General features: G+C 45.9%; 2 protein-coding genes across 4 annotated transcripts; one reads left to right on the top strand and one right to left on the bottom strand.

Moving 5' to 3' along the window:
• Positions 1 to 20,645: 20,645 nt before the first annotated feature.
• F11r (F11 receptor) lies at positions 20,646 to 44,250 on the bottom strand. Of its 3 annotated transcripts, NM_053796.1 has the most exons (10): positions 44,107 to 44,239; positions 24,291 to 24,359; positions 24,072 to 24,179; positions 23,744 to 23,890; positions 23,295 to 23,500; positions 23,040 to 23,142; positions 22,808 to 22,915; positions 22,045 to 22,057; positions 21,703 to 21,754; positions 20,646 to 21,587 (listed from the first exon to the last, which is right to left on the bottom strand). In NM_053796.1, the coding sequence occupies exons 1-10, from the start codon at positions 44,165 to 44,167 to the stop codon at positions 21,552 to 21,554; spliced, it is 903 nt and encodes a 300-aa protein (NP_446248.1). In that variant the 5' UTR covers positions 44,168 to 44,239; the 3' UTR covers positions 20,646 to 21,551. The 3 variants fall into 3 exon arrangements, 2 of the variants coding, with proteins under 2 accessions (NP_446248.1, XP_087435974.1); XR_015635055.1 differs by having other exon boundaries at positions 21,703 to 22,057; positions 44,107 to 44,250; XM_087579848.1 differs by lacking the exon at positions 22,045 to 22,057 and having other exon boundaries at positions 22,804 to 22,915; positions 44,107 to 44,250.
• Positions 44,251 to 46,103: 1,853 nt separating this feature from the next.
• Positions 46,104 to 48,305, top strand: LOC134481589 (glyceraldehyde-3-phosphate dehydrogenase-like). Its single transcript, XM_087581999.1, has 2 exons — positions 46,104 to 46,251; positions 46,413 to 48,305. The coding sequence occupies exons 1-2, from the start codon at positions 46,119 to 46,121 to the stop codon at positions 47,117 to 47,119; spliced, it is 840 nt and encodes a 279-aa protein (XP_087438125.1). The 5' UTR covers positions 46,104 to 46,118; the 3' UTR covers positions 47,120 to 48,305.
• The last annotated feature ends 3,875 nt before the right edge of the window (positions 48,306 to 52,180 follow it).

The raw sequence follows: 52,180 nt of genomic DNA, 5'->3' as shown, positions 1-52,180 counted from the left end.
GGCTCACAACTCCTGACCTCCAAGGGCTCCTGCACACATGTGGCGTGCAACATACACCGGGACGCACACACATACACATAAAACAAAAGCATAAATATCCGTTTAAACCATGTGATAAGAGTCTAAAGAGATGGCTCAGGGGTTAAGAGCTCTGGCTGGTCCTCAGAGGTCCTGAGTTCAATTCCCGGCAACCACATGGTGGCTCACAACCATCTGTAATGAGACCCAATGCCCTCTTCTGGGGTGCATAAAAAGAACACTCACAAATATAAAATAAAGAAATCTCTCTTTTTTTTTTTTTAATGTAGTAAACAGAAATGATGAGAGGGCATTGCTTTGGCCTGAGTTCATTGTGGGGCCCAAAGTAAACCAGACCAAAGCAAAAAGAAAAATCTGCTTAATCAGACTGAAAGGTTAAGGAAGCAGATAGAGCCCCAACACAGACGTTTTTCTCACAAACAAGAGATTCCAGTCTCTTGAGTCATCACGGTGAGGAAGTCCCTTCTACTTTAATTCTTTCAGGAGGGAAAAATAAAATAAAACCTGTAACCTCACACTACCAAGCAAATCTCCCCAGCCCCATATTGGTCTATTTCCTTATCACTCTCTCAAAACCCAGTTTTGCTCCTGACCAACAGGAGCTATCCTTCCGTCCTGCAGAATGAAGGCTGCCACCATTCATGAGTCCCTAACAAAAACCAACTAGAGGCTTTTCCATCCCTCCCTGGATGGAACAAGGAGCAAACATCTAGTTATACATCTAATTGGCCCCGGGGTAGCCTAGAGCTTTGCACCTGCAAAGTGCGTAGGCTCCTACCACTGAGCCACACGCCCCACCTCAGAAACTGCTCTAGAAAGACAGAAGAAGTTGCCTCTCCCCAGCCCCACAATGAAAGTCACAACAAGAAGGAAAGTTTCATTTACAGGAGTGTCTCCTCTCTGCACCAGGAAGGGGAGGGTAACTAAACTTCAGACTCCTGTCAACAGAAAAGTACTGGTCTAAATCTGCAAAACAAACTTTACCCTAACTCACCGGCTTGTCCTGGCTCTCTCACGGGCACCTCCTTTGTTTCTCCCAAAGATGGTATTTTAAAAACCTGAATCCAAAGCCTCCTGTTTGAAAGGTACTCTGGCTGTTCGCCACCTACCCGTCAAATATAAAACACGGCTCCCCTTTCACCCATGGTTTTATCTTCTAAGGTTTCAGTTAGCTCTGTTAAACTGCAGCGCAAAAATATGGAATGAGGGGGGCTGGGGATTTAGCTCAGTGGTAGAGCGCTTACCTAGGAAGCGCAAGGCCCTGGGTTCGGTCCCCAGCTCCGAAGGAAAAAAAAAAAAAGTCTAAAAAAAATATGGAATGAAAACGTCTAGAAACTTAAAAAGAATTATGTCGTCAAGTCTCATGCTGTTGTGGGTAGCATGACAAAAACCTCATACTACCCTGCTGGTCTGCTCTGGGACCCAAAGCATCATGTAACTCCCTTAGTCATTGTTAAGACTGTCAGAGCAGAAACAGTGTTACTATGGAGAAATAACAATGTATAGACATGCATAGAGTCCAATATTGTTACCCAAAACACATGAGTCTGCTCACCTGGAAAGCCAATACTCAGGAGGCAAGAGCTAGCAGATAGGAAATCAGGTTTATTTGAGGACTGGCATACACAGCAGATGGGGTAGGCCAGCATTCCCCAAAAGGACCATCTCAGGAAACCCAGGTACCAGAAAGGAACTCAAACATAGGGAGGTGTGTACGGCATGGGCAAAAGGCCCTTCGCTAAATGGTCTCTTTCGTCATCTATGGTATACATTTTCTTTTCTTCTATTGTTTTTCTTTCTTTGGGGCGGGGGTAGTTGAGACAGGGCTTCTTTGTGTAGTCCTGGCTGTCCTGGAACTCCCTCTCTGTAGATCAGGTTGGCCTCTCAAAGATCAGCCACCCAAGTGCTGGGATTAAAGGCACGTGCCACCACTGCCCAGTCTTCTCTATGGAACATCATAATTGACTTCAAATTGACTTCAACTTCCTAGGGCTTTTTCCTGTCTCTCGTGTGTGTGTGTGTGTGTGTGTGTGTGTGTGTGTGTGTGTGTGTGTGTGTGTGTGTGTGTATTAGAATTTATGTGGGTGGGTCTTTTGCCTGCATGCATATATGCAAACCACGGAGGCTAGAAGAGAACATCAGATTCCTTGGAAATAGAATTACGGTTACAGACAGTTGTGAGCTGCTCTGTAGATGCTGGAAATCAAACCCTGGTCCTTTGGAAGAGCAGCCAGGGCTCAGGACCACCGAGCCATGTCTCTAGCCCCCTAGCCAACTACTAGATCAACTTACTTTCCCTGAGCTTCTTCAGTGTCTGTGTGTGGGAGTCTATTACTGGGACTCCTCACACTGCTGCTGGATGCACCCAGAGACCTTGGGGCAGGGAGTGGACTTAAGCCTAAGTTCTCAAGAAGCATGCACTCCTCCACGAGTCATAGCCATTCAGGTAGATGTGGCCCTCCACCAGCTCCAGAAACCTTTACTGATTACAATGCAGGATTATCCACAGAAACTTGTACAGAATGTCAGCAGAGAGTTTTCTAGTCTTTGATCATCAAATTTCAATATGAAGAAAGAATTTTTTTAAAAAAAAGAAAAAAGAAAAGAAAAGAAATATATAGTTTATCTCTATTGTCCAAACTAGAACAGCTCATCTTTCTGTCCCCTTCTTCTGAGTGCTGGGGTTCATGGCAGGCACCTACGTACCTGGCTTTCATTCTCCTTTTATTTAATAAGTGTATACCCCCAAATCATAAATATTTTCATGTTTCTACATGTTATCCATAATTATTATTCAATAATTGGCTAAAACCCCATCGGTCTACACATCCTGGTTTAACAATCCACTTATTGTAAAGAGCTTGGTCTCCTTCCAGCTTGTTACTTTGCAAATCACGCTACAATGAATGTCTTTCACATGTATCTGTATGTGTTCTTTTGCCTTGTTTAATTGTTTCCTTGGGGCTTGTTCCCATGAGAGACAGGACTGGATTTCAGGGTGTGAACGATTTTATGGCCACCAAAACATACTGCTCTAATGGGTCCCCAAAAGGTTGTGACTACTGACTAGCCCACTCACACAGAGTCCCCCAAAACCTAACACCTTCAAGATAAAAGTGTCTTGTTGCCTGTTTTGGTTTAGGTTTTTTGGTTTTTTGTTTGAGTTGCGATGGGTGAAGGTTAGTGATGTAGTTTTGAGGACTTTTTAATTGTTGTTTTGTTGAATGTTAACACAGGAAAAAGTGGATTCTCAGTTGAAATGCCACTTGCAACTTTCTGTTTGCTGTCTTTCTGCATTTACTAAAGAGAGGTAGGACTCAGGTACACCTGACATGGGGCAATTCCGAAAGCCACTCTGCCACAGAGCCCTCAACTGCTACACCAACCCAACCTAGTAAGGGATTTTTTGTTTGTTTGTTTGTTTGTTTGTTTGTTTGTTTGTTTTATAGATGGTTGTAAGCCACCATGTAGTTGCTGGGAATGGAACTCAGGACCTCAGGAAGAGCAGTCAGTGCTCTTAACCACTGAGCCATCCCTCCAACCCCTAGTAAAGGTTTTGTTTTGTTGTTTCAAGACAGGGTTTCTTTGTGTAGCTGTGGCTGTCCAGGCTGGCCTCGAAGTCACAGAGACCCTCCTGCCTCTGCCTCCTGAGTGCTGGAATTAAAGGTGCATGCTGCCATGACCCTGCGTAAATAATTTTAAAACTACCATACGGCTATAAAAAACAGTAGAAACAGACACGCACATGCAGCTCATTAAAAATCCATTAACCAGGGGTTGGGGATTTAGCTCAGTGGTAGAGCGCTTGCCTAGCAAGCGCAAGGCCCTGGGTTCGGTCCCCAGCTCAAAAAATCCATTAACCATTTTTAATTTTTTATTTAATATTTAATTTAATTTAATTATTTAATTTATTTTATTTTGTTTAATATTTTGGCCTGCCAGTACGCACATGGACCTTGTGCCTGTAGTACCTGCAGAGGCCAGAAGAGGGCATCAGATCCCCTGGAACTGCAGTAACATGGAGCCACCATGAGAGTACCCAAGAACAGCAAGTGTTCACCATCTCTAAATCCCCCAAACTAAGTGGTTTAAATCGCAGACATTTAGGAGCTGGCTCGGTGGCTCAGTGGGTAAAGCTCAGAAAGCTTGACTACCCTAGTTCCAACCCCAGAGCCCAAGTAAAGGGTCCACAAAGTTGTCTCTTCTGCTAGTACCTGTAAGTATTCCCGAGTGTTTGAACACTACACACACACACACACACACACACACACACACAAATAATTTTTTAAAAGATAGTTTAAGGCCTGAGTCACAGAAAATCCTTCCTCAAAACAAACAAACCCAATACTCCAGAGGTAGAGATCTCCGTGAGTTCAAAGCTAACCAGAGAGAGAGAGAAAAAACAAGATATTTGGGGGGAGGGGGGTTTCCTCTTTACAGCAGCTTCCTAAAGCACGTTCACAATCTCAACATCGTTTTTAAAAACTCGTCTTGGTAGGTGTGCCTGTGTGCACATGCGTGTCCAAATCACAGCCCACCTTTGTGGAGTCAGCTCTCTGTTTCCGCCTGCTTATGGGGTCTGAGGATCAAAGACAGATGCTCATGACCCGTGAGCCATCTCGAAGTCCCTAAGTAAGGTTTCTCATAATCCCTTTTCTCTGTTTCTCCTCCTCGTCCACAGATAATTTGCCATCAGCCCTACCTGGCTGGCAGTGTTGCCTCAGCCCTCCCATGCCTTACTCCACCCTGCAACACTCAAGGCCCTGCCTTGCCTGAATTTCGTAAACTTCTTTTCCGGTTCAGACCTCTCTCTTCTCTGTACCTCAGAACCGGTCTGTCCGGGATCTACTCTCAGGTGGTAGATTGAAGATCTCAGAAATGCTGGTGGAGCTGGCAAAGACTGGGTGCACCGTGTGACTGGTAGAATAACAGTACCGCCCTTACACGCACACACACACACGAACACGCACGTACACACGCGCACGCAGGCAAGCGCACACACCTCACGCAGTACCCCAGCACACGGCTGCATGACTTTTCCAGCTCAGACCCAAGACTCCCTCTGTACTGTTTCATCTGAGCTAACAGGTGAGGCCAACACACAAAGGTTAGAATCTGCAAGTGAAAAAAGGACAAAACTCTCAAGAGTGGATCCCCTCTGCTATGTCCAAACCAACGGGGTGCTTGGCTGGACCCTCAAGTTTTTGTGTTCATTCATCACCCATTGGGCCATTGTGGAGGCAAATTGGAGGAGACCTCAGGAATCGCTATGAGAAGTAAGGCCAGAGCGACCCTCAAGTTCACTTTCAGGGAGGTCACATCTGGATGCTTCCTCTGGGACAGTGTGCAGCTGCTGCCCCTGCCCCTGCATCTCTCCCCAGGGAGGGGAGTGGTCAGAAACCCCTGCAGAAAAGAATTTGTGTTTTAGCTCAAGGTTAGCACCCTTTTGATCTAGGCAGGAAGAGAGGAATGGAAAAAAGGGGGGGGGGGGGGTTGGGGATTTAGCTCAGTGGTAGAGCGCTTGCCTAGCGAGCGAGCACAAGGCCCTGGGTTCGGTCCCCAGCTCCGGGGGAAAAAAAAGAAAAGAAAAGAAAAGTAGCCAGCTGCTTCCCAGGTGCGAACTGGGGTGGAATGTACGTCCGTCCGTCCGTCCGTCCGTCAGCTTCCTCTCCTACAAACGCCAAGAGCCAGACCAACAATACTCTTTCTGAGGCCGACAGCAAGCAAGTGCTTCCTTAACCGGTCTGTGGCTATCATCGAGACATATGAATACCAATGGGTGACATCTTTTGACAGGAATAGCGTGGTTAAATAGCCAGTAACCCCTTTTACAAGTCACTTGGCCTTTGTTTGGTTACACCCTTTGACAGAGAGCTTTCCTAGTACAGATGAAGCTGTAGACACCCAGCCATGGAGAATCCTGTTTCACAAGCTAAGATGGCAACCTAAAGACAGAAAGAACTACGCATCTCTAGTTCCCCCACTTAGAAGGAGGAAGTCAGGAGGATCAGGAGTTCAAGACCCTCCTAAGCTGTATAGCAATTTTAAGCCTAGTGTAGGCTAAATAAGGCATTGCTTAGGGAGAAGGAGAGAGAGGAAGAGACAGAGGGAGGAAGGGAAGAGAGGGAAGAAGAAAGGGTGGGAGTGAGGGCTGTTGTACAACCTTAAGAAGACCAATATTGAAGCTAGAAAAGGATTGGCCTCAGCTTTATGGCATTTTACCCCCTAACCATTAAACCACCCTGTCTCCCAGTCCCCACTATTCACACACTTACACAGGAGAATCTCATGTTATAAAAACTTCAACACTATTCACTAGTACTGTGGAACTGCTTGTCGAGGGCCTTTCTAAAGGACAGAACCTGAAGTGAGGGTTGGGATGCAGATGAGATGGTCAGTCCATTTATCCCACCAGGGGGCCCAGTGCCCCCCCCAGTTCCAGTCACATGGCCACCCACCTCTTTTATGCAGTGGCCCTCCTTTAGGAGGTAACACAAACCAGAAACTCTCTTCCTGCGTCGTTGGCCTCTGGCTAGAACATCTGGAAGCCACTTTGGGGTCCCTGACCTAATTGACCAATTTCTCTCTCCTGATCTCATCAGAGGCCCAAGGATCACAGTCTCAAAAGCAAAAGGAAAAGCAAATTTAGACCAAGCATGGTGGTGCACGCTTGTGATCCCAGCATTCAGGAAGCAGAGGCAGGTGGATTTCTGTGAGTTTGAACCAGCCTGGTCTACAGAGTGAGTTCCGGGACAGACAGGGCTACAGGGAGAAAACTTGTCTCAAAAAGAAAAAGGAAAAAAAAAAATCTAAAAATATCTCCTGTTTCCGTTTAAATTGTTCACAGCGGACCTGGGACGAGCCATGACCTGAATGAAATTTAAGGATGACAGGCAGAATATGTAAATATATAAGCCCAAGACCTGTACAAACTGGATTTTTTTCTTTTATTCCAGGATGGCTTCTTTTTGTACATTAGGCAAAACCATGCACCTGATATTATTAAAGGACTTTTCCCTTTATTGATCTCTAAGTGGGCAGCATGATCTTTCATTGGGAAGACATATTAATTCCAAAACATAAAGAGATAATGCTTTTCTTCAGCTAGACATCTCAAGCGACAAGGATATTAAAAACCACAAGCTTCTCTCACTGAAGGCCAGCATGCTTGTGACTTTAATAATTTAATAGGATTACTATCGGCACTCCTTCCTCATCATGAGTCCCAGCAATGTACCTCGTGAAATAGCGCTTCTATTCTCACAAACTTCCGTTCTTTTGTTTTAGATTCATTTATTTTATGTGTTTGGGTATCTGCCTACCTGTGTATCTATGCCCTGCGAGTGTGCCTGGCACTCTGAGAGGGCATGAGATCCCCCTGGAATTGCGAGCGAGTTTTAATTATGGGCAGCTGTCAGCATCCATTTGGGAGCTTGTCATACATAGAACCTGGGTCTTCTTCAAGAACAACGAGTACTCTTTTTTTTTTTAATTTAGAGAATACTTTATTAGTTTTTGTAATCAAACCCACGTATATAAGACCTTACATATTTAATACAGTGTGTTACCCCTGTACAAATGGAAAAAACTTAAGTTCAACATTTCTAGACCAATATGGCTGTTAATTTCTGTACAGTGCCAACTCAACACAGTAAACGGGGATACTTTTTTCCAAAGTTGACAGCACAGGTAAAGTTTCAAAAAATTCAAATTATATATCTGTATATATATATTTATATTTATATAAAAAGACCAATAATAGCAGTGTTATGCATCAACAGCAGCAACAGCTTTTCCAGGTTCTGCAGTCATCTGAACAAAACTGTAGAGACATCCAGCATACTCCATTAAAAAAAAAAAAAAGTAAAAAAACAAAACCCGAGAAAACAGCACAGTTCTGTTACTCTTGTGGTACCTGGCACCATTTTTTTTTTAAATTAGCTTCTCAATCATCATCTGGAAAGAAAACATTCTGAGCAACATCATTAAAAACAGCTCTGATAAAGCACGGTCACTACTACGTATCATAAAGCAGGTACAAGCTATTTTACATCCACAGAGGTATGATACAGTACTGTCCTACATCTATAATACTAGAGGATACAATTTAAAAGGCATTATTTGAGACTTGATTCTACTTTTCCAGCAGAGGGCCCAAAGGATGGTGTGACACAGCTTTGTAAAGAAACATACTCTAGACAGGATTTCCTTTCACTAGTGGCACAGTTCTAAGGATTCATTCTCTCCATGAATGTCAGCTAAAACAACAACGAGTACTCTTAACGCTGAGCCAGCTCCCCAGCTCCTCATTTGATTTTAAAAGTTTACTTCATCTTTAAACCTTGTTAATTGCATCCTTTGAGCAACGTAACTTACAAAGTCATTATGAAGACTTTCTCTTGGAAACCCACACCCATACTTGGGTGTGTGCTGTCCTTTCCCTGTGCGGGTCTCTTTAAATACCCACGCTTCTATCTGAAGTATGTTCCATCTCTTATCTCTACTTAATAAACTCCATGACTCTTTTTCTCTCTGACTTGCCCTGGAACTCCTGTCTGTACTGTAGCCAAGGATCCGCCTTTACCTGAGTTAGGTCCCTAAGCAGTAAACTCCTCAGGCTCTTGACATCAGAACTAGGCCACATCTCCCCACCACAATGGGTAGTTATGCACTTACGTGTTTCACACTGAGCCTCCTCCCAGCCCCATTTCCCTGGATCTGGATAGCCAACAACTTGTACAGATGCTGCCCAGAGGGACTAAAGATCTAGTAGCTCCATTGGTAGAGGGCTAACCCATGTGTTTTATGCAAAGCCCTGGGTTTGATCCCCAGCCGCACACAAAACTGCAAGTGGTGAACTAAAACTACAGTCCTACTTTGTAGGAAGACGACACGGGAGGATCAGAAGTTCATGGTTATTCTCAGTGCATAAAGTATTTGAGATCAGCCTGGGGCATGTGAGACCCTTTCTTAAAATTTAACACACACAGGAAGGAAGGAAGGAAAGAAGGAAGGAAGGAAGAGAGGGAGGGCAGGGAAGCAGGAAGGGAGGGAGGGCAGGGAGGGAGGGAGGGGAAGAAGAAGAAAAGAAAGAAAATTCTTCCCAAGACATCTAAAAGCAGTGTGTGTGTTTTCAGCTGTTGTGATACAAGTTATCCATTTTTTTTTTTCAAGTCATCGAGGTAGTACTGCCTTACTACCAATAAACACAGTGATACAGATGCCTTGGGGAGACAGCTCAATCTGTAAAGTGCTTGGGGACCCAAGTCTAAACCCCAGAATCTAGGTTAAAAAACAAACAAACAAACAAACAAACAAACTGGACATGATTATGTTTGCAATCCCAGCATCAGAGAAGAGGGACCTGTGACCCCCTAGGGCTCACCGGCTGGCCAGCCTAACATAACCCTTGCATTCCAGGTCCCAATGAGATACCCTGTCTCAAAACACAACATAAACATTTCCTGAGCAACATCACCAGAGGTTACCCTCTACGTGCACACGCACACAAAAGACTTATTGACCAGACTCTTATATGGCTTCTAGCAAGTTAAGGCATGTCCCTGGGCTGGCCCTCAATGATGTCGTAAAATGCCTGCCTGTGAAGTCTCAGTGCTGCCAAGAAACCTGACTGTTTATTCTAGCCAAAACCTGCTAATAAACACACACACACACACACACACACACACACACACACACACACACACACACACACTCTGGACTACCTTCTCCAGAACCTCAACACCATCTCTTTGGAACACTAACATTCAAGTTCAAGGAAAATACTCTTACTGTAGCTCCCAGCCAGTGAGGCACCCCTGGCTGAAACGCTATGTGTTGGCTTCTAACTCCAACACCAGTGTTTCCTAAACCTGAAGGTAAGCCAGGTGTGGTGTCTCACACCCACAATCCCTGCTATCAGGAAAGAAATTAAGGTAGGATTGCTATGACTTTGGGGCCAGCCTAGACCACCACATGAATTTCAAGCCAGCCTGGGCTACATTGTGTGTGAGGTATTATCTTAAAAATTTTTTATTTATTAAAAAAAAATGTTCATTTTTCACCAAGATAGGGTCAATTCACAAACCCAGAGAGCCTAGTCACATGGTTCAATTCCCTTTAATGTATCATAGTTTAAATATGACCAATACCATTTTATGACCGTTACTGAAGAGATATTAAAGACACACTACTCACTCCAGATAGAGAAACTGACAGAACAAAGATGGGATTCTGTCTGAGTCCAGTGTGGTGAAGCAGGGAGTTTATTGGTGCTCCTTATAGGCTCACAGATGACTCAAAGGAAGCACTAAAGTCTGCCGGTGGTGGTGGTGCATACATGGAGGCAGAGGTTGATGGATCTCTGAGTTTGGGCAACCTCATCTAGTGCGTTCCAAGACAGTCAGGGCTACACAGAGAAACCCTATCTTGGAAAACAAATAAATAAAATAAAAATTTAAAAAGTGCTATTTTTATCATGAGAGACCCAACTTCCTTTTCTTTCCTTTCCTTTGTTGGAGATTAGTTCTTTTTTCTTCTTAAGATTTATTCATTTATTATATATAAGTACACTGTAACTGTCTTCAGACACACCAGAAGAGGGCATCAGATCTCATTACAGATGGTTGTGAGCCACCGTGTGATTGCTGGGATTTGAACTCAGGACCCTCTGGAAGAGTAGTCAGTGCTCTTAACCACTGAGCCATCTCTCCAGCCTGGAGATTGGTTCTAATGCTTTGGTTCAATCAGGAATCTGTGTGTCCAAATGCTAAAGGTCCTTGTCCCCAATTGATTTTTGATCGGTCAATAAAGATGCAAGCGGCCAATGGCCAGACAAAGGGATATGGGGTGGGACCCTTACTGTTTCATGGGCTAGGACGCAGGATAGAAAAGGAGGGGGAAAAAAATCACCATGACAGGGGGCAGTGGGGGGGGGGAGACACAGAGGGACTCAGGAGCTACAGGAGATCAAGCCAAGGAACCACGTAAGAATTTGGGTAAGTGCCCACTGGCCACTTCCCAAATTGGGCCTGGGATAGCAGAGGCAGGTTTAGGAATGCCCAGCTTTGAGGTAGCCAAGGCATTTTAAAATTAACGTGTGTGTGTGTGTGTGTGTGTGTGTGTGTGTGTGTGTGTGTGTGTGTGTGTCGTCCATTTGAGAATCCAGATAGCTCCTAGGAGGCTGCGTGCACTCACGATCCACCAGGAGCCATATTGGTGTAGCGAAAACTCACCACTACATTCCTTTCCTCTCCTTTCTTTTTCTTTCCTGTATACCTTTCCATCTCCTGTGATCTCTAGCACCTTCTAAGGCTGTGTTCATCTGGCGCAGATGGGAGGAGGCAGACAGGAGCTCAGATTAGAACCTCAAGCTGGGTTCTCTTTGAGAACAGAGAGAGGGGTAGAGAGCGAGGTCTGAAAGGTTTTAAACCAAGTCTAGGAATTAGCATATGACCCTTTGAACCAGTCCAAAGAAAACTGAGCCCTCAACCCAAACTCACCTTTCATACCAGATAGAGCATATACCAGAAACCCGCCATATGCAGGTGACCCAGAAAGCAACCACTTTATGAAAAAACCAGAGTCGAGATCCTTTATGCATGTGCCTGTACAAAGTTTGCTTCCTATGGAAGGGACTTCTTGTCAAGAGCTCGTTTGAAAGTTTTAGCAAGAGAGTGCAGCTAATAGGATACTCTTCCACCTCCGTGGAGAAGATCCGTGAGCTTCAAGGGAAAAGAACAAGGAAGTGATGGAGGACAGGGACACCTGCCTAGCCAACCAGGTCAATAAATCAACCCTGGAAATCACCTAGATGACAGCTGTCCCAGCCAGGTTACGCTGAGAAGTGCCAACAAAGAGATCATCAGTGTTCGCACTGGAAAGCTCTGGAGGGCTTCTGGGGAAGCCAACGGCAGACCTTGCGGAGTGGCTCGCTGAGGGAGAAACCGAGAGAGAACAGTCTCCTATTTCCAGTAGGTCTTGAAGGCCGGAGTCACAGGTCTCTGATGGTTGACGCAGGAATGAGTCACCCTGCTTGCACTCAGTTGGGTCCTGGAGGCTGGCTCCCTCGGGGGAGGACATCCTATGAGTCTTATCTCTGAGAAGTCTTGAAGAAGCAGCTGGTGGTGGGGCCAGCCCCGCTACCGTGTGAGAGAGAGACACTGTCTGAAAAGAAAAGTAAGTTAAAAGAAAAGAGCTCAGGCAAAGGCAGGAAAAAAGGAAACTTTTCTAATTTGTTTGTATAGATTATCCTTGTCGGTTGTTTTGTTTTGTTTACAGTGTTTATTAAACAGATATCCTGTGTTTTGAGCTTTTTAAACTAGTTTCTAGCATGATGCAGTGATGTTGCAGTCAAATACTTTTGTGAATACGTATATTCGTATTGTTAGAGATATATCCTCAGGGTAAATGGCGTCGGGGTGCCAGGTCACAGGCTGAATCATAGGTAGATGTGCTACGATATTGCCAAACTGTTCTCTACCAAAGTTATACATTTTTGTGTTCCTTCCAAAACTGTGTAAGAGTGCTCGTTTCTCATAACCTTGCCAATTGAGTCTGCTGTCAAGCTTCTGAGTCCTTGCCAATCAGATAGGCCAAGCTATTTTTAATTCTTCGTGCAAATTTATCTCCCAAATCCTGCAGGTAACTTAACATCACAGTTTGGAAGTGGCGAGCCCGGGGGGGGGGGGGGGGGGGGGGGGAGTCTAGCGCCACCTGGTGGCGTCATAATAATTGCACTAAAACTTTCTCGTGTTTTAGCGTGTTCAATTTGAAGAAATGTCAAATAACTAGTGATATCTGGGTTGGGGGTGTGACTCAGTACTTGACTAAAGTAAGTTCAAAGCCCCGTCCCCAGCACTGTAATCCTGGCACTCAGAAGGTGGAGCAAGGAGGAACAGTAGGTAGAAGCCAGACTTGGTTATGCAGGGAGTTGGAAGCCAGCCGGGGATACACGAAACCCTATATAAGCAAGCAAACAAAAAGTAATGTCAGACATACGGAAACTTTTATCCCAGTGATTATAGAAATAAAAACGTAAGGGGTATAAACACTCACATCAACCCTCTAATTTCGAGGAAGAATCCAGGGAAGGAGAGGATGGGGCTGATGGTAAAAGATTCAGGCCGCAGACAGAAGTGAACAGCGTTTTATAGGCTATTGGAGTTGTCTGAGGTCTGGAAGGTTTTGTTAGTCATAAGGGTGCTATTTTTAATACCTGGGTGTGGTGTGCCTGCCTATCCCAGCAGTCGTGGGCTACTGTGGGCTAGAGGGAGAGATACTGGCTCACAAAAAACAAAGCTAAACTCAACTATACTAAACTCCCTATTTATGGAGACAGGCATGGTGTACACCTTTAATCCCAGAACTTGAGAGTCAGGAGCAGTCAGATTTCTGTGACTTTGAGGCCAGCCTGGTCTGCACAGTGAGTTCCAGGGCAGTCAGAACTACATACGCGGTGAGATCTTGCTTCAAAAATAAATAAATAAATAAATAAATACATACATACATACATACATACATACATACATACATACATACATACTCAAACAATAAAAACAAGCAAAATATCTACTTACGGCTTAAGTTGATTTTTCCACGTAAGATACAGATGCTTGCAAATACCACGGAGACATCCTGCACTTGGGTGGTTTTCCTCTTGTGACAAAGAACCGGGTACATTCCACACGTTGTTGGCAAGGAAGGGAAGATTTGCTTGCTAACTAAGACTGTTTTAAGGGCAGGGGAACCAGTTGACTCTTACCTCCTTGACGATCCTCATTTCTGTACTGGATCTTAGCCCAAAGCGCTTAGGGTCCACATTTCCACTTTATGAGGTTCAGCAAACAAGAGCTCTTGCCAGGTGTGGTGGTCCACACCAGTAACCCCAGCAAGATGGCAGGACCCTTTTTCAGTTGTTACTGTGTTGTGGTTTTTTTTTAAGTTTGTTTTGGTGTCAGTTGGTTTTTGCTTCTTCCAGACAGAGTTTCTCTGTGTAGCCCTAGCAGCCCTGGAACTCACTCTATAGACCAGGCTAGTGTAGAACTCACAGAGATCCTCCTGCCTCTGCCTCCCAAGGGCTGGGATTAAACGTGTGTGCCACCACCAACTGACTCAAGACCCTGTTTTAACAAGGAGGATTAAGAAAGAATACTATAAAAGACACTCTGGGGGTTGGGGATTTAGCTCAGTGGTAGAGCGCTTACCTAGGAAGCGCAAGGCCCTGGGTTCGGTCCCCAGCTCCGAAAAAAAGAACCAAAAAAAAAAAAAAAAAAAAAAAGACACTCTGTGTGCGTGTGTGTGTGTGTGTCTGTGTGTGTCTGTGTGTCTAAGTTCCTGGCAGAGGTCCATGGAGCCTTTAAAATCTCAGGAGACACTGAAAATTGCCCTGATTAAACACACACACACACACACACACACACACACACACACACACATATGCTTGTGCACGCGCACACACAGACATACTCATGCATGCGAGAGATGAAAATAGAAAGACTATTTGGGAAGAGGAAACAGACCAATGTGAGGAGACAAGACAGAAAGGGGTGGATGAATCACTACACACTGTATACACATCAAAAACCCATTATATATAATTAATGTAATAAAAACAATATAATATGAGGGCCAGGCAGGGACTTGACTCCACTCTTCTACTGAAGGCTACAGTTTCAGCGTCTGATACCACCGCCAGCCAGGTTCTATTCCCTCCCACTGCAACCTCCTTCATACTTACTGAATATGCAAAAAGCCAAAATGATAATAATTAAGTCTTAAACTTTTTATTGATCCTATATTTTCAAATCTAGAATGGGAACATTTTATTCCATAAAAACAAAAGACTATCCCAAAGGGTTGAGGAAAGTTATTGCCGATATTTCCCCAAACTGGGTCCCTTTTTCCTCTTGAAGTCATGCCAACTGGACAGTGGAGGAGACTTTTATTGGCCAAGTACAGAAGGGAGAAACTCCACAGTCAAGTTCTTAGGGAATTATCAGGGGGATTTGTTAATTTTAGAGTTTTTAAAAAGATCTACTTATTTATTTTATGTATATGAGTACACTGTCACTGTCTTCAGACACACCAGAAGAGGGCATCAGATGCCATCACAGATGGTTGTGAGCCACCATGTGGTTGCTGGGAATTGAACTCAGGACCTCTGGAAGAGCAGTCGGTGCTCTTAACCTCTGAGCCATCTCTCCAGCCCAAGATCTATTTATTTTTATTGTATTTATGAGTGTTTTGATCCATCTCTCTACCCCAGCTGTTGTTTTGTGTGTGTGAGAGATGCGTAAACGTGTGATGGTCCCCAGAGGCCATGGGAGGACACTGGGCATCTTCCTCTGTCAAACTCCGTCTTATTCCCCAGAGACAGAGTCCTTCAGGAAACAGAGTTAGGCTGACAGCAGGTCTGCAGCCTTCTTGTCTCAGCCCTCTCCAGCACTGAGATTAGAGATCCCATCTGGCTTCGTAGGTGTTCTGGATTCAAATGCAGGTCTTTGTGATTGTTCAGTGAGCATTCTTCCCCACTGAGCCCCCCCCCACACACACACTCCAACCCCGGGGGTTCAGCTGTCAGAAAAGTGTTTTGTTTTGTTTTTTTAATTTTTGTTATTGTTGTTTTGACATTGTTTTTAGACAGGGCCTCTCTGTGTAACAATCCTGGCTGTTCTGGAATTTACTTTGTATACAATACTGACCTCGAACTCAGAGAGATCCACCTGCCTCTACTTCCCAAGGACTGGGATTAAAGGCATGCACCACATCCGACTGATTTTTTTGTTTTGGTTTTAAAACCCAGTGAAAGAAAGAAGGAGCTACGGTGTATCCCTCTTTTAGCTCTTGGGGAACAGAGAGGAAGGAGGTTTGCAAAAACTGATCCATGAAGCTAGTTCAGCTCCAGGTGAGCCAAAGTCACAGTGAGACCCAGTGTAAAAGAAAAAAGGAGGGGAGGGGAGAGGAGGGGAGGGGAGAGGAGGCGAGAGGGTAAAGAGCAGGAGGGAAAAGAGACTGAAGCGGAGTGTTGTCATACACTTGTACTACCAGAATTTAAAAGACAGATCAAGAATTCAAGGTCCTCTTCCGCTACAGTGGGTTCAAAGTCAGTTTGGAGTACATGAGAGACCACATTAATCAACTCATTCAAAAAAAAAAAAGTAGAGATGGCTCAGCGGTTAAAAGCACTGGCTGCTCTTCCACAAGTCCTGTGTTCAATTTCCAGCAACCACCACATGGTGGCTCACAACCATCTGTAATGGGATCTGATGCCCTCTTCTGGTGTGTCTGAAGACAGCGACAGTGTACTCACATAAATAAAATAAATAAATCTTGAGGGGGGACTGCTAGTAACGGGGAGTCATAATCATGTCTTCTAGTAGTAAGTTGAGCTACCCCTCTTTTCTCTGCTTATATAGGGCTTTCCGTTGTTATTATGGCAACTGTCTGCTATCCACTAGGAAGGTTCATATTTTGCATGCAGATAGCAATACATCGTGAGGACAGGCGCTCTCTGGCAGCAGTCTTCTTCGGACCAATCACTTAGTGCTCAGCAAGGTCACCAAAGCAATACTCAATTGACCTTGTAGGGCTGAGTACAACCCAGTAACTGCGGGGAGATTTCACACAAACGCAGGGGTTATGTGGGGTTCCTGTGGGGACGGGGCTTTTCCAGAGTGGCCTAGGATTGGAGGGATTACGTGGTCTGATCCTTAGGGCAAACTCAAGATTGGTTTTTTGGTTTTTTGTTTTTTTTCACATAGGGTGGGATCTGGCCACTCTCCTGCCTCAGGCTAGGAATGGCCATTACAACAGCCAATAGAAAACCCTGGAGCAGGCCTAGCCATTTATCCTCCCTCCCCCAATTGTGAGGCTAGAACAGCAGTTACAGCTATTTAAAATCCTCTGGCCTATTAGGAAAGACAGGGGCGGGGCCTGGCTGCTGGAGCGTCTCACGGAGGTGGGGGGGAGGGGGGCTGGCGGGCTTTGAGAGTTTATAAATATACAAAATTGGGTAATCTCTAGGTTTAGCTGAGAGGTGGAAAGCTAGTAAGGAAGCCACCTAACATTGACCTCTGGCCTCTACATTCATCACGCAAGCACACACCCACATGGACAGACATCCCACGAAAGCAGAACAAGAAAATATCTCGTTATAAGCTCTTTTGACTTCTGTTTTGCAGCAAATGAATTCAAAAGACACACAGAACACAAAGACAGCCATGTTTATTAGTCTCATCAGTGAATGGTCAATGACCAGCAAAAGATCGCTGTGGAGGAAAAATACTCAGGTTGAATAGATCTGCGCACTAACCCTTATTCCTTAGACAGTCTTTATTATTATTGATTGTTGCTATCGTTTTAGACGTGGTCTCATGTAGCCTCGGACTGATCCTCTGGTGAATCCAGTTTTCTGTTAGTGGTTGGTTGGTTTTACAAGGCAGGCTTTCTCTAGGCAGCTCACTGTGGGATTCTCTGTAGATGAGGCTGGCCTCAAACCCAGGGAGATGTGCCTGCCTCTGCCTCCCGAATGCTGGGATGAAAGGGGTGCACCACCACTGTCAGCCTTCAGCCTTCGCTGCTGATCTTCAACTCAGCACTTTTGAAAAAAGAGCTTGAATTCCTAACCTCCCTGCTCCCAGAGTGATGGGTCCCAACTGGCTGCTTTCTTTTGTTCTTAACACACCAGGGATTGAACCCAGGACCTTGGAGTTTACTAGGCGAGTGCTCTTCTGGCGGATCTATATCCCCAGACCTTTATTTCCTTAAGGCCCTTCCTAGCAACCTCATTTACAGACCCACTAGGATTCTCTTAGGGAGTGGACAGTGGGTGTGGTTTTGTTCTTTACCAAAAAGCTGTCTTACTACTAGGCCTATAGTCCCAGCACTCAGGAGTTAAGAGGCAGGAGATAGCCTCAGGTTCCAAGGCCAGACTGGTTTACTGGGAAGTTCCAGGCTTTGTAAGGGATACACAGGGGGATGATGAAAGGGTGTGGGAGTGGGGGAGGGGAAGGAGATGGCTCAGCAGTTAAAAGCACTTTTGCTGCTCCAGCAGAAGACCAGGTCTAATTCCCATAACTGGGCCCACAACCATCTATCTGTCTGGATCTCCAGTTCCAGAGGACCTGACATCCTGTTCTGGCTTTCATGGGTACCAAGCACGCATGTAATGTGCATACACAGTAATTTTTAAAAAGTTAAATTAAGCTTCTCCAGTATATTTATTATGCCTTCTCTGGCACTGACTGTGAAAATCTAGTATCAGGCCTGGTGGTGGTGGTGGCAGTATGCTTTTAATCCCTGTGTTGGGAGGCAGAGGCAGGCAGATCTCGAGTTCATGCACCCTGAGGAAAACTTGTCATCTCACTCCAACAGAGTCCCCTTTCTTCCACTTTCCCAACAGTCAGCCTTACTCTACAGATCCTGCCCACACAGAAACAGCCAAGTTGGTTGATGTTTGAGATGGGGAGCAGTTGGGAGAGAAACATTCATTCTTCGTCTTCTCTCTATAGAAGCTGAAACCCAGCCTCACACTCGCCAGGCAAGGGCTCTCTCTCTCTTCCTGAACTACCCTTAGATGCTGTCCACTTTAGTTAAGTGTTAATGTGACTATAACCATAACACATTGTACATGCCAAACCATCACTGTCTATAGCTTAACAAGAAAATGAGGAAAAAAGACAGGAACAAATGCATCCTTAAGATCCCACTATTTTTTTTTCTTTTCTTTTCTTTTTTCGGAGCTGGGGACCGAACCCAGGGCCTTGTGCTTGCTAGGCAAGCGCCCTACCACTGAGCTAAATCCCCAACTCCAAGATCCCACTATTTTACACCAGATAAAGTCCGTATCACATGCAAACCATATCCCTAGCACTGGCCCATTCTCCATCCCAGAGATAGCAGCCATCTCTAGGTCATTATCATTCATGCGCAAGTCTACGAAAGAAAAGCTAAGTAAAAATACATCTATTTTTTAAATGTAGTATTAGGTGAGGGCTATTAGAGAGTTGGCTCAGTGGCTAAGAGCACCTACTGCGCTTCAGGGGGTCCAAGTCTGGTTCCCAGCATCTGTTGGGCCCTACCTTGGTGTTTCCCTCCCCCCTCGCTGAGCCTCTTCGCCTGCTATAGCAAGAACTTGTTTACACCCTTGGCAGCTGCTCTTAGCCCCAGATTTGGGGCTGGGATTCTCCATGGCACCCTTCCTCCCCACTGAGCCTTCCTGCTTGTTGTTGTTAAGAAGTTGTTTAAGCCCCGGATTGGGCCGGAACTTTCACCACAGACTTTTCCTGTTTTCCTGGTTGGGGATTTTCACCTGCCTTGTTGTTTTTCCACGGCTTTTGCCTCGAATATATAAGGAAATCTCAGGAAAGCCTTGGTGGCACTCACTGAAAACGGGTGACCCGTGTACGTGTTTTCTTTCAATTCCGCAGACCTACGCCCGATATTCACACACTGGCAGCGCAGGCACCAACAAGCATCCACATTGCCTGTTACTCAAGGTCAACGGAAATCCAATGCCCTCTCCTGACACCTGTACACACACACACACACACACACTTTAAATTTTTTTTAATGTATCAAGGAGACATAGGAATGGACAGCCCTAATCTCGAATAACCAGGAAGACTTCAGATGTCTTTGGAGTCCGAGTCGTTTTTTTTTTTTAATTTCCCTTTTCATTTTTAGTTTTTGTTTTGAGAAAAGATCTCATGCAGCCCAAGATGGCCTTAAACTTCCTGTTTATCTGTGGATGACTAGGAACTTGTAACCCTGCTGCGTCTGCCTCTGAAGAAGCGCTGGGATCACAAGCGTGCACAACCACACCTGATTTAACACAATGTTGGCTTCCAGCGAGGCAAGCACTTTACTAACCTTACTTTCTCTCCATCCTGAGTCCCATCTCTTGCTGCATGCAGAACTTCGGGATTTAAACAAAATCAATGTGAAAAATAGATGTTTATTACAAGAATTCGTTTCGACACTGTAAAATGAAACCAGAGGTGGCATTCCCAAAGCATACCATAGGCTGGAGAGGGGAACCCCAAGAGTAACGGACTCTCACATCAAAAGGACCCGAGGGGATTGTTTATCTAGTATACTAGAAGGGCAATGAAATCCCACCCCAGCCCCACCCAACTGAAACAAATCCTTTAACTTTAGAATTTCTCTTTTATTGTCCAATTGGATTTTATTTCCTCTGGAAAACTCTGCCCTTAAGTATTTAATTTCCAAAAGCTGCAAGGAACCCAAATGGAAGAGAGAAATGACCGCCAGACCTATCCAGATTCCTACTTGTCTCAAATATTAAACGGCTGGAGGAACTGTCCTTTAGAAGCCTGAGGGAGGGCCATTATGACCGCCAGGCAGGAGAGTGCGTGGACACTTTCTTCCCCAACTTGACTGAATAGCAGCTTCCCCCCCAGCACAGCACCACCTTTGTCCAAGCAGCAGGAGAACCAGGTTCTGATGTCTAGAAGCTTTGCCTTGAGTTAAGAACGGAGTCCTGAGGACCAGCCATGGATTGCTGGGAAGCAGAACTTTGATGTACTTTGTTTATAAAAAGTAGCCTAGAGTCCCTAAAACATTCCCCCACTTCCGACAAAAAGAAGTTTGTCAAATCAAGTTTTTATTTCCAGCAACATCTGTCAGATATAAACACAACCTTGCCAAAGAGCTAGAAAGCCCTTCTATATAACAATCAATTTCAATATAGAATCTCAATCTCACTCTCTCTCTCTCTCTCTCTCTCTCTCTCTCTCCACACACACACACACACACACACACACACACACACCATCAAAGAGACGAGACTATTAACACACACATCTCCTCGATCCATATAAATCTTACAAGGGTCTGTGCAGTAGTTCCAGCCAAATGAAGTGACTAACAGCCACCAGTTCCAGCCTTTTCTCCTTAGATCGCTTTAAATCTTTCTCACTCCAAGTCTCTTGGGAGTTAACCGAGCTCTCCCACCTTGTTCGGACACGGTGTCAGTTTACTTGTATCCAGGAGAATCCCAGTGGCACATTTTGAGACAAAGAGCAGGCTCCAGAGGCTAGACACCTGAGGTCACCATCAAATGCCTCAGCCCATCTTCCTCCAGTCCCCACTCTAGAGCAACTGGCACTCCGCCCGGGGAGGAAAGCTGGGAAGCTAGGCTCAAAGTCCTTATGGAGAGGCCTTTACAGGCAGGTAGTGGTTTTGGGCTCCTGTCAGCCCAGTCATTATTACTGCCTAGTCTAGGACTCTTGTCCAATCCCACATAGGAATGGGGAATGAAAACTTTGTAACTAGTCTCAGGCCACGCAATGGTGGTAAGGAAAGGAGGGAGGGCGGGAAAGAGGAGGGAGAAGTAGCTGATGTTATTAAATTCATATCCTAGCTAGAATAAAAGCAAGGGGTCCCGGGGGACCTAGAAGACATTGAAGGCATCCAGTGCAGCTACAGCCAGCAGGGGCTGGAACTTGTAGCACCTGAGTAAGGCAAGTGGACATGAGATGAGCCCCAGCAGGTCACACCAGGAATGACGAGGTCTGTTTGAATTCTCCCTAGGGAAATAAGACATCCAATCAACTCCCCTGTCTCATGTTGCTCACAAACACACAGACAGGCTAGAAACACCCACTTGATACACAAGGCCCTCCTCAGGGCAGGTGCACTCACCTCACTGCGAGCACTGGGCTGGCTGTAAATGACCTTCTTACCCGGTGCAGTCCTGTGAGCAAACCAGAAACAGGACACACTCAAGCCCTACCAATTAATGCATCCATGCCGACATCAGGGACCACAATGAAGGCCCACTTTGCAGAAAAACTGAGTGTTTAGAAGGAAGGTGTTGGCAGCAGATAGGACAAGTTCAGGAGACCAGAAGTCTAGGTTTCTTCCCCTCTGAAATACCTACTTCTACACCACTCCCACTCCCAGGGCTCAGACCCCACCCGACTCCCACCCCAGCTCCAAACCATGATCTTATGAGAGAGAACCCTGGGACATCACCATGCTCACCCTTTCTTTGTTCCTGAAAAAGAAAAGAAAAATGTGTACTGACAATTCTGAAATTTTACTTTCTTTACAAAATACAGGCATACTATAAGAATGTTTTTGTTTTAACCCCAAGTGTGAAGATCTGGGGCCGATGCAGCGGCCTGTGATTTGCCTCATGCTCTGGTAGAGGCGTGGTTTTACCAGCTCCAGATCAGAATTTGGGGAACTTTTCAGAGGTTATGTAGATGCTAGGGTCCCAAGAGAGGAGGGGTGGGTGGTTGTTGGTTGAACACGGGGATTGGCTGTGGTTTTAGTAGTTATGTTCAAAGAAGAAACAGAAGGAAAGAAACTAGACTGAAGGATTTTTTTTTTTCCTTCTAATTCTTCTCTCCCGTCTATCCTTGCTTCTTCCTATCTCGTGTTGGGGGTGAAAGGGATGGGGGAGTAGAGGGCAGGGGAAAAAAGTAGCAAAGACCAGAACACAGCATAGCATGGGAATCAGGGGGAAGTGGTATGTGCTTTTTTTCCTAGGAACTAGATCGAGTAACCGCGCTCCCTCGGAAGATGGTGCCAGCACATAGGGCATGGTATCAAGGTCCACACTCGGACAGCACCCACAAACCGCACAAGGATAAAGGAACTTCCAGCTGCTTACAGCAGCACGCGCCTATACTCTCAGCGCTCGGAAGGCTGAGGCAGGAAGATCACTGTGAGTTGGGAGGGCAAAGCTACAGGCCAGCCTGGGCTACCACAGACCAACAAGCTTCCAAGGGGCAATACTTACTTTCAAAGTATCCACGGCTATAGGCAAACCAGATGCCAAAAATCAGGAGTCCAAGGAGAATCAGTGTTACCAGGACAGCTGCCACGATGCCCCCCACATTCAGCTCCACTGTGAGACACAAAGGGGAGGTCACTCGCCTTGACATGCAGCTGTGGTGCCGCCGACGATGCCTGCCGTCATTAGCCACATGAAACCCAGCCTCTGACCACACCCCAGCCACATTCTTACTCACCAGCCTCCATGCGTACAGCCTCTGACCTCATGGCTGTCCCATACCCGTTCTGTGCCTCGCAGTAGTATTCGCCACTATCAAAGGCTGACACAGGGTCAAAGACCTAGAGGGAAGAGAACAAATTGGCCTCTTGCTCAAAGAAATCAGGCACCTGTGCTATTCGTTCTCTGACCTTAAGTGAGCCCCGACGCTTCTTCCTGCTCTCAGGGGTCCTAGGACCACCCCCCCCCATCTTCTGCCTCTCCCCTTTCATACCAAATCCCCTGACTTTGGATCGATGGTGTATGAAGAATTGATGAAGGCACGGGTTTTCTTGGCATCTGCTGTAAGCATAGGTACCCCATCCTTGAACCAGGAATATTCAGAAGGAGGGGAACCGTCGTGTTCTGAGCAGGTCAGCACTGCCCTGTTCCCAATGGTGACAGAGGAGGGGATACTGACTGTCGGCTTGGATGGAGGCACTAGGGAGGGAGACCATAAAGAGAAGGTGCTGAATAAAGGGGGGTTTACATGAGTGTGGGTTAGAAACCAGGACGACAGTATTAACCAATCACAGGTGCCACCCGTATGCCCAGTTCCAATCAAACCAGGAGGCTCATCTTTCTATACTCCCACCATCCGTAAGGTCTAAAACTTAACAGTCTGCTATCAGGTTCAGGGAAGTGACTAGCTTTGAGCCTCCGAGAGACCATGTTGGCACATACCAAGCACAGTGAGGTGGATGCTGACCTCCCCGTAGTTCTGACCCCCGTCCTCAGAGACCATGCAAGTATACTCTCCATTGTCTTTCCGGGTCACAGAGCTGAAGGTGATGCCACTGGATGAGAAGGTGACGCGGTCTGCATAGGGAACTGCCGGGAGACGGGAGCAGAGGTGGAAGAGACAGGGTCAGCTGGAGAGCTAAGATGCACGTGTCCCCCAAGATACATTCTCCGTCCTCCACGGAAGGGCAGAACTCAGAACCCTGAGCTCCAGGGCTCGCCCCTACCCCTGGAATCCAGGCGATTCTCAGCAAGTGCAAGGACGAATTACCTGTGATCTGGTTGTTATAGCACACAAGCGCAGTGGTGCTGCCTTGGACGAACTTCCACTCCACGCGGGGTGAGGAGAAGCCAGAGTAGATACAGGGCAACTTGACAGCTGCGGACAGGATCAAAATGGGAGGAAGATGGAACCCCGAAACCACAAGCCAGGATACACGCCATGCAACCCCCCCTTCCCTAACCCTCCCCACAGCTCTGCCCTACTCACAGTCGTTCTCAGGAACCTGGACGGCAGTCTGAGGACTGTACACCGAACCCTTGCCTTGCACCAAGGAGCCTGAGGAAGAAAAAGAGGGACCCCCATCATAAGGAGACAAGAGTTGCTGCCGCATAGTACGAAGAACAGACAGATCTGGGAGATGAGGCTGAGGTCTTAAGGTGAACGGAGGGACGGAGTTAGAGTCAAGATGGTGGGTACCCTAAACATTTTTAATGGGTTCTGTTCTACTAGTTCCATTCCTACGGCCGGGAATACAGCATTTCTTTCAAGTACTTCTTCTATTTTTAATGGCTTCCTCTATGGCTCCCAATACTCTAATTAAGTCCCTACTGTTCCAAAGGGAGCTTCCAGAATGGCATTTCATGGTTCAGAGAAAGCTCCACAAAACACCGCAGCCACTTGTATTTAAAAAAAAAAAAAAATAATAATAATAATAATAATCCTGGAAGAGAGCCAGCAAGCTGGAGGCAAGTCGGGCGGGGGAGGGAGGATAAGGCTAAAACAGAAACTTGACGTTTGTACGTTAGCTGCCTTTCAAGGTGTTTTCAGAGACGTTCCATTGTTTGAGTCTTGAATCCAGCACCTGTGACACGGCAGCAGGACAAGAGTTATGACCCTAATCTTGCATTTGGAACTCAGACTGCGAGTAAAGGCAGGTGCGGAAGATTACACAGCTGGTTGTGAGAAGGGGCGAGGACTAGAGATGATCTCAGATCGCCTCATTAGAATCGCACATTTGCTAAATGAAGAAAAGGAAAGGTTGTGCGGGTTGGGGGTAGAGGCACGAGGAGACAGGAGTTAAATTAACACAGGAGTGGGAAAATGATCAGGGTTCACAGGTAAGACCCCAAACTAGTGACAGAAGACTCTGAACAAACACAGACGCACGCACGCATGTACATGTACGAGCGCATACACCGTCATCTCGAAGTTCAAATTCACACACGGAGAATGTGTTTATTTATAGCTTTAAGTCAGAGTCCCTGGATAAACGCAGACACAAACAGTACAAGCATGCAAATACGTTTTCCTTTATTTGAACACCCCCAGAACTGAATATAGTCTCTTGGCCTGTGAGATTCCTACTTATCTGAAATGTAGGCGTTTAAAAAAGATGATCGCCAAAATCCCGCCTTCCTCCACACCCTCTCTCATCACTGTTTAGAGTCCTTTCTTGGTTTCTGCATTGCTGAGGAACATAGCTAGGCCTAGTGCACCATAGACCTGTGCTTTACCTCTGAGCCACACACCCAGCCAGGCCTTTGTATGCGTTTATTTCAATCAGACACAATCTGGTCCAAGTATTAATTTGTGTCCGGCTTTGTTTGGGAAAGGATCTTACCAAAGACCTGATTGGCTTAGGACTTCCACTTCTGGGGTGTGTGTGTGTGTGTGTGTGTGTGTGATCTATCTTTCTTCCTGGTGTATATATAATCCATCTTTCTAACTCAGACTTGGGAGATCTCTGAAGGATCCCTCCTGTTTCAAATTTCCCTGTACAGTAGGCCACTCTCCCTCTGCCAGATCTTGTAGCTTTCTCCTCTCCACAAGTTGTGGGTGGATCCCAGAAGCTCTCCCTAATAGAGGGTCTCGTATGAGGGGGACGGCATCCCAGTCTGTGAGTGTCTGGCCTGCAGGTATGTGTAACGCTTCGGAGGAGGTCGAAAGAAGGAACCCTTGTGTCCGACAGTTGTGAGCTCCCAAGTTAAGTGCAGGAAACCGAACCTCGAACCCCTGCAAGAGCAGCAAGCTCTCTGAACCCCTGAGCCATCTCCCCCGACCCTCCGGTGTCATTCTTCTGTTTGTTTTGTTTTGTTTTTTCCAGACAGGGTTTCTCTGTTTAGCCGAGGCTAGCCTGAAACTCAATCTGTAAACCAGGCTGGTCTCAAATTCAGAGATCCACCCACCACTGCCCAGCTCAGATGTTACTCTTAAAAAGCCAAAACATACTGATTTATAAATTACTTCTGATACTATAACTTCGCCTATTTCTCATTATAATTTTAATATTGAACTCATACTCTAGTATAACAATAGACCTAGAAATTAAATCAAATAACGCTCATTAAATTAGAAACTCTTCCCGGGGATGTGATTAAAAGCTCAGTGGGTAAAGGCACCTCCCACTTGAGGCAAACATAACCACCAAAGTTTGGTCCCCACAACCCATGTCGAGGTGGAAGAAGAGAATCAACTTGACAAAGTTGTCCTTTGACATTGGCACACATGTATACACACACAAATAATAAATTTAAAGATTAATGTAATCTCTAACCCCAGCATTTGGAAGGCAAAGACAAGAAAACTGATGCAAATTCCAGGCCAGCGCAGTCTACACAGTGAGTTCCAGGCCAGCATCTGAAGGCTCACAAGTCCTCCTCACCTGGATGCTGGGAACCTTGCTCTACAAAGGCTCAGAAGTTTCATGATTTGCCTTCTGGGATACACACACTGTGATGCTTGAATCAGTTTCTCATTAGGAATGAAGGACACAGCTGCTGGAGTGCTGCCTAATGAAGGCCCACAGTTACGGGCTCAGAGCTGGCAGAACACCGTGGTCTTGCCCTAGGACCTGCTTTCTACTAGGGGCAGGAGCGCCCAGAAATCACTTTATGACAAGGCAGAAGGAAGAGGAGTGGTGTAAACCACCACCTACTTCCTAACACCTGAGTAGGACGTGCAGATGGCAGTGAGCCCCAGCCCCTCCCCCTGCCCAATCTTGTTTCCGCCCTCGGCTTTCCACGGGTGCGAATCCAAAGAACACTCCCTAATAAAGTGTCTTGTATGATAATTGATATCTCAGAGTCGGCTTCCCAAGAACCCAATCTGACCCCACCCGGAATAGGAGCAAACACCTTATTAGGCTGAGAGGCAGCCTCTGAAATGCACACGCACACATAGGAACCACAGAGTATGAATTGGTAGCCATTCCTCAGTCACTTTTGACGGTGAACGAAGTTTTTCACCAATCAAGTAGTTAATTAATTAGGAGGGTGTGTGCAGACGCCACAGCAAGAACATGTAGCCCAGAAGACAACGTTCTGGAAATCACTTTTCCCTTCCATCTTGTCAACTCCGTCTCTCGTTTCTGCCACTGTGCTGCATGTGTGTACTCCAAGCCAGGTGGCCCACAAGCTTCCCAAATCTTGCTTTTTTTTTAACATTGGTTCTGGAGATTGCTTACGCACAGGTGCTTTGTTACCTGCTAGGCTCTCCCCTGCCCCCAAGCCCTTGAAATTGTTCTTTTCAAACAATGAGATCAAAAAAGATGTCAGGTCGTGGTGGCACAAGCTTTTAATCCCTGCGTTCCAGTGGCAGAGGCAGGCGGATCTCTGGTGAGTTCCAGGCCAGCCTGATCTACAGAGTTAGTTCCAGGGCAGCCAGGGCTATAAAGGGAAACCAGCTTGAAAAGCCAGGAAAAAAATATCCAGGGATTGTATCACATTGTGGTACAGGAGCCTGCCTTTCCAGCTCCCTCCTCGGCCCAAATGCCTGTTGGCTATGACCCACCTACTCCAAGACTCAAAGTCTATTGTGGGTAGGTGAGATGGCTCAAGCAGGTAAAGTTATTTGTTACCAAGCCGGCTGACTCAAGTTCAATCCCCAGGCCCTACATGGTAAAAGCAGGGAGTCGACTCCCACAGATTTTCCTTTTACCTCCCTCCACGCATGCACACTGACTTAGGTAAGCCCCCAATACACATACAAGCACAACAGAGAATCAGACATAATTTTTTAAATCCAAAAATAAATCTAAACCAGGAGGTGATGACACACACCTTTAATGCCAGCCCTTGGGAAGCAGAGGCAGGTGGATGGCTTTGAGTTCCAGGCCAGTCAGAGATACACAGGGAGACGCTGTCTCAAAAACAAACTTCAGAGTGCTTACAACAGCATCTCTCGGGGGCTGGGGATTTAGCTCAGTGGTAGAGCGCTTACCTAGGAAGCGCAAGGCCCTGGGTTCGGTCCCCAGCTCCAAAAAAAACAAAAAACAAAAACAAACAAACAAACAAAAAAAAAACAACAGCATCTCTCTGACCAACGGGAGGCACCGAATAAGAACTGTACCTTACTATCACCCCATCTAATCACAGGCTTTCCTGTTCACACCTCGCCTTCCCACATCAGCGGTCTCTTCAACAAGACATTTAAATAAGCAGTGAGCGCTACACAAGGGAGGACTGAACCCCAGCTCTCCCTCATGGACACCGCCTACATCCGGACCAATCATTTTCCTGCCCTCTATTTTTCCCCTGGTCTCATCACCCTCACACACATAGACACACACACACACACACACACACACACACACACACACACCACACACACCCCTCTAATTTAACCTCTGACCCTCCTACATACTCTTACTAATGGTTAACTTAAATGGTAAATCAAAACAATGAGGACATTTCATCCTTTCCATTATAGTTTCACATACATACATACATACATACATACATACATACATACATACGTAATCTACTTTTAAAGCCAGGTGTGGTGATGCATACCTTTAGTCCCCCAACATTCTGGTGGCAGAGGCAGATAGATCTCTGAGTTCAGGGCCAGCCTGGTTTACAGAGCAAGTTCCAGACAGAGTTACACAGAGAAAACTTGTCTCAAAACAAACTAGCAAGCAAACAAACAAATACCTCTTTGTTTGGTGATTTCATTTATTCCTCTTGTATGTGGATGAGAGTTTTACCTGCAGATGTCTGTGCATCATGTGTGTACCATGCTCTGAGATGCCAAAGAAAGGGAGTCAAACGTCTCTAGAACTAGCATTGATGATAGTTACGAGCTGCCAAGTGGCCGCTGGAATTGAACCTGGGTCCTCTGGAAGAGCAGCCAGCATTCTTTAGCACTGAGCCACCTCTCCAGCTCCAGTTTCTCTTACTTTTTGTTTTGGGTTCTTTGTTTTTGTATGTGAAAGAGACATGGGCTCACTACATAGCCCAAGCTGGCCCTGAACTCAAAATTCTCCTGCCTCGGGTTCCCCAATACTGAGCTGCAGGGGTATGCTACCCCACATAGCGCCCTTACTGAACCTCACAACACAGAAAGCCACAGAACTGAAGGCCATCAATCAGCCTTTTGCCCTCCTCAAGCTGTGAGTCTGTAGACTGGAAATCCATCTTCTGTCCCAGTTGGAATGGAGCAGGCAGTGGTGCAGGCACAGGAATAGAGTCAGTCACTCAAATGCTACAGCAATCCTCAATGGAGCAATGGAGACAGGGCCACCATTTTCAACATGGAGAAAGTGAGACCTGGAACAGTTAAGAAACCTGCCAAATAAAAAACTAACCAACCTTTAAGATAGGCAGGAGGATCTCTGAGAGTTCCAGGACACCCTAGAATACATAGTGAGTTCCAAGCCAGCCAGGGCTACATAGAAAGAGTCTGTCTCAAAACAAAACAAAACAATGGCAAAAACCAGATAACCAAGCAAACAAGAAGAATGAAAGCTGCCCACAGACCAAAGAACAGTGAATGGTGGCCAAGTTTCAAACCAATACAGCCCAACTGCAAGGTGGTGGTATTCAACCTCATCACTCCACAACCATCTGGCAGATCCAAACCCGTGTCCAGCTTCTGAGGATACCACGCTGCCTAGGGGATAAAATGCAAATATTCGACAAGAGAATTCCAGCCCCATCTGAGCTCTGATAAGCTTCCCATTTTCTCACCCATTCTGCAGCTGCAACCAGCCTGTCCTGCAGCCCCAAACCACTTCCCGGTGGTTTCCCAACCCCTGCCTCTGCCCAAGCAGCCTCTGCTATGGGAAACACCCTTTCCCCTCATTACCTGGTAGACACCGGTCCCTCTTTCCTCTTTCCTGGTAACGACCGGCCACAACCCAGTCCTCTTAGAGACTCTTCCCTAGGCTTTCATTACCCCATGCAAAAGTGCCACTGGAATATTTCTCAAGCCTTTAAGTTTAGCACTTGGGAGGCAAGGGCAGGTGGATTTCTGAGTCTGAGAGCCAGCCTGGTTTAACAGAGTAAGTTTCAGGACAGCCAGGGCTGTCTCTCTTGAAGAGAGAGAAAAAAAAAAAAAAATCCGGAACTCTGCTATTATGTATAAACATTCCCATGACTCTCCAGTAATTGCCCAAACATCAGAGACCATGTCTGATTTGTTAATCTAAATATTACTCAACCACTAGCATAGTGCCTGATACTACATACGTATCAGGTATTTGCTGAGCGGCATGGAAAACAAATTAGGTCATGGCAGACCATTCACTTTATTGTTGAGGTTTATCTTCAAAAGCAAGTCCAATTTTTAAATGGGAAAGGCAGACAGATGGGGGAATAGCAAATGCAGAAAAAAAACAACTTTGTTTCAAAATCCAATCTCTGTAATATTTTAATACTAACATTTTTTTTTTAAAGTTCTGGCTTTAAAACTTTTTAAAAGTTTTCTGGGAGAAGAAAACTAAAATTATTATAGTTGTTCTGTTTGGGATGGAGTCTCATGTAGCCCAGGCTAGCAGGGTAGCCTCCTATTTCTGTACTTCCTACCTTCACCTCCCCAATTCTGGGTTACAACAGGAGTACCCCATCAGGTACGGTTTCACACATCGCCGGTTGTGGTGGCGCACGCCGGTAGGATTTGCTGAAGGAGGCAGAGGCAGGAGGATCACGAGTTCGAGGTTTCACACATCGATGAGGATTGAACCCAAGGCTTCGTTTGTAAATGTTAGGGCAAGCATTCTACCAACATCCCCAGCTCCTAAAACCTAGTATTGTTTTGTTTGTAAGATTTTATTGTTATTTACGGGTGCATCTGTGCATATGCACATGTGCGTGGGTTTCCACAGAGGCTAGGAGAGGGCAACAGATCCCCTGGGGCTGGAGTTACAGGCGGTTGTGAGCCTCCCAACGCTGGTACTAAAAACCCAATTCAGTTCATAACTGATGAATCATCTCTCAAAGCCCTAAAACTTAGACAGAGGTCAGAAGAGAGCACTGGATCCCTGCAACTGGATTTATGGAGTTATGCTAGGGATTGAGTAATTTTTAGATTAACATGGTCTCTGCTGTTTGGGCAATTACTGGAAAGTCAGGGTGGTAAACTATGATGAGGGTACTGGGACCTGAACCCCAGTCCTCTATAAGAACAAATACTTTTAACCTCTCCAGAGCCCTTAGTTCTGTATTTTAAAACCAAAGGGGTTTTAGTTTTATTCTGATGCTTTGGTTTTTTGAGACAATACTTCACTATATAGCCAGACTGTCTTTGAAGTGGCTGTCTAGAACAGGCTGGCTTCAAACTTAGAGAAATTCTCTGGGCCCTGTCTTCTGAATGAGTGCTAGAATTATGAGTGACTGCTTGAGATTGCTTGCTTAACCCCACCTCTCCAGACTACAAAGTAATTTTAAATGTAATCACCTTGAAACAATATTTACCTTCTCTACCCATAATTCCCACTGTTTTATAAACAGGACTGAGGGCTGCACCTGGGATGTGATGACCCTGCAGGTGTTGCACACGCAGTGGCAGAGGCTGGTCCCTGCCTCTAGGGGTGTGTACGCTGGTACCTGCAGACCTCCACAGAAAGGACAGAGAGCCAAGAGTAGAACCAGAGCCAGAAAACCTTCTAACACAAGAACCAAAATAGCAAGAGGTGGAAGAGAGAAACGCCTGTGGCTGGCTGTCTCAAGTCAGTGGGGAAAGAAAAAGGGAAGTAAGAGCTACAAGAGGGCAGGAAAATTCACCAGGGTCTCAGAATAAAGTCAGACATTACCAATAAAGTCAGTCAGTATCAATAAAACACGTTATCACCCTCGTTCATTTATGGTTTTAACTCAAGCGAAAGCTAGTCACACGACGTACTTGGGATGGAACAGCGAGAGTTTAAGGAGCTCAAGGCCAGCCTTAGCTACTTGGTACAGCTGAAGCCAGCCTGCCTGCACTTCGAAAGCCAGGTTTCGAAGACAACAAAACGCCACAACAAACCACAAATGAGAACTTCTGCTCTCTTACTCCCAAAGCACTCGTCTTCACTACTTAAAAAGTGGGCTTTATTGGGGGTGGGGTGTTAGGAAAAAGAGATGAATCCATTCCCAATATTGTTTTCATGGCAAGAGGAACCAAAACAACAACAAAACTTGATGTACACTCAGTCAGCAGAAAAGGAAACTTGTTGAACAGTCCACTGCTTTGGAGGTAAGCTCCAAACAGGTTATGTAGTTTGGATTGCACTGTTTCCCAAATTCTCAAACTTACACCCTCCCGCCCAATACCTCAGAGGATGTATCCGGAGACAGAATCATTAAAGCGGCAACAATGTTAAAATGAGGTTACTACTGGATACTTCAGGCCCACTCAACTGGTCTCCCTATTATAGACAGAGGCACAAAGAGGCCCACTTGGAATGTGTGGCACGTGAACACAGTGGAACCGGCGGGCAAGGAGAGAGGTCTCCCAGAGAACTCTTCCACTCAGTGCCTTCCTCTTAGACTCCCAGCTTCCAGAACTGTGAGAGCTACGCAACCTGTGATCTCTGTTGTTACACCAGCCCTAGCAAACCGCACAACAGTCCTCTGGCTTCCATGTGCACCCATATCTGCACACCACATGCACAAAAGAGGTGTGAGGACATACCTGCCCAGAAACATATCAGCTTGCTCTACGTGACTTCATCACATCCGAACTGTAAACACTGAGCGTGACCAGGAGAGCCACCGACTAAAGGAAGAATGTGAGCGAGCGTTTTCTGAATATTCACTGTGCCAGATACTCCAAGCCCTTTCATGATTTAATTCATCTAATTTTACACTAATTATATGAGACAGATACAATTATAGCTCTCATCTTTAATGAGGAAGTGGGGCACAGAAATTAATTTGTTCAAGGTCACAAAACGAGTGGGTGGCAGAGCTAAAATGGTAATCCACCATCACCTGGCTCCAGTACATGATACTGAATCAATCAACTGCTCTAACACACATCCTCCCCACCCACCCCACCACCACCCTATGCATATTGACTTTTGTGTGTGTGTGGATATGCACAAGTCAATGTGCCCATGTGGAGCTCAGAAGACAATCTGTGGTACTCTTCCCTTCTACCACTTGATCACAGAAATCAAGGTCAAGTTGACAGGTGTGGTTGCAAGCCTCTCTCTACCCGCTAAGCCTTCTTGCTGACCCTGTTTTTTAGACAAAATTTCATATATAAACCTACATATGTCCACATGACTCATGTTTTAGAGAGAAGGGGAACCCTTAACATTTTTCTCTTCCTTCTGCAAATGAAAATAACAAATGAAGTGGCAAATGTAAAACAAAACAAAACCAAGCCCGGCATGATGGCCCACACCCATAATCCTAGTTACTCTGGAGGGAGGAGGATCAGGAGTTCAAGGTCACTCCTCCTTAGCTATGCAGTTACAGGCTAAGTCTGGGCTATATAAACTCCTAATCTTAAAGGGAAACAAGCAAACAAACAAAATAACACTGTGGCATCCCCAAATCCAATTTAGATCCTTTTGAACTGGCCTAAAAAACATCTCCAAAATATGAAATTAACAAATGAAACGATGCCCACACCCGCTGCTATGCAGTCAGTGCTCACCTGGAATTCACAAAGGGCAGCCTTCCTGTGGCTTTTCAGTACCAGAATTAAAAATAAAATTTATAGGGATGGAGAGATGGCTCAGCTGTTAAAATGAGGTCCTGAGTTAAATTCCCAGCAACTACACAGTGGCTCACAACCATCTGTAATGAGATCTGATGCCCTCTTCTGGTGTGTGTGAAGACAGCTACAGTGTACTTACATATATAAAATAAATAAATAGCTCTAAAAAGAAATAAAGTCTATAAATAATAAAAATAGCCCAAGCATATAATTATGAAATCTCTAAGAAGAATTCCACTTGCAGTCTCCAATATCTGAGCTCTTCTGCCCCATGTTCTATATTTCTGTAATAAACAAGTGTATCTAAAATATTACAGTGGTTCTCAGCCTTCCTAATGCTGTGACCCCTTAATACAATTCTTCATGGTGTGGTGATCCCCCCCACACCGTAACATTGTTTTTCATGGTTACTTCATAACTGAAAATTTGTTACTGTTATGAATCCGAATGTAATGGTCTTAGTTGACCTCTGTAACCCAAGGCTGAGAAGCAGACTCAGAGGAAAGAGGAGCTAGGAAGGTCTTGGGAAACCAGGGCAGAAGGGCTGCTGTGAGTGCAGGCCAACTTGGACTGCTGAGTGAAACCATGTCTCGAAACAAGAGGGAGGTAGGGAGGGAGGGAGGAAGGGAAGGAAGGAAATCAGATAGATTACAAGAAGAAATATGGCCAAATAACTAGGAGAGAGACAAACAGAAAGCCAGAAAGAGGGCCGGGGCTGAGAGTGCAGTGTGGTGATAGAGGCCTTTCAAGGCCCTGCGGTCCATTTCCGGCTCTACGAAAGGAGGAAAGGGGAGAGAAAGACAGGAGAGAGGGAGAGAAAAACAGGAAGAGGAGGGGGAGACGTACCCAATATCAGTTAACAGTGGCACACTGTATCAAAACGGGAAGAATATTCAAATAAACATTAAAGGTGAACTGAGGTAACAGATGAGGAAGAAATGTGAGCTTCGGAGAGGAAAAGGGCACAGGACACCAGAGCACAGATGTCCCTGAGACACTGAGGACAGAAAGCAGGAAGGCAGGAGGACATGAACAGGAAATGGGGACAAGAGTTAAAGAGTGAGGGAACAGGAAATACAACAATCACAAAATACTAACAAGTCGGTCTCCAAATATTTCCTTAAGAGAGATGATTTCCTTTACACACGCACACACACACACACACACACACACACACACACACACACCACTGGGTTTCTGTAGCCCCTGGATTGTCCAAAGCAGTCTGTACACCATGCCGGCCTCAAACTTTTGGCAGCCCTGTTTCTGTTTCTAGGGTCCCGGCATTACAGGCATGTGCCCCCAAGCTGGGCCTGAGAGACTTTTTCAAGAGAGCTGGTAGTCAGCCTATCTAGCTGGTATGCTCTCCCCACCCCCAACCCTTATCCTCAGGAGATATAATCCACGATGTTCTGCCAACACCCCAAGCCAAAGGTAGTAATGAACCCAGAGCTTTTCAATGGTTTTCCTTCCATGTGTACAAGTATGGCAAAATGTAATGCATAAGTTAGAAACAATAAAAGATTAGTAACAGTAAAAAATGTGGGGCTGGGGATTTAGCTCAGTGGTAGAGCGCTTACCTAGGAAGCGCAAGGCCCTGGGTTCGGTCCCCAGCTCCGAAAAAAAAGAACCAAAAAAAAAAAAAAAGTATGTACTATTAATAGCACGCTATGGTGGTATAAAGGCTTCTTGTGATCCCAGCACTTAGGAAGGAGAAGCAAGAGACAGGGAACTCAAGACAGGGCTCAGCTACACAGCGGGCTCAGCTACACGGCGAGCTGAAGGGCCACCCTGACTGCATGAGACTGCGTTTCAATATTTTCAATCCCAGACTGACCACAGGCAAACAAAACTTCAGACGTGAAGACCAGGACGTGAACTGATCTGACTATGTAACTAGGTCTGGAGACCACAGTCGTCTAAGAAGTAATAGAACAGCCGTGGCAAAGCGCTCTTCCAAATCAAATCTTCATGCTCGCACAGCTACCTCCCCAGACTCTCATCCCATCTCACAGATGAGGAAACTGAGGCTTGGAATAGTTGCCTCACAAGAAGATAAGGGTCTTAGGCCTGGCCGATTCTTTTGGGTTTTGTTTGTCCGTGTGCTTGCATTTATTTTGGCAGTACTGGGGACTGAGCCTGGGACCTAAGTAACAGAAGGGTCCTATCACCGAACTACCCCCAGCCTGGATCTGTCCATGTCTATTATTATTATTATCATTATTATCATTATTATCATTATTATTATTATTACTATTATTATTATTTTGCCTGTAAGTATGCCTGTACCATCCACATCACCAACATATGCCTGTCGAGGCCAGAGAGGGTTTCAGATGCCCTAGAACTGGAGTTATAGACGGTTGTAAGCTTCGGTGTGGGTGCTAGAATCAAATGCACGTCCTCTGGAAGAGCAGCCAGTGCTCTTAAACCCAGAAGCCATCTCTTGCCAAGTTCGTCCACTTCCATGTATGAGGTTCCAAAACTCAGCAGCCCAAACAAAGAAAACCCATCTACTCCTCAAGGTCTAGTTCAAATGGCCCTTAAACCCTCTCTGTCCCCATCATTAAAGGTAAATTTAAAGATTAATATATAAAACTAATGTCTTGCTAAATAGAATGGGAAAGAAAAAGAAACAAAAATATCTCCATAAAAGGTAAATGTCTACCAGGCTGGAGAGATGGCTCAGCAGTTAAGAGCACTGACTGCCCTTCCAGAGGTCCTGAGTTCAATTCCCAGCAACCACATGGTGGCTCACAACCATCTGTAATGGGATCTGATAGCCTCTTCTGGTGTCTCAAGAGTAACAGTGTATTCATATACATAAAGGAAATAAATTTTTTTAAAAAAGAGTAATTGGTTAAATTACAGCATAGTATACAATACAACAGACCTTGTTTAAGGTTTTTGTTGTTTGTTTTTTGAGACACCATTTCTCTGTATAGCCCTAGCTGTCTTGGAACTCACTCTGTAGACCAGGCTGGCCTCAAACTCAGAGACCTGCCTGCCTCTGCCTCCCAAGGGCCGGGATTAAAGCGAAGGAAGCACTACCACCGCCCAGCTTGGGCTTTTACTGTATGCCGTATGAGTAGCGATCCCTCATGGACGCCTAGAATGAACGAGTAGGCAGTGCCTGACTTCCAGTAGGAGTACATGTGGTTTTTCTCTATAGTCCTGTACCTTCCCACTTCTCTACCTGGAGCAGGTCATCACTCTTGTTTTTGAGAGTGAGTCACTCGGCAGCACAGACAGGACTCTGACTCACCATCCTCCTGTCTCAGGCTTCCTGGTACTGAGATTATAAACAAAACCAACACTTCTACCACTTTAGTTTTATGGGTTTTTTTTGTTTTTGTCAAGATTTATTTGCTTATTTTTATGTGTATGAGTACATTTTCGCTGTCTTCACACACACCAGAAGAGGGCACCGAATCCCATTACAGATGGTTGTGAGTCACCGTGTGGTTTGCTGGGAATCAAACTCAGGACCCCTGGAAGAGCAAGCAGTGCTCTTAACCACTAAGCCATCTCTCCAGCCCCAGGTTTTTTGTTTTGTTTACTCCCCACCCCACCTCCCACTTTCTCTTTCTCCCCACTTCACCCCACAGCTTAGGGACTGGAGAGGTGGTGGCTTCGCAATTAAGAGAACTTACTGCTCCTGCAAAGGACCTAAGTTCAGTTACCAGCCCAGCCATGTGGCTCACGACGACTGTACCTCTAGCTCCAGGAAATCTGATGCCCAATTCTGGCCACCTTGGGGACCCAAACATATATGCTCATCCACACATAAATAAAATAAACCAATAAAAACTATGAATAGAGGCAAAGACGGATAAGGCCCATTCCATCAGTGACAAATGCGCATAACAATTCCTTATGAATTATTGGTCAGGCAGTCCCAGGGGCCCCAAAACTATGAAGGGCATTCCCATGGTTCTTAGCTGCCCACCAGAACTGGACAGTAAGACTCCACTGTTAAAAGACACAATATTCTTTGGTTGCAAGGCATAGAAAGATCAAGCTGGAGATGAATTAGAAGTGTCCTCCCTGCTGGACTTTGACAAGCTGGAAGGTACTAATGTAGGCGACTGGAAACGTAAAGTGATCCACGGTGTTTCTGAGCTGAGGACCTTGTATGCTAGAGTCCCAACGTGCCAAGCACATCACCCACTGATGTAATAATGGTACAGCCGTTACAGGAACAACCAACTACATCCCGAGTGCACCAGAAGGCCACTCCACAGAAGGGAGGTCATGCCCAATGCCACACACTCCATCAAAAGAATAGACTGGGGTGGTCACAGGCCACAGGCCATGAGACCTGCTGCTCTAATTTGCTAAACGGACATGCTATGCAACGGCCTCCTAACTGTTTATATTAACCAAAGAAGCTTCCTTTTTGCAGTTGACGGTGGTTAGAGTCTTACAACGAATGGAGACACTGAAAATAAATGACTACTGGGTGTTCATCTCTACATGGGACATCTACATCAGTCATCCCCGTCAGGGCTCTGAGGCCATCACAGGAAGGGGAGTGGAAAGAATGTGAGAGGCGTTGAGCTGGTGAGACATGTAGAGGCACTTTCTCCCAAGCCTGAATCCAATCCCCAAGTCCCACATGACAGGAAGTGAAAAGGAACACTGAACAGCTCACCTCGGCACATTACAATCACACACATAGACACTCCGACAAGTAAATATAATTTTACAAGTTGAGTTTTCAAAGCTGTACTAGGTGGAGGACGCGGAGGAGGGTTATGAAAGGCTGTCTTCTAGGCAAGGCACAGCTGTTTCACTCCATCTGAGTTAAGGCAGCTTAGCTGTGTTTGTCTGGACCCACTGAGATCTGGTCAGGGATGGGGAGGAGCTTCCGGTCTCTTAGCACTCCCTCAGCAGGAGAAGCGGTCAAGGGGGGGGAGGTGCCACAGCTGCATTACTCGGGAACCAAGAGCTAGTGTCACACCCCTCCACCCGCAAGGCCTTGGTTAAAACTCAGTGGATAAGGGGTTGGGTATTTAGCTCAGTGGTAGAGCACTTGCCTAGCAAGCACAAGGCCCTGGGTTCGGTCCCCAGCTCCGAAAAAAAGAAAAAAGAAAAAAAAAAAAAAACCAAAAACAAAACAAAACAAAAAACTCAGTGGATCACAAAACAGAAACAAAATCAGAGCTGAGGGTCAATGAGAGAGTTCAGCAGGTAAAGAAGTAACCCCGTCTGGCTTGACCACCTTGGTTCAATCCCATGGGAGGAGAGTCAACTCACACACGTTCTTCCCTGACCTCCACACACAGATGCACATAAAAAAAAATAAATAAATAAATAAAAAATAAAAAAAATGTAGTCCTAGGCCGGGTGTGGTGGTGCATGCCTTTAATCCCAGCATTTGGGGTGAAGTAGCAGGCAGATCTCTGTGAGTTCAAAGCTAGCCTGGTCTACAACAAAGCGAATACCAGGACAGCCAGGGATGTTACACAGAGAAACCCTGTCTTTGGGGGGGGGGGGGGGGAGGACAAAAACAAAAAAGAACAGAAAAAAATTTTCTTTTAGTCCTTAAAGAAAATCAAAGGAAAGTTGTGAAATCTGGAAGGGAATTTGCTGGGAGGAAAGGAGAACTGTCAAAGAAATTGTTTACAAGTCCGGCCTCCAGCGTGCTGACATTACCAACCCCATGCTACCACACCCAGCACAAAAGTCACTGCCTGCCTTTCACTCCCAACTTATTCTGTGCTTTTGTTGACAGCCCCGCGGTATATTCCAGTTGGGGATCCAGGGATCCGGCTTGTATCTTTCGGAAACAAAGAAACAAGTCGGCTTCAATCCTCCTCCCAGACTCTAGCTGTGGATCTTCTCTGAACCTCCACCGAGACTTCAGATACGGAACAGAGCGCCCCACACCCCACCCCACCAACCATGTTTTTGGACACGAGGATCCAGGCCAGGGTAGGCCCGGCTACTTCCTTCTACTGTTTTAATAGGAAGCCCTTTGTTTTCTCTTTATACAACATCCTGTTAACTATTAGAACATTCCTCAAGGTACTTTTATGCCAATAGTTTGTTTTTTTAAAATAGAAAGAAGGTGAAAAAGAGAGAAGCCAGCCAGCCAGCCTAGCCAGCCAGTCTCTGGTTCTCTCCATGAACACCACTATACCTCACACCTAGGCCTGTGAACTTCTGAAGATGCTCTCAATATAATGAACGGAAACTTTCTAGAGGTTGGAGTGACTGGATACAGAATGCCTGGGAAATAGGAAGACTGTGTGAGTCCTAATACAGAGCAGGCTCTACACTCTGAAGATGGCAGAAATTGATCATGGTGGGGGTGGCTTTTACTCCATGGCTCCCTCCTGCTTTTTGCAGACTTTCCAGTTTTACCTGTTCAGACCCCTCCCCCATCTCTCCCACTGCAAAGGACAGTCAGCCTGCCAGGACAGTACTCACTCAAGGGACCTGGCATCAAACTTCCTGCCAGCCAGCTGCTTCCTCTAGTCCCACCCCCACACCGTAAAACAAATGACACGAGCTGGACTTTGGACAGAAACTCGGCTTATCAGGGAGTCCCAGGCAGATGAATTCAGAGTTTCAGTGCCCGGAAAACCCCAATATGCATTTGTTCATGCTGCTACCCACACCTCCTCCCAATCCTGAGAAACTTCTCATCTAACCTTTGCTTTGGACACACCACTGAGCCTGGGGGTTTGGGGATTCCCTAGTTCCAATCCAAGAGATGTAAAACTCACACCCCACTTACTTCCTAATTTGCCACATAAAATGTGTGTAACACTTCAATCCACCTTTGGGGGTTTGGGAGAGGGCATGTCAGTACCCTCCCCTGTGAATTCCAGCTGCGTAGAGGTTGGCAGATCCAAGCAGCCAAGGGTCGGTCCCTTATAATACCAGAGTGTAAAAAACAAAGTACGGTCCAAGTTCTGTGAGTTCAAGACTAGCCTGGCCTACCCAGCAAATTTCAGGCCAGCTAAGGCCACACAGACCCTATCTCAAAAAGAGAAAGAAAGAAGAAAAGAGAAAGAAAAATCTTCAATCTATATTACGTAAAAATCAGGATATAATCTAATGCACACTGTAAGCCTTATTATACATTTGCATAACAAGAACAGTAGAAAAAGATACATGAGAAACTCTGCCAGGTATAGTTGCCGGGGCAAGAACAGAGTGGGAGTGAGCTACTCCACCCTTTGATAAGATTCTGAATCTCAAACCCTATCACCCAACGCAATTTTGAATAAACCATTTTTGGAACCACAGCAGCTCTGCCCAAAGGAGAAGAAGCTGGGGTTCCATGACAAGCCCAGGTCACAAAGATGCTTTAGAGTATCACTGGTGAAAGCCTTCAGAGCCAAGCCTAGCCTGGCCCTGCCCAGCATTTCTTCCTCCTAGGAGTGGCCACCCACTAGTTTCTAGCTTCAAGAGAACCATTCTTTCCCCAGGAGGAACCAGTACCATAACTTACCAATCCACAGTTTTGGGGGAAGTCTGGCCCTGACTAACCAGCTCTGATGAAAACCCAAACCCAGGAGAAAGAGAAAGGGGGGGTGGGAGGGGGAGAGAGAGAGAGAGAGAGAAAGAGAGAGAGAGAGAGAGAGAGAGAGAGAGAGAGGGAGAGGGAGAGAGACTGACTGACTGCGTAGAAAATGTCAGCATTCCAACTCTGGCTTAATTTCCTCCCTTTTGGATACAATAAAAGTTGACCTATCCGCTGGCCCCTGCTTGTAGCTGAATCGTTTCCAAGTTCAGGTTCTGGTTCTCTAGGGAATGAAATGCAGCATTCTGGGTGACCAGTCACACCCTCCAGGTTCAGCTCTCCCAGCCTGTGGTCTGTGTATCCTGCCTGCGTATCTCAGGCTGGAGCAGTCGTCCACTTAGCAGGCTGGGCTCGTACTTAACTATCTCCCCCTTTCCCTTCCTCCCTGACGGCGGAGCCCATGGTGAGAAGTAACTGAGGAAGAAAAGGGCACTGGAGCAAGCTGTTTAGGCTTCACACTAGATGTCCGGACAAGAGCCCTCTCTTTAAAACTTAGTAATCATTAAATAAAGGCCCCGCCATGAGGAGCTTTCCTGCTTCCTTTGACCTCGTCTAGTTAAGGGCAGCATTCTGGCACCCTCACAAAATCCGAAGGGGTAATAACTGTGCAACAGTAATCCCTTCATGTATGTGTAATGTAACCATTAACTCCATTGATCCTCCAGGCATTCGGAGGACAAGTATTATTACTTCTGTTTTATAGCAAAAAAGACTGAGCTACTAGCCTAAGGTCCCAAGGCAGAGAAAGAAGCAAAGCCAGAAGAACTCCTGATGAGGTGGCCAGCCCCGACATTTCCATCCTCATTTGCACTACCCAAATCACTCCTCTCCCCCAGATCTAACCTGATTTAAAAGTTGCACCGTGCAGTGTATCCTTCCACCCACCGCCACCTGTATGCGTTATTCTCCCTAGGACCCACTGCCCTGCCAAGCAGATGCACCACCTCAGGCTTCGTTTGAACCATGGCTGCTTGCTCAAAAGGATCTTGTCCCAATCCTTTCTATGGTAGTGTGCGCTAGAATCAATATAGGAAATTAGGGGAAGAGGAAAGAAAGGAGGGAAGGGGTTGGAAGGAAGCAGCTCCAGGAGTTTACAGAAGCCTAACAAGTGCAGTCACTGACCCACGGGAAACAGTACACAAAACAGGAATGTGGGTGTGGCTAACAATCTAAGATACGAACAGAATGAAACAAGTGGCGATGGGCAGGGCAAAGAAAGGACGAGGCAACTAAGAAACATTAGTAGAGGCGGCTGATTCTGAAACAGTAGTTTAGATAGTGTTTGTGCCTGAGATGCTGCATTCCCAGGAATGGGAGCCCGAGGACTCTGGTTCCAGCCGCAGCGTCTTGTAAACTGGAAAGGCCATTTCCTCTCTCCAAGCTCATTTCCTTTTTCTATACGGTGGAGAAGTCGATTCGCCTATTGTCTAGCCCACTTCAAGGGTTTACAGTTGTAATGAGAAACAAGGGATCGATCGCTCCATCTTGGGGAAGGAGTCTTATTTTTGCTCTCCAAAAAGGTATCAAAGCGAACAGCCTTTAGAAGACAGCAATACTGACTGTAATGGTATATTTCCTTTACCTTCTCTAAAATACGAACCTTGAAGAGAAACAGATTCGTACAGAACACATTCTAATAAACAACACTCGAGAATCAGACAGAGCACACCCAAGTCCCTGGGTTTGGTCCTCAGCTCCGAAGGGTGGTGGCGGGGAGATGAGACAGATAAATATACAGGTGCTGACATACACTGACCAAAGGAACAAACCAACCAACCTCACACTCAACCTCATACAAACACACCTCGAGACAGTCAAGCCCCAGCATGCGAGCCTGGTTGTTTCACAGGAAAAGGAGTCGACAAAGAAACAAAAAACTCTCATTCCGGGCAAAGGGGAGGGCAGAGTTCTGACTCTAAGGAAATCTAGCCAACCAATAGACCTACTCTTCCCTCAGGGAATCCTCACTCAGTCAACAACCTTAATTAAGGACTTCTCGCTAGCTCTCAAGAAAGGAATTCTGAATCGGAGAAATTTAGAGAACTCATTTCTTCTGACGCCGAACCACGGCATTAATCTACAACTTAACAGGAGGGAGAGACCCTTCTACAATAGCCAGGAAAAGAAACCTTCCCTACCCACCGCCCCCCTACCCATTACATTTCCTTCTAGGACACTTGAGCCAAGGGAGTCCGGGTGAGGCTCAAGGTTTCTCTGAAACATCCGAGGATGTCGGAGGGGCAGGATAGACCTTCCCAGGAGCATACTATGGAGGGGAATGGCTAGCTAAATAGTTGGGTGTGGGAAGGGTCCTTGGGTCGTTAGAGGAGACCCAGAACCGTGGACCCTCCCGGTTATTTTTGGTGCTTCCGCAGAGGAGGTACTCCCGGCGCTGAGTGGGAGGTAGGGTCACAGATCACTGGCTGGAGGAGGGGAGCCAGCCAGTCTCCATGTGGGGGAGGGGAATGGAGAGTGACCAGACCCGGGCAGAAAAGTGGACTCCTAGGGAGAGGCAGGCAGGCAGGTTCCTGGGACTCCTCCCTTCCCGTCGGCGCGAGGGAATCGCCCTCTTCCAACCTCTCACCGGACCAACCCACTCCTCCCAAAACTCTGGGAACTCACCCAGGATCATAGACGTGAAGAGAAACAACAGTTTGCTCCCGGCTTTCCCCTCGGTGCCCATTACAGTTTCAATCCCGACGCGACGGGCGCCGCAACTCCGCTGGGAACAGCTTCGCTATCCACTGCGCTGGGCTGGACTCTAGCAGCCAGGTTAAGCCCGGCTCGCCTTTCTCTCCACGCCCGGTGGGCGGCGCCCGGCTGCCCGGCGCTCCGATTGGTGAAGAGAAAGGGAGCTCCGAGGAGTGACTCACCGTACGCAGGTGCAACCCCGAACTTTCCTCCCTCTTGAGTCCGATTGGTGGCTTTCACCTCTAGAGACCTCCGGTTGGCCCAGGAGACTGTCGCTTAAAGAAACTAAGGCCTCCCCTTGGACAGGTAAGAGCATCCCGATTGGGCAGCAAGGCATGCAGATATAGCCTTTCTGACTGCCCTGGCTCCTGATAGCTATCTCTAAAGAGGAGGTGAGTAAGGTCACTGCCTGTGAGATGCAGGAATCCGCTTGGTTGACTTCTCTTCCATTACTTTTCTATCTTATCTTTTTTTTTTTTTGGTTCTTTTTTTCGGAGCTGGGGACCGAACCCAGGGCCTTGCGCTTCCTAGGTAAGCGCTCTACCACTGAGCTAAATCCCCAGCCCCTCTTCCATTACTTTTAAATTGCTTGATGATGCAGAATCTTTGGTCCCCTCCCCCTTGGTAAGTGAAAAACACATATTAATATGGGAAGGTGTAGGAAGAGGGTTGAGACAAGAGAGATATCGTGACTACCCCAAACTGCTCTCAAAAAGAAACCTAAATAGATGGATGCAGGAAACATCCAGATAATAAAAGCTGACCGACACTTTCTGGGAGAACCGGAAATATGTCTTTTATACATACACATACTATGTATGTCAGTAGCTCCTTTGCTGGACCTTACACTTGGACTAACTTTTGTTGTCTAGACCAAGGCTGGCTATGTCGCCAAGGCCGGCCTCAAACTGGATCTTCCTATAAAAAATGGCTATCCCAAGAGGTGGGTAGGTACTGGAAGACTGGAGGCTCAAGGCCAGTCTCAGGTATCTAGTAAGTCGTAGACCAGCCTGGGATTCATGAGATACTATCTCAGAAAAGAGAAGTGGGGGGGAGGGGGAGGGGGAGGAGGAAAAGGGATGGTAGAAAGGGGGGGAAAAAACCAACCTAGTGTTTTATGCTTGTAATCCCAGCACAATAAAAGACAGGGGCAGGAGGATTAGGAGTTTAAGTCTATCCTTGACAAAGCCTGTGCTACAAGAGACCCCATTTCAAAAACAGAACAGGCTGGAGAGATGACTTTGCAATTAAGAATGCATGCTTATTAACACACTGCTATTATTGGTCTTTTTATATAAATATAAATATATATATACAGATATATAATTTGAATTTTTTGAAACTTTACCTGTGCTGTCAACTTTCGAAAAAAGTATCCCCGTTTACTGTGTTGAGTTGGCACTGTACAGAAATTAACAGCCATATTGGTCTAGAAATGTTGAACTTAAGTTTTTTCCATTTGTACAGGGGTAACACACTGTATTAAATATGTAAGGTCTTATATACGTGGGTTTGATTACAAAAACTAATAAAGTATTCTCTAAATAAAAAAAAATGAAAAAGAATAAAAGAAATGTTCAATTGAACACTTCAATAAAGAGCAGAGCTAAAGCCAAAAAAAAAAAAAAAAAAAAAAAAGAATGCATGCTTATACATGCATTTAAGATCTGCATTAGGGAGGCAGAAGCAGGTGGATCTTTGTGAGTTCAAGGCCAGCCTGGTCTACATTGAGTTTCAGGACAGCCGGAGCTATAATGTGAGACCTTGTCTCAAAAACCAACAACAATCAACCACAAAAAAACCAAGTTTACCAAGCATCTACTGGATGAGATTGGAAAGTACAGATAAATCAAAACAAGAATTCTGACTTCGTTCTCTCCTCCTCCCTGTTCCAGAGACAGCCACATCTTCCCGTGCAGTGCCAGCCTCATCTCATAGACAAGATGGTGAAGGTCAGTGTGAATGGATTTGGCCGTATTGGGCACCTGGTTACCAGGGCTGCCTTCTCTTCTGACAAAGTGCAGATTGTTGCCGTCAACGACCCCTTCATTGACCTCAACTACATGGTCTACATGTTCCAGTATGACTCTACCCACGGCAGGTTCAACGGCACAGTCAAGGCTGAGAATGGGAAGCTTGTCATCAACGGGAAGCCCAGCACCATCTTCCAGGAGCGAGATCCCGCTAACATCAAATGGGGTGACGCTGGTGCTGAGTATGTCGTGGAGTCTACTGGCGTCTTCACCACCATGGAGAAGGCTGGGGCTCACCTGAAGGGTGGGGCCAAAAGGGTCATCATCTCTGTCCCTTCAGCCGATGCCCCATGTTTGTGATGGGTGTGAACCACGAGAAATATGACAACTCCCTCAAGATTGTCAGCAATGCATCCTGCACCACCCACTGCTTAGCCCCCCTGGCCAAGGTCATCCATGAGAACTTTGGCATTGTGGAAGGGCTCATGACCACAGTCCATGCCATCACTGCCACTCAGAAGACTGTGGATGGCCCCTCTGGAAAGCCGTGGCGTGATGGCCGTGGGGCAGCCCAGAACATCATCCCTGCATCCACTGGTGCTGCCAAGGCTGTGGGCAAGGTCATCCCAGAGCTGAACGGGAAGCTCACTGGCATGGCCTTCCGTGTTCCTACCCCCAATGTATCCGTTGTGGATCTGACATGCCGCCTGGAGAAACCTGCCAAGTATGATGACATCAAGAAGGTGGTGAAGCAGGCGTCTGAGGGCCCACTAAAGGGCATCCTGGGCTACAGTGAGAACCAGGTTGTCTCCTGTGACTTCAACAGCAACTCCCACTCTTCCACCTTTGATGCTAGGGCTGGCATTGCTCTCGATGACCACTTTATAAAGCTCATTTCCTGGTATAACAATGAATACGGCTACAGCAACAGGGTGGTGGACCTCATGGCCTGCATGGCTTCCAAGGAGTAAGAAACCCTGGACCACCCAGCCCAGCAAGGATACTGAGAGCAAGAGAGAGACCCTCAGTTGCTAAGGAGTCCCCATCCCAACTTAACCCCCAACACTGAGCATCTCCCTCACAATTCCATCCCAGACCCCATAATAACAGGAGGGGCCTAGGGAGCCCTCCCTTCTCTCTTGAATACCATCAATAAAGTTCGCTGCACCCTCAAAAAAAAAAAAAAAAAAAAAAAGAATTCTGACTTCAAGGTTGGCAGTTATAATAAACAGGACAGTATGAAACCAAGAAAGAAACTTTGTACTACCAAACTGAAACAAATATCTGGGCATCTGCCAAGGGCAGACTTGTTCTTCACCCTCAAAGAAATTTGAATTCCTAAAATGAGACTTGTACACAGTTTTGGGGTTTATTTGGTACGATCTCACTTTAGCCTAGGCTAGTCTACAACTTGCCTATAGCCCAAAGTATCCTTGAACTCATTTCGCAGCCTCCCTGAATACCAAGATTATAGTGTGAACCACTATACCTGTTGAGTTTGGGATGGAAACTGAGAAAACTCGATTCAGAAAGAGAAACTTCAAAACAAAACCTTTATTTTCTGAGCAATCAGGAGGCGGTCAGTTTGGGATCTGAACCCTGTTCCCTAAGAAGCTGTATTGCATTTTTAAAGGGTGAAACTGAAGAGGGGGAGGGGCTTGGGTGAGCTACAGGGTCTTCCAAGCACATTTTGACATTAAGGATTAAGCACGGCTGTTGGTTGAAGACTGGGATTCCTCCAGGACACCTGGCTTGCAGGCCTTTAATTCATCCTTCTAGACACTGGGTCCAGAATCCGAGGCTCTCATTTCATCCTCCTAGACATTTGGTCCAGAGCTCAGTATGATGAGGTAACAAAGGAGCTGGCCGGCTGCATGAAGCTAAGGAGGGCTTGACAGGCCTTGGTTATGTATTTTTACAACACAGGCACCTTGGTTAAGATAACAGCAAGTTTTACATTCTTTTACCAGTTAACAGACAATTAAGTGAACATTTGGAGGGACAGGGTAGGAGTGTCCCCCGGCCTGGGAATGTGAACCTGGCTTGACCTTGTTAACAAAATGTGAGAGCAAAGATGGGGGAGTTGCCTCTGAGACGGGCTGGGTTCTGGCAGCTCTCTTCTTACTTACCTAATAAACGTGCACAAATGTTTTTTAATTCCCAACCTCTGTGTTCTGGCATTACACAAAATGTTAAATTGTTCCTTTTCCCTGATAGCCTTCCCATTAAAACAAAAAAAGATTTTAGGAGCTGGAATGATGGCTCAGTGATTAAAGAGTGTGCACCGTTCTTCCAGAAGATCCACTGAAATTTTAGCCATTTTGTTTTTTAGTTTTTAGTTTTTTGTTTTGTGTTTGGAGTTCAGTTAGTTGGTTGGGTTTTTGTTGTTGTTGTTGTCGTTTGTTCTGTTTTGTTTTGTTTAGACAGGATTTCTCTGTGTAACAGCCCTGACTGTCCTGGAACTCGATTTGTAGACCAGGCTGGCCTCAAAATCACAGAGATCCACCTGCCTCCTCTACTGCCATTCATATTATTATTATTATTATTATTATTTTGGTTCTTTTTTTCGGAGCTGGGGACCGAACCCAGGGCCTTGAACCCAGGGCTTTGCGCTTCCTAGGCAAGCGCTCTACCACTGAGCTAAATCCCCAACCCCCATTCATATTATTTTTATTTATTTATTTTTTATTTTATTTGTTCATTTAATTCTTTTGGTAGTACTGGGGATTGAACTCAGGGACCCATGCATAATAGGCTTATAGTCCATCACAGAACTATAGACCCAGTCTATTTATTTATTTTTATTTTATCTGGGGACAGGGTGAAGTATGGACTTACTACATTGTCCAGGATGTCCTGAGCTCTCACTATGTGGTCTAGCTTAGCCTCAAACTCTTGGCACTACTTAATCTTCAGCCTCCCGATACAAGCAATAAGTACCACACCTTGCTTCAGTTTTTGGGTTTTCGTTTTGTTTCTTTGTTTGTTTGTTTGTTTGGTTGGTTGGTTGGTTGGTTGGGGGTTTTTTTGGTTTTTTTTTTTTTTTTTTTTGATATATTGGAATATATACTAGTATGCTGGCTAGTTGTATGTCAGCTTAACACAAGGTAGAGTCACTAGGGGAAAAAAGGATCTCAATTGAGAAAATGACCCCACCAGACTGACTCACAGTAGGTAGTGCCACCCCTGGGCTGGTGGTCCTGGATATAAGAAAGCAGTCTGAGCACTCTAGTAAGCAGCACTCCTCAGTGGCCTCTGTGTCAATCCGTCTTCAGGTTTCTGCCTTTAATTCTCACCCTGGGGCTGGGGATTTAGCTCAGTGGTAGAGCGCTTACCTAGGAAGCGCAAGGCCCTGGGTTCGGTCCCCAGCTCCGGAAAAAAAAAAAAAAAAAAAGAACCAATTCTCACCCTGACTTCCCTGGTACGGACTACAAGCTGTAAACCAGAATAAACCCTTCTCTCCTCAAGTTGCTCGTGTTGCTCATGGTGTTTTATCATGGCAGTAGAAACCCTAACGGGGACACCTAGTCTGCTTTTCTCACTATTACAAAATCCTTGACATGGGCCACAGAGGTGCAATAAACCTGGAACTTTTGAGGACCCTCCAGAGGTATGACACCTGCTCAGCTCAGTTCTTGTAGGGCCGTTTGCTTTGTTTTGTTGATTTTAGTTTTGTTTTATCTCGCCCCCACCCCCTTGAATCAGGCAGTTTGCAATGGCAGAAATGCATGCAAAAGCAAACAGTTACATCTTGGGCCAGGATGCAGACACTGGGTGCCTCTAGGCTTCCTCTGTGACAGCCTTCCAAGAACTGCTAAGCTGTCATAAAAGAAATTCCTTAATCTCCTTTAAGGGGTTCCAGTGGCCCAAGGATCTCCGGTCACAACCCTGCCTCTTTTTCTCTGTCTCTATCTCACTCTCTTTTGTGTCTGTCTCCCCAAATGCCTCTCCCACCCCACACCCCGTGTGTGTGTGTGTGTGTGTGTGTGTGTGTGTGTGTGTGTGTGTGTGTGTGTGTGTGTTATGTGTGTGAGATATATATGTTTTTATGTGTGTGGATATGCATGCCCACTAATATACAGAGGCCAGAAGATGTCAGGTGTTCTGCTCTGCCACTCTCTACCTTTCTGCCTTGAATCAGTGTCTCTCACTGACCTTACAGTGAGACAGTAGCCAGCCCCAGGATCCCTGTCTCCACCCTGCACAGCACTGGAGTTACAGCACAGGCATTGAAGTCTGGCTTTTTAACAGGTATTCTGGGAACGTGAACTCAGATCTTCTGAGTGGTACCTTGATCGTTTTATCTACTGAGCCATCTGCCCAGCCCAAGCTCCCCTTCTAAAAAAATTAAATGTTTATTTTTTGTGTATATGATGTGTGAGTGCAGATACCTGCACCATCGTGGGCACGTGGCAATCAGAGGACAACTATTTAGAGTTCATTCTCTCCTTCTGTCTTTACCTGGCTTCTGAGATGGTCCAGGTTGTAGGGCTTGAGCAGCAAATGCTTTACCTCAGCTACAGAGATCTTCTGGTCCTAGGCGCGGTCTCTCTCTCTCTCTCTCTCTCTCTCTCTCTCTCTCTCTCTCTCTCTCTCTCTCTTCCTTTCTTTCTTTTTTCTTTTTTTAAGGCAAGCAGGGCATGCCAAGTGGGCATCCCTGTCTTGAAAACAAAACAAAACAAATAAATACATAAGTAAACAATCTCACTCTTTGGCCCTGACTGGGCCTCTAAACAGCAGCCTCTGGTTCTCAATCACTAAGATTAAAGGTGAATGCCACCACACCCTGCCTAACTCTTTTTTTTTTTTTTTTTTTTTAGTCAGGGTTTCTCTGTGTATCCCTAGCTGTTCTGGAACTCATTCTGTAGACCAGGCTGTCCTCAAACTCAGAGGTCCACCTGCCTTTGCTTCCTGAGTGCTGGGATTAAAAGTGTGTGCCACCAACATTCTGTGCTAATTCTTAAAGTTTTATAGAACCTTTCAGTTCTAGGACCCTCATGCCTCATGACAAAGTCCAACTCGTGGCCCTTTAGGGGACACTCAAACCTTCTACAAACTGCAGCAGGGTAATTGTCTTTTCCATACTCATTCTTTTTTTTTTCCTTTGACCCAATTGGTAAGATAAAATTGCCCACCTAAACATACAAAGCCCAGTACCATCCATCCCTTAAGAACATTTGTAACAGGGTTGGGGATTTAGCTCAGTGGTAGAGCGCTTGCCTAGCAAGCGGAAGGCCCTGGGTTCGGTCCCCAGCTCCGAAAAAAAAAAAAAAAAAAAAAAACATTTGTAACAACCTGTAAATCCTAATGTCACCCGCCATATTGTCCTGCCACGCCTTCCTTCCGTACTCATTCTTGAGTGTTCTTTATATATTAAATACATCAGGCCTCTTAAGTATGCTATCAGTTGAAAATGTCACCTGTGTTCTGTGACTTCTGGTTTGAGTTCCGTGTCTATGCACATGTGCACCAGTGTACCCACACATCACGTTAAAAGGTTTGGCTTGATTGTTTAGATTTTACCTCATTAGATTTTTGGTTTTGGCTTTGAGAGAGTCTTAGTACATAGACAAGGTTGACCTCAAACTCATTCTCTCTCCAGCCTCTGCTTACTGAGTCCTGGGATTAAAGGTGTACGCCACCACGCCTGGCATCCTCAGCTTCTTCTATGGCTTCCAGTTTTGAGTCATAGTTAGGGATGTCTTTACCACGTTAAGATGATGAACTGTGGGGCTGGAGAGATGGCTCAGTGGTTAAGAAGACTGCTCTTCCAGAGGTCCTGAGTTCAATTCCCAGCAACCACATGGTGGCTCACAACCATCTGTAAAGAGATCGGATGCCCTCTTCTGGTGTATCTGAAGACAGCTACAGTGTACTTATATATAATAAATGAATAAATCTTTAAAAAAAAAAAAAAAGATGATGAACTGTTCTCAGTGGTTTCCACATTTTCAACTTTTGATCCATAGAAGTGTGTATTGTATGTCTCGCTATGGAACTTGTCTGTTCATCCTCCATGCTGAGTGCTGCAT

The sequence above is a fragment of the Rattus norvegicus genome, chromosome 13 (assembly GCF_021556685.1).
Source record: "Rattus norvegicus strain SHRSP/BbbUtx chromosome 13, alternate assembly SHRSP_T2T, whole genome shotgun sequence".
In the NCBI taxonomy this organism is placed as follows: Eukaryota; Metazoa; Chordata; class Mammalia; order Rodentia; family Muridae; genus Rattus; species Rattus norvegicus.
Note: the sequence above shows the minus strand (reverse complement) of the source record. Positions and strands in the feature narration are given on the sequence as shown.

Excerpts from the sequence above, each read along its gene's own strand:
- F11r (NM_053796.1), bottom strand. The coding sequence starts at position 44,167 with ATGGGCACCGAGGGGAAAGCCGGGAGCAAACTGTTGTTTCTCTTCACG. Across the intron at positions 23,143-23,294 it reads ATCCAAAGTCAGGGGATTTG|GTCTTTGACCCTGTGTCAGC; the intron begins GTATGAAAGGGG and ends TCTTCCCTCTAG. Across the intron at positions 22,916-23,039 it reads GGCTGTACGCATGGAGGCTG|TGGAGCTGAATGTGGGGGGC; the intron begins GTGAGTAAGAAT and ends TGTGTCTCACAG.
- LOC134481589 (XM_087581999.1), top strand. The coding sequence starts at position 46,119 with ATGGTGAAGGTCAGTGTGAATGGATTTGGCCGTATTGGGCACCTGGTT. Across the intron at positions 46,252-46,412 it reads CAACTACATGGTCTACATGT|GTCTTCACCACCATGGAGAA; the intron begins TCCAGTATGACT and ends GAGTCTACTGGC.